General features: G+C 45.5%; 2 protein-coding genes across 2 annotated transcripts; one reads left to right on the top strand and one right to left on the bottom strand.

The window, feature by feature from the left end:
* Positions 1-50,443: 50,443 nt before the first annotated feature.
* Positions 50,444-51,154, bottom strand: LOC133904536 (uncharacterized). Its single transcript, XM_062346031.1, has 2 exons — positions 51,011-51,154; positions 50,444-50,938 (listed from the first exon to the last, which is right to left on the bottom strand). Exons 1-2 carry the CDS (start codon positions 51,152-51,154, stop codon positions 50,444-50,446), a joined length of 639 nt encoding a protein of 212 aa, XP_062202015.1.
* A 4,758-nt stretch (positions 51,155-55,912) lies between these two features.
* On the top strand, positions 55,913-58,933 carry LOC133905516 (iron-sulfur assembly protein IscA-like 1, mitochondrial). The gene is made up of 4 exons (XM_062347325.1): positions 55,913-56,078; positions 56,715-56,943; positions 58,353-58,470; positions 58,542-58,933. Exons 2-4 carry the CDS (start codon positions 56,754-56,756, stop codon positions 58,630-58,632), a joined length of 399 nt encoding a protein of 132 aa, XP_062203309.1. The 5' UTR covers positions 55,913-56,078; positions 56,715-56,753; the 3' UTR covers positions 58,633-58,933.
* The last annotated feature ends 13,156 nt before the right edge of the window (positions 58,934-72,089 follow it).

The raw sequence follows: 72,089 nt of genomic DNA, 5'->3' as shown, positions 1-72,089 counted from the left end.
AAGTTGCACTATCGTACCGATAGTATGATATTTTCTTTGGTTCGTACCAATATCATGATATTTTCTTCGGTACATACGCAAAGTCGTTGCAACCTCCTCACCTTTGCAGATAACATACAAATGCACTCCTTTATTTTCCAAAACTTTATAAACACCAGGTAAGCATAAGATTGCAATTAGATGATGCTTATGTTCAGCTGAGATGCAGACTGTTACCTCATAAGTAATTTAGCTATATGCAGGCTTCTACCAGCTTCCAATGTCATCACTATAGGTCAACTGTCTAACACTTGACCCTTCCCTCCTATTTGCCACTCATTTCACCAAATATAATGTGTCTAAATTAGCAGATGTAAGATAGGGAACTATTTTTTTTTTCATATTACCAACATCTAAATATTTATTAATTCATCTAAAGATTTTGATTTGTCGATTCACAGTAAAAGAGGATAGAGAAATCAACCTTATGGGTAACCTTGATCTCTCATCCATTATGAAACAAGGTACCCTGAAAACTTAAGTTATATTTATTTCTGATCACATTTATGTGAATTTGTGATTCATATTACTTATCTTAGCAACGACGGTTACGGTGAACAGCTCCCTCCTCCGATTTTCCTTTCTCATTTCCCCAAATATAATATTGTGTCTAAAATAGCAGATTTGGAACAGGGAACTAAATTTTCATATTACCAAAGCCCAAACATCTAAACATTTATCACAACTTTGTTTTTTCAACTTTACATCCAAATCTTGGAAGTACAAGTGAAGCTATGTGTGATGCTTCTTTATATCATGAAGATCGCGTTCTCTAGAATTTGAAACTCATAATAGTTAGACATACATATTTGTCAGTTCAGTTCTGACAATTCCTATGCCCTATTATTCATGGTTCTGACAATTCTTATGACCTATTCTTCATGTCATTCATACTCAATGTTTGCTCTGTTTTCTATTTTTGAGGAACATGGCCCTCCATTGCTAAAGAAGTTAAAAGCCTGTCACAAATATTTATTTCTACTTGATTGAACTATTTATTCAGACATGCTTGGACACCAGAAGTGATGAGCAGTCATTTCAAAAATTGATCAATTGCCAGGTTTGATAGATACTTCGTTAACAGAAAATCAGCAGCAATGTTATATCCAGTACACATTATTATTAGAGAAAACTTGGCTGAAATTTTTCTGGAAGCCACCCAGGCATTATATCCTCTCCGAAAAACTTGGCTGAAGTTTAGTAACCAAAAAGAACATGGAAAAACTGAAGAATGAAAAGGACGTATCTGCAAAATGAAGTTGGATCTTAAAGAAACAGAGATGGCTACCAAACCAAAGAGGATCTATTAATGATAGAATTGGAGACATGTAAATGATAGAACTAGATACATGCACCTGTTAACATCTTCTGTATCAACACTTTTAATTTGGTTCTTTTTGTATAATGGTGCATGTTCTATATCCACAACAGAGAATTTGAATCATTCTGCATGCCCCTAGAATAATGCTACGCCAGACACAATGCAGCAAAATTAGTCTTCATAAAGATCGGTTTTCTTTTTGGCTATAAGCAGACATCTTTTCATGATTTCCTTGACTACAGTCTCCACCGTTCGATATATTAACCGTGTGCATCCGATCCGGCAACCGAGTGATGAATTGACAAAGCTCTGGTTCTCGCTGACCCAGCCAGGTTCCATTGTGTCTTTGGCCTTGGAGGCCATTGCAGGGGGCAGCGCCATCTCCATCATCGGCAATGCAAACCCCACTGTGGGTGGCGCTCAAGTAGTCGTGGCAGAATTGGGACAACGTAATGAAGCAGATGGATGGGCGTGTGTACTAGGGCGGCGATGGTCGCATGCCTTTATGATTCAGGTCCGCTGACCATGCCGGAAAGGCTCCTCCTGGACTGAAAGTTGCACCGGCTTGTCCAGCACGCCGTCATCCATATTCGTGCATCTGCCTCTATCAACCATTGTGCGATGGGAGCATGGATGGTAGCGACCATTCGTCTAATCTTGCCGTTCTATATCTTGAAGTGACCGGAAACTTGCTGATGCTTCCCATTCCTAGCTAATTACAAGTGTTCCTTGATGTATATATATGTATGAAGTAATTGTGCTGCTAGGCATGGATGCAATGCAAGCTAGCGACAGCAAATTGACAATATAGTGGGTAAGGTAGAGAAGGGATCAATGAGGCGCATGAAAAGCAACAAATGGAATGGAAGTTGTAGGTGCAGTAGCTAGGATGATGGACTTATTGTTAGCACTAATCTTGACTTACATATCTTTTAGAGTCTTTGCATGTGTTAGTAGTGTGCATGTGGGTCATGTAAGTAGTGTTTGCATGGGTCCATCAGCTAGCTAGCTAGCTAGTTAGCACGTCACAAGTCGCATGTGCTAGTGGAGTTAGTCTTTAGGGTTGTTAGCTAAGTACATGCAAATAGGAAGTAGAGTGTGGCTAGTAGTTAGCTACATGCATGATCAGTTGGGCAGTGGGCACGTTGTGGTGTGGCTCATGGTTAGGTCAACGGACCGTTTCGTACTGCGTACGTGCAACATATGAGTTAGTGGCTCAGAAGCTACGGGTACATGCGAGCGTGCGCATGAGACCCGAACAATAGTTGCTTTCGTATGCATGTAAGCAAGGCTATATTAGCTATGTACCCTATTGTTTATTTTGACGAGTGAATACAGAAAACTAAAGGGCGTGAGTCACCACAAGTATCTGTGCTCCCGTGTGTGTGTACACGTGAGTTTCCGCCAAGACGAGTTCGCGTGAGTGTTGCTGAGCGAGTTCGCTTCTTGGCTAGATCCAACACTTATATTATAAGCAGGCAATGAAGGAAGGTGGGGTGGGTAAGGGAGGAAATAAGGTGGGACATGAAAGAGTGAGGCCTACTTGGAGAACAAGAACAATTCACGATTTCAAAGCATAGTGACTGGGAGAGTACGTATGACATAAATAGCGAGCTAAAGGTTGTACTGGGTAAATAAAACACATTGTGAGATCTGATGGTGGTGGGTGGGAGATGATGTAGATTAATCGATGAAAAATTGCACATCACATGAGAATTGAGATCAGTACTGCAAAAAAGATACAAGAGTGCGAGTTGAAAAACGGCTTCAATATCGGTTTTTTAACCGGCACTTTTTACTCGGCACTTCTATTGGCTAGTATTAGTAACGATTACCCACCTGACATAGCTGCCATTTCCAATGAATAAAAAAATAAAATTGGTGGCAGAAGTAGTATCCAAGCTGGCTTTCCTGTCGCCACTGATTCCCGTCGCTCGTGTCAAAGCTAATTCAACATTAGCTAAATTGATAGAATCCAAAATCACACAAACTGATTAAACATCACACAAACTGGTTCAACATCATCCCAATGAACAGATTCAATCACACAAACTCACTAAAAATGTTTCAACATCACACAAAAGAATCGATTCAATCACATGAACGGATTCCACCCCTGGACCCAATTCAACGTTACACAAAGAACTCGATTCAACATTAGCCCAATGACGGCGCTCATACCACTTGTGTAAGATAAGAAAGCTATGAGCACAAAGAAGAGAGCTTGATAGGGGCAATACGTCGAACATGTGGTGGACGAAGGGGGAAGAAGAGGTGAAGGGTACCTGGGGGCGCCAGGGTGCACACCTGAGCCCGCACCGCCGGTGACCTGGACGCATGCCGCCGCCGTTAGGTCGACAAGGACCTCCTTCCCCGCATCACTGCCTTCGTCTGTGACGTCTCCTCGCAGCGTGACAGGGACAGCCTCGTCGCTGCCATGCGTGACCTCTTCCACAGCTAGCTCCACATCGTCACCAACTATGCCGGCTAGTCCCTCTACAAGCCCACCATGGACACCATGCTCGACGACTACTCCCGTCTCATGGCCACCAATCTACTTGCTCACCTCGTGCACATGTCCTCCGTCGTCTCCTTCATCACGTACCCGGAGTTGTCCCTCTTCTCGCTCACCAAGGGCAGCCTGATCCCGCTCACCAAGAGCCTTGCCACCGAGTGGGCGCCGCACCTCGCCCCCACCTCCATTGCCCAGCCCCGGAGCGGATGATGGCGACGCAGCAAAGAGGAGGAGCAGCAGCGGTGAGGCAGGAGTGAGGGAGGGAGAGAGGGGAAGAGATAAGGACTAAGGAAGAGATAAAACGCGTGAGGGCCGAGGACGTTGTCAGCCGAACAGACGCAAGGACGAGCCAAAATGTGATTTAAGTGAAATTTCGGGTCCGGTTACTTTCAGTGACAGTTGTGATCGAAACCGGCACCGATAGTCTGTTTCAATGCCGGTTTTTAACACCTCGATCACTGTTTGCACGTGGGAGCTTAAAAACCGACATTGATATATCTTCAGTTTTGATTCCTATAGAATTGGTACTGATGTACCGCTACTTTTGACTAATTTTGTAGTATGTATGGCCACGGGCTGTTTTCAAAACCATAGTTCACTTGTTGGTCACCAAAGCTTCAGCCCGAAGATAAAATTCAGCATTTTGGAACTTGGTTGTTTGGATTCATATTTTTTCTTTAGTCATTTAGAGGCTTTTTTGATAAAAAAAATTCAATTCTAGGCGCGCTGCAGTTTAAGCTTGCCATTTTCCTTGTTTGATACACTGCTAGTTCTTCTTCTATGTGATTATATTTTGAGAGGATTCATTTTCATAATTTATGAAATTAAAGTATTAAGGATTTGCACTGCCCCACCGTGCCGCAGGGATTAATTTACCGCACAACACCTAACAAAAATTGAGCCCAATCAAATTATCCCCATCCAATTGTACTCTATTTCATGTTCCGATCCGTCAAAACAATCTATGCTCTAGTTAACTAGTTCTAGATCAACTAAGCCTTCTGTGGTTGGGAAATTCTGTGAATGAGGAGCACACGCTTGGTCTTCTTAGGTATGTTCTCCAACTTGATTTGGAGCCTCTCTCTTCAATATCCTCAAGAAATGAGCAGTGCTGGAGCATTCCGCCATTGGATGGATGGCCAAAGGCCAGCTGCATATTGTCTGCTAGCTCCAGATTGTGTAATGCAAGTTTTTGAAAAAGCCCCTGATACCTCCTATACCCAGCTAATGCTTTTCATGACACGCGACTCAGACATTCAGTTATATGTAGTTGTGAAACACACGAGGAGAAGATTGTCCTGGTATGATTGGACTTTTTTTGTTTGAGACATGGGGAGATGCATTTGAGTACATATATGGTGGTGCAGGCGAAACAAAGGAAGTATGTATAGGGAGGGTTTTACTCTTGAGAGCCAAACCAAACACCCTAGAGTAAAAAGGAAAAATGTTCATCTCGCCCGTATGCAGGATGAGACGGCGTTGATGTCGGTCAAACAGTCGGTCCCGAGGGCAACGAGGTGAGTCAAGGCAGGACTGCAACCATGAAAATGCGGGCACAAATGTCCACAAGAATGCTGGTCATGGCCGCAAGCGGAATATGGAGAAGAGCGAGGATTCCGGAGTCCAAAAAGATCAGAACAATAAATGTAAGAAAAAGATCATCCTATGCTGTCAGATATACGAGGAGGAACATTTCACTCCTCACTACCCTCATTTACGTGCTCCCAAGCCGACATCGACCTTTGGCGGATTTGCCAATGATGATCTTGATTTCTTCCAAATCCCCCATGAAGGTATAGCCAAAACTCACAAGAATAAAGTTGCGACAGCCCTGATCCGTATCAAGGAAGGCAATATTCCGATTGATCTGATTAAAACCAATTGGCATGGCTGATCCCTGTCAAATGGCCGTGGATGGTACAAGAACACGGTAGCGAGGCATATATTGTTCCTTTTCCTTGCCATGCCAAGTTGCAACGTATGGTGGCTATCAAGTAGATCAGGACTATCAATGAGGAGGGGGTCATTATAATTGAGGAATGGAACCAGAAAATTGAACCATGCCAATATTTATAGCATGTTTGGGTCAATGTGTATGGAGTCCCATATGAAATACGGTCTTATTTGCCGCTCTGGGCTGTGGGCTCAATTCTAGGAGCGACCCAAAAGATAGATATGGTTTATCTTAAAAGGATAGGGGTGGTTCGCATTTGTGTGGCAGTGATCGACATTAACAAGATCCTGGATACCATAGATATTACAATGGATGATGCGATTTATGAAATTTTATTTAAGGTTGACAAGGTATTGCCAACTGATAAGTTAGGTGTTGATACTGATGAAGGAGAGGACCATGATGTAGATGCCCAACAAGATGAGGAAGAGAAAGTTCATGATGACCGTGAAAACAAGAGGCCCAAGAGTAACCACAATCAGGGAAGTACATCAAGTGCATCATCCAATAGACAACCTATTGCAGACAATGATATGTAGGAAGAGTTGCCTAAACAAGAGACTCTGAATGCGAAATTCCTATCCATGGCTAACAGTATATTGGTCAAGGTCATGCATGAGCTTCTTGTGAGCATGGCTGATAAGGTGATTGCTGAAGATGCAGAGATCACAAATAATGATACGCGCAACTTAGAGATTGTTGAAGAGATAAATGATGAGTCATCGGAGGATGCTGCTGTGAGTACAGATTATATCATGAGTTTTTTTGGTATAAGGTGGTATGTTCCAGGAGCAGGGGGTCTCCTTGGTGCTGACCGATGGTGTGAGCGGTGTTTTGCCGGGTTCACAGTTGGTAGCGCAATCACCCATGTTGGTGCCGGAGGGGCCACATATTGGTGTGCTTCCTGGTGAGGGGTTTGGATGGCCTGGTGTGGGACTGCTGGCTATTCACTCACACCACGTGGACGCTCACTGGTCGTCTAAGGTGCTGCGAGAGATTCATGATCGCAATGTTGCAGATGATTGTGCAGCAGCTGATGAGGAGGGCAAGCGGCTGGGGGTGGGGATGCTGGCCGTTGAATCATCCTTGTTGAAGATGGTGTCAAGTGCTGCTCGTTGGTCCTCCACGCTGTTGCTGGAAATTTGTGGCTGCAGGGAAGAGCAGTTCTCAGTGCACTGTATGGTGGCTACTGAGGGTTCAATGTAGCTGGGCTTGACTGTAGGAAGTGTGGTTGTCACGAGCCTAGACTAGCCGGTCTGTGTCATGGATGACACGGTTACAGAGGCGACAAACATGCTGCTGCCTCTCAATCTCACAGAGGATGCTGGGTTGGAGGCGGCTAAGAAGCCGTTAGTTGCAGCATCATCTTTCATGGTTGTGGATGAGGCTTCAATAGCCATGGCTTTAGAGTTCCTATTCAAGGCAACAGCTTTAGGAACAACCATGAAGTTGAAGGTGCAGAGAAACTCTTAGTGTTCTGAGCTTCTCACTACTCCAAGGCAGCATGGGATCATTGATGTTGCCAAGTTGAATGAGGTTGATGATTAGCCGAACAAAGCACATATCTCAAGTGATTTTCATGGCCTTCCCCGACATGTGTTACAGGCTCTTTCCAAACAAAATGGTATACAAGCCAATATGACTAATATGGCAATGGTGGAGGCACTGCAGGCACTTGACACTGTGGTAGGGATTGATAGGATATCTGTGATGAAGAACAAGACAAATGTGTAGAGTGTGATTACCTCGGAGGTGGAGAATATTGCAACTGTTCCTGGGGGTGATAAATCGGGCAGAAGGACTAGCAAGAGGACAACAACATTGGGTGATGAGGATATGTTGGAAAAGGCAAAGATCTTGACAGCAAAAAGGAATTTAGATGATGGTATGTTTAACAACTCATTTGTTTCTATGCCTTTTGACAATATTAGATCCAATATAACAAACCTAGATATATCTATGGGTGGAAATAATAATGATATCATGAGCTATATTATTTCTATTAAAAATATAGAAGTAGATTGCCTTACAATTGCTACTAAAAAATCTAATACTATACGTAATAACCATATTGCTAAGATTCATGCTTGTTCTGGTAATTTTGAGGATGAGAATGATATGGATGGACTTGATGCACACCTTAGTCACATATATCTTGATTTAACTGAGGTCCTCAATGGTGATAGGAAGCTAAATATCCGAAGGTCTCCGTCAAGGCTATGGATAGGGCAAGATCGAACCATACTTCATTATTGCTCAACACAAGAGCTCCTTTTCACTATGGAAAACAACCTCTTTTCAAATTTGAATTGGGATGGTTAATTTGAGATGGTTTCTATGATATGGTTGCTAATATTTGGTAAAAAGAACATCAGGGAAACAATAACATTGAAGTATGGCAAAATAAAATTAGATCCCTTAGACAATACTTGACAGGTTGGGCCAAACATACTTCTGAGATCTTAAAGAAAGAAAAGAAACATCTGGCCAATAAAATATATGAGCTCGATAAGTAGGCGGGAACAATTTCCTTATCACCAAATGAGGTGGCTTTCAAACATTATCTCAATGAGAGGCTCAAATGGTACCAGTGTGCCAAAGTGAAAGAGCTACTTGAGGGTGATAATAATACCAAGTATTTCTCACTAGTAGCTAGTGGTAAGCACTGGAAACAACGAATATACAAATTAGAAGATGAGAATGACTCCTATATTAGGGAAGCTGAACTCAAAAAGTATATCACCAAATATTACAAAGGGTTATTTGGCAAGCCTGAGCATAGTAATTTTGCAATAGATGAATCAATTACAAATGGCATACCCCAAGTGAGTGAGCAAGAAAATGCAATCCTCATTGCATCTTTTATTGAAGATGAGGTGTGACAAGCAATTTTCTAGATGGAGCATAATAAGGCTCCTACCCCAGATAGCTTCCTGACTGAATTTTATCAAGTCTTCTGGGAAGTGATCAAGGGTGAACTCATGGATTTGTTCTCTGATTTCCATCAAGGGAGATTGGCTATATACAACCTTAATTTTAGTGTCATAACACTTATCCCCCCCCCCCCCCCCAAAAAAAAGGAAGCACTAAAAATTCAAGAGTATCGTCCCATTTGTCTGCTAAATGTCAGCTTTAAGATATTCACTAAAGTTGGCATTAACAGAATAGGTACAGTGGCGGAAAAAGTAATAAAGCCCACACAGACCGCTTTTATGCCAGGTCAAAACATAATGGAGGGAGTAATAATTTTATGTGAAACCACCCATGAATTGCATAAGAAGAAGCAAAATGTCATAATCTTGAAAATTGACTTCGAGAAAACCTATGATAAAGTTAAATGATCCTTCATACAACAACCTTTACGTATAAAGGGTTTTTCCGACACAATGGTGTGGGTGAATCCAAAGCTTTATTTCTGGAGGTCATGTTGGAATCAAGATAAATGATGAGGTTGGCCCCTACTTCCAAACAAACAAAGGACTGAGACAAGGAGACCCCCTTTCTCCTATTCTTTTTAATATTGTAGCAGATATGCTGGCAATATTACTATCAAGAGCCAAAAGTGATGGTCAAATAACAGGAGTAGTTCCAGATTTGGTAGATGATGGACTGTCAATACTGCAATACGTAGATGACACTATCATATTTATGGACCATAATATAGAACATGCTAAGAATATGAAACTCCTTCTATGTGTAGTTGAACAACTCTCGGGGTTGAAAATGAACTTCCATAAAAATGAGTTGTTTTGTTACGAAGAAGCAATTGAATGCAAAGAATAATATGCATAGTTATTTATGTGTGATATTGGTACATATCCATTAAATATCTTGGTATTCCAATTTATTGTAGAAAGCTACGAAATAGCGATTGGAAGGGGGTGGAGGAAAGATTTGAACGCAAGTTGAGAAGTTACAAAAAAAGATGATGTCAGCTGGGGGCAGATTAGTCCTCCTAAATTCTGTATTAAGCAGCCTTCCTATGTTTATGATGTCTTTTTTGAAATCCCTTGTGGTGTCCTAAAGAGACTGGATTATGTACTGTCTAGATTCTTTTGGCAAGGTGATAATCACAAGAAACAAATATAAATTAATACGTTGGGATATTCTTTGCCAACCAAAGAACCAGGGTGGTTTGGGTATCACTAACCTCTCGGTCAAGAATATATGCCTTCTCAGCAAATGGCTTTTAAAACTCATTAATGAGGATAAGGTTTGGCAGGAACTGCTCATAAACAAGTATCTAGGTTCCAAAGCGTTCACACAAGCACGGAGCAAACCAGATGATTCATATTTTTGGTCTAGCCTTCTGAAGATCAAGAAAGAATTCCTCAAAAAGGGGTTGTTTCCAAGTACAGGATGAGAGCCAGACTCAATTTTGGAATGATACTTGGTTGGACAATAGTCCATTAAGCATGCAATTCCCATCTCTGTATAATGTTGTGAGGCACAAGCAGACCATAGTCACGGAAGTGATGAGAAGCATACCTCTTAACTTATCTTTTCGCGACTAATTGTGGGTGATAAACTAATTGAATGGTAAAATCTAACTTTGCAGTTAGTTCACACAAATCTTTCTAATGAGAGAGATACATTCAAGTAGGCTCTAAATCGAAGTGGATTATTTTCAATCCAATCCATATATAAGCATATGATGAATCAACCCATTACGAATTTCCACAAGTGGTTATGTCAACTGAAACTCCTTTTAAAGATAAAGATATTCCTACGGTATATAGGTAGTGGGGTTATTTTGACTAAAGATAATCTAGCCAAAAGAAATTAGGATGTTAGTCTAAAGTGCTACTTTTGCAATCGCAATGAAAGCATACATAATCTCTTTTTTGAATGTCATCTAGCCAAGACCATCTGGCATATTGTCATAATAGCTTTGGGTATTAATAGACCTAGGAGTATAGCTCATAATCAGAGATAGCCAAATGGGCCATTCGGGCCGGCCCGGCTACGGCACGGCCCGTCGGTCACCGGGCTGTGCTGGGCCAGCCCAGGCACGATTTCGGCCCGGTGGGCACGGTCGGCCCGGTGGACACGGTGCCCGGCCTGTTGGCACAGCCAACCCGAAAACATAAAAAAATAGCCATAAAATTAAAAAATATATAGAAAATAGATAAAAATATAAAAAATAGATAAAAAAAATAGCTACAAAATTAAATATATATATATATATATAATAGAAAATAACCGGGTATATGCATGCCGGGCTGGATCGTGCCGGGCTGTGCCGGCCTGGGCTGGGCCGTGCCCGTGCCGGCCCTACTCGACCGAGCCGTACCGTGCCAGCCCGCCGTGCTGCGCGCTCGGTCCAGGCACGGCTTGTGGCCTCGTGCCATGCTGGCCTGGCCCGGCCCGTCTTGACTCGGGTCGTGTCGTGCTTGGGCCGTGCCTACAGTGCCATGCCTCGGGCCGGCCCAGTAGGCACTGCCCATTTGGGCATGTTTAGCTCATATGGTGGGCATTGGTTACGGGAGGTGAGTAGAGAAAGAAAAAAACCTTGGTTGGGCTAGCCGTCATTTTTTAGTCTATATGGCTTTTTAATGATATTGTGTTTAATAACAAACCAAATATGTCATTTATGTTAGCAATTTTCAGCAGAACCTAATGGCTAAGTTTCTGAAGATTACTAAAAAGAGAATCAAAGGGAAGATATTTTGAAGGTGTGCCATACTCTGGAGATGGTGGTAATGGACATCTTCGTAAAGCATGGGTGACGATGTAGTTACAGAATAGATGCTTTATGATGCTCTTTACCATGCTTTATCTCATTATTGTTGCTAGCTTTTAGCCAAATCCATGTAATTATGACAGTGATGGTATGCATCTCAGATGAAAAAGCCATAATACTATCCATTTCTAAAAAAATAAATGATTTAGATGCGGCCCATCTCAAGGCTAGAGCAGTTAAAACTGCATAGAGCAGCAGAAAACGAAACAATGGTCCATGAAAGGCAAGAACCCCTGTTAGCAGCAGGGGAAGGGGATCGGAGAAATTGTGCTGAGAGAGATCGATTAGAGTATACCAATATATATAATGCCATATGGTACGCCACACACAATGCAGCAAAATTAGTCTTCGGTGGACGGCGTGTACTAGGGCAGTACACGCCGGCGATGGTCACATGCCTATATGATTCGGGTCTGGTAACCAAGTTCTGGCCATGAACAAAGGCTCCTCCTGGAATGGGCTCCTCCTGGAAGCTTGTAACAGTCCATTTTTCAGAATCTACCTAGTATAAAAATCGTGGAAGAAAATGAATAATTAAATCGAATAAAAAATGTGCTAGGTTTAGTTTCTGTCTTAAGTGCTTGTTGTTTTCCTTTAGATAGGCTCCAGTCTTCTTCTTGGTGTTCTCAGTTTTCTCTTAACCAAGTAATTAAAATATTAATGAAGAAGGTAATTAGGGAAAGGATAAAAGAAATAAGAAACCATTAAAGAAAGGGAAAAGAATAAAGGAGGAAAACCGTGAAAAGTCCCTCGGGGCTGAAACCTCCCCATCTCAGCCCTCTATTCTTTTTCCACCCCACCCCAGACCCCCTTCCAACTCCTGGTTGTAGCCCACCGGTCCTCTGAATTTTTTTATTTTTTTATTAAAAATTTAAATAAATAGATTTCTCATGGCAAGCATTGCAAAAGTAAACGTCTACCGCCTCCTGAGAGGGCTGCGAAAGCCCTCTTAAAGGGTGGCAAGGAATCCTAACCGTCCCCCTGAGAGGGAGGGTGGCCTAACCGCTCCCTAAGAGGACATCAAGGGTCCTAACCGCCCTCTCAGAGAACGGGTAGGGGTGCCCCCTGAGAGGGCGGTTAGGCCCCTTGCCGCCCTCTCAGGAGGCGGTAAGGAGGCAGCCTCGCGCCCCCCTCTTCCCTTCTCTATAAAAGGGTGAAAATGAGGGTAAATCCTCATTTTAATCCGAAAAAAGAGAAAACTCTTAAGAAGAAAGGAGAGGAGAGAAGAGGAAAGGAGCGCGGCAAAGCCCTGCTATTTTTGATCGGCGGATTTGAAGAGAACTTTCCGGTAATTTTTTTTTATTTATATTGTTGCCAATAAGTAAAGTAGCACTGTATGATATTAAGGTTTAAACATGTATGACCTAGGGTTTAGGATTTAGAAAATACTGTATTTAGTAGAATATTATCAATATTAATTACGATATGATAGGATAGCAATTAAATACATAGTAGTATTTGTAGTATGATAGTTTCGAATATGTAGATCGTACAGAGTAATAATTGTAGGTTAGTTTGGTTAGGGTAGCATTGTGTCACATAGGGTTTAGTATTGTATGACCTAGGGTTTAGGGTTTAGAAAATACTGTATTTAGTAGAATATTGTCAATATTAATTACGACATGGTTGCATAGTCATTAAATACATAGTAGTATTTTTTCTAAGGTAGTTTCGAATATGTAGACTATACAGAGTAATAATTGTAGGTTAGTTTAGTTATGGTAGCACTATATGATATAGGGTTTAGCATTGTATGACCTAGGGTTTAGCGGTATGACCTAGGGTTTAAGGTTTAGAAAATGCTAGTATATTATCAATATTAATTCCGATATGGTAGGATAGTTATTAAATATATATTAGTATTTTTAGTATAGTAGTTTCGAATATATAGATTGTGCAGTGTAATAATTGTAGGTTCGTTTGGTTAGGGGTATTATTGAAGAACCTATTGTTAGGCATTAATCAACGTCGGTAATTTTTTTAGTTTCGATACTCAGAAATATAGTTTGCCGGTCTTAACATTGGTTATATTTGCGGATGTTTAAAGGGATGGCAGATAAATTATTTTTTCAGATATATTATGGTGAGGGTGAAATTAGTTATGGTCCTAATGGTGTAGATCTGTTGTCATGTCATCAAGGGTCTTAGTAAAGCCAATGAGAGGATCATTGCGGGTGTATGCAAATAGCTGATACAGTTTTTTCAACTGGATCCACAGCAACATGATCTTAAGCTGAAAGCTGTTCTCAGTCGTACTAGTCAGGGATACTTTGGCGAGCTTGTCCCGATCGAAGCCACATCTACTTGGAGGCAGTATGTAGATATATCATGTGAACGTGGGCTGCCTCTGATTTTATTAGTTGAGGTGTACCAGAAGGATCAAATAGAGGTAAACTCTGCGGAAGCAGTAGCGAGACCAAGTGAGGCAGTAGAAGATGAATCGGACCCGGTAAATGTCGGGGCCAGGGCGGATATTGGGGATATTCCTGAGATGCAACCGATGGGTGTAGCCAATGAGGGAGAGCACATCCCTAGCATAATTGAAGAGATGGAGTTGGAGGATTAAGAGCTGGAGGAAGCCGTTGCCGGTGAGGATTCATCTGATGAGGAGGGTAATGCTCTAGTGCCTGCAGAGTGGAGGGATCATGAATTTTCAAAGCTGGTGGTTAGTGAGGCTGATCGGACACCGTGGGAGTATCATGAGAAAGAGGTGTCTCAGGGTGCTATGTACCCTACAAAGGAGGCTGTTATTGATGCAGTTAAATTCTGATCGTTGTCTCTTCGGAGGCAGTTCAAGGTTGTTAAATCTAGTAAAATGGAGTACAATGTGAAGTGTTTGGTGCCTCAATGTCCTTGGCGGGTGCACGCATTCAGGGGGAAATGGGTAGACTACTGGCAGTGCTTAATAGTCAGGGAGCATAATTGTCATATTGAGGAAATAGAGTTCGCCCACCAGAACCTGTCACCTGCTTTTATTGCTAATGTTATGTATGGGGAGATTGTCGATAACCTGAAGTATGAGCTACGATCAATAATCCATGCTATTGAGCAAAGGTTCCAGTATACAATAAACTATGCAAGGAATGGAGGGTGAAACAGAAAGCTATTGAGATGAGGTTCGGAACATATGAGGATTCGTATCACAACCTACCTCGTCAATTAGCCACAATATGTGGAAGAAACTCATGCAGTTACTATGATATCAAGCATTACCCCTCGACTGATGTGGAGTATAGCGGAAAATGAGTATTGCAGCGTGCTTTCATTGCATTCGTTGCAACCATCAAAGCATTTCAGTACTGTCGACCCATCATTTGCCTGGACGGGACATTCCTGTCTGGGAAGTACAAAGGACAAATATTGTCTGCAATTGGGGTCGATGGTAACAACCAAGTCCTGCCACTGGGGTTTGTCTTCGTGGAGAGTGAGAACGGGGAAAGCTGGTATTGGTTCCTTGAGCGGGTGAATCATGCTATTGTTCTGGACCGGCCAGATATGTGTCTGATTCATGATAGATATGCAGGGTTGTTGCAGGCTTTGCTGGATATGCAATATGAGTGTTCGACGGGGTGTTGGAGCAAAGTGGCCTGACTTGAAGAGTAGGTGGTGCATGCACCATATGGGTGTGAACTTCTATAGACAGTTTAAAAACAAATAGTTGATGAAGCTTTTCAAAAAATTATGCAGTCAAAACCAGCAACGGAAGTTCAATGCCCTATAGGCAAGACTGGACGAACTAACTCTGAAACAGACAGTTGAGGTTGCAGCCACAGGTGATGAACCAATCGCTCTTGGACCTCTCCCAACAGATACTTCTCAGATAGTAAGGAGGTCATGATCAGCTATTAGGAGCTTTTCACAGTGGATATGTAATGAGCCAAATAAAAAATGGGCTTTGCTGTACGACAGTGGTAGGGCAACGTATGGAATAATGATAACAAATCTTACTGAGGTTTATAAATGGGTCATGCGAGGAATGAGGCCCCTCCCACTAGTTGGAATTGTAGAAGGTATTTTGCATGGGACTTGTAAATACTTTATTGATCGGTATGCAGCTGCTTCCAAGGTAATGGAAGATAATCGTATACTTTATGGACGAATGCTATGTGAGTATATGGAGAAGGCCACAAAGAAGGCACACATGCATCGCGCTAATCAAGAGGGGACTGCGGAGCATAGGTTCAGTGTCCTGTGCCGGGATAAGGGTCGTAGGGGTGGAAGACATGAGCGGTATGTGCAAGAGTGCGTTCTTAGGAGTGGGACATGCATTTGTACTTGCCAGAAGCCATAATTACTTCACAAACCTTATACACATGTCATAGCTACGTGTGCGGAGCACAATATGCTTCCCAGGCAATATGTTTCAAAGTATTTAATGAAGGATCAGATACTGAACACCTGGAATCATGAGTTGTATGGTTACGACATTGTTGATACTTTTACAAGTAATCCAGGCCCTTCACAAATCTATGTGCCTGATTTGGAAAAGATGAAGAACGCACCGGGTCGTCGACAAACTCGCTGGATTCGCAATGATATGGATGAATCCGAGGCGAGTCCAAGGGTCAAGCGATGCAACCAGTGCAATGAAACAGGTCACACGTACAATTATCGTCCTAAAAATGCACCTGTTGTGTAGGTGAGTATTGCAGCGTGTTCTAGTGTGATTGTATTTAGCGTACCTTGCTGTTATATTTGTACTTCACTCTCTAGCATTTTAACCTTACATTTGTAAGTACATATCGCAATATATTCATGTTACATATAGTTGCAATGTAAATTTCCATTTAATATATATTATTCTTGTCTACATGTTGCAATATATTAATGTACACGGGGTTTTAATGCAGATATGGCGCACCCTCCGACCCCCGAGCTTCTCGACCCTGCAGTGGACAAGAGGCACCGTAGCTTCTTGTCTGCGTGCACCAGACGGAGTTAGGAGTATTCCGACCACGTGGCCCTGGAGAGCTACTTACGGTCGACGATCAATGGAAGCATAGGTAAGTCGATACTTTTATACGCATGTGCCGATTCATTTATGTATTGCATCCCATCCCCCAGATTATTTATATTCGCAATGGTGTAGGTTGGCAGCAGTGGGACTCCTACCACTTTGTCGTTTGGTGGAGGCCCGATCGACGGAGAACCCCGAGGCAGCGGCGCGTCGATTCTATTTTGACAGCTCGCTGATAGCAGCCCTGGTTGACCGATGGAGGCCTGAGACACATACTTTCCACCTCCCCTGCGGCAAGATGACTCCGACCTTGCAGGACGTAGCCTACCTCTTAGGCTTACTTTGCGCGGGAGCTGCGGTTGGAGTCATCGACATGGATGCTTACTGGATGAACGTCATGCATCAGCGTTTTGGCCCTATTCAGCGGACAGACGATGCACCCCCTACGTGCCTAAGTTCTTGTCCAATCCACAAGGGCCCATGAAGAAGTGGATCCTATAGTTCTAGGTACCGTACAATGCAACTTCTCATTTACTTTTCGAGTATCTAGTTCTGTTCTTTATTATCACTTGTCATACTTGCAGCCGGCGTACATGCACCCAGAGGCCAACGTGTACTCAGTATCCAGGCATTTGGAGGCCTATCTGCTTTGGCTATTTGGCTGGGTTATGTTCACCAGCGGCTAAGACCACCTGGTGGCGAGGACCCTTGTTCCGTACGTGATATTGATAGCGGATGCTGTTGACGAGGAGGTACCATAGTTCAGTTGGGCATTTGTTGTCCTTGCTGCGACATATCGGGCGATGTGCGATGCGTGCACGAAGAATGAGCCACTTGCCACTTTTGCTGGGTGCCCACTACTACTGCAGCTGTGGTCCTGCGAGTAGTTCGCCATAGGCCGGCCAGTGGTAGACCGCTCCCCGTACCCTGAGGAATGGTACGGTGAGCCCGAGGAGGACACGCCTACCATGGCCTCGCTTTGGTGTCGACACCGGGTACATACTTTTTTTAATACTTTAATTGTCACTTGTTATTGTTATGGATGTAGATCATGTTTCTCACATGTATTTGTTATGAATTCTGACTATGTTTGTCACACAGCCACACTAGGCGAATGAGCAGGCTCACAGCGCTTATGAGCTTTTTTGGTCGCAGTTCAACTGGCTACATCCGGACGACGTGGTATGGACGCCATGCAACTTCTTGGCCATCCAAGGCTGTGCGGGTTTGGGCCTGTCTCCGTTGTGTACCCGCGACGAGGAGTACTGGCTTACGAAGACACCGCTTGTCTTCGACATTTACGTCGAGGAGTACTCACCGCACCGCGTCATGCGACAGTTCGGCCGCCACCAGGCTTTCCCTCTCGTCCACATTCGCACTATTCCAGTGCACGTCCACAGGTAAATATAATGAAGTGAATAATTAGTAACATTCTTCTTACTGTCATTCTATTTAACGTGGTTCGCTTGCAGGTGTACACACCAGGGACAGCCGGCTGGCAACCTCTGGCCAAATCGCTTGGCCCCGTATGTCTCAGCATGGGCCCAAGCCCTTCAGGATGTCGTGGAGGAGGCGTGTCCGTTCGACGAGTGGAGCTTCGAGGAGTACCTACGGTGGTACGTGCCACGTACACGTACACAGGTCACCTACACCCCAGAGGGTGTCCGGCCCCACGTCGCGTCGACTACGGAGGCCTACTCGGGCCATTGGGATGATTGGCGGTATGTGTAATTTACATCTCATTTCAGTACCACATACTCGCGTAACAATGACTATAAATTGAAACTGTTATTTCTTGTTTGTTTCCACAGGCCGATAGCATTTATGATATTCATAGGGACGCAACTGGTACCATGGACCGCCTCAGGCAAAGGGTGCACCTTAGTACGGCAAATGTAGCAGGGTTTGTCAAGCGGGTTTTCGATAAGACCGCGCGGGCCTTGAAGCTTACCTCTTGCCGGTCCATCACAGACGTCGCAGGACCGCCTCCCAGGTCGAGTGGGGTCCATGCCGAGTCGTCCAGGAGGTCTGATGTGCACCGCCGTTCATCGGTGTTGACACCCACACGGCCCCCTGTACCACGACCTACAGGCCCGGACCCAATAGGTACGGATTTTTCATATGCATGGCATTTAAATATATTCGTTCCTTACTGGTGCATTGATTTTAAACAAATATTAGATGCACTTACACACGTCTCGACGCTACCACCTTGACTGAGCCCAGTGCCGACACCCTCACCACTCGCAGGCCACTCAAGTACCGGGTGACACTACATTCCCGTATTCAATATATTCAATAGTACATCTAATATTGTCCACAGGTTATTTCAATGATGAGGCCGAGCCATCTTCAGCTATGCCGCGACTGATCCCACCACCACCGTTCGACCCCTACTACGGCACGCACGCCTGGCCATCTGCTGCTGCACCGGCATACCACACTGGTACAATAGTGCATTTTGTACAACTACTTTTATTTCCACATTTTCCATATCTAATACATTTATCTGTTCGTAGGCCCCTCCAGCCAGTACACATGGACGCCCGTGGATCCTTCTCAGTCTTCATACCCGAGTCAGGAGGATGAGCTTGGGCTAGACCCCCCGTACAACCTCGTGCGGGACTTCTTCGGGGGCACACCAAACTACGACGTCCTCCAGCAGTCCTAGGTATCCAGTGCTCCACTTCGAACATAGCACACCCAGGAGGAGGCCTCGACACCGGTGTTCCTTACTAGGCCTACCAGGCAGGTCGGTCCACCCGACCCCCTGACTTACTCTAGGGGTCACGTGAGGGCCAACCAGCGGCAGCAGCAGCGGGACCATGATGGGGGGAACGGTCGACGGTAGCGGGGGAGACAGCAGTAGGATTGTACATTTGTTTTTGTAATTTACATATGCATATTCGATTCGTGATCTATTCTTACGTATTCGGACGCGTGTAATCTTTATGGTCCACATACCATGTCGTAACTGCATTTCTTATTCCAATGTGATCGCACGCTAGTTGCATTTCTTAATCCAACGTGACCACAAAAGTATTTCTTACAAAGCTACTTATACACGAAGTGACCGCTCAAAAACTCTGTCGGGAGTCTAACTTTAGTCACGAAGTGACCACACAACTAAACTTTAACCATTAAACAACATCACCTCTTTCATGGTGTAATCTGCAGACACGAATTGGCCGCACCACTCAACTTTAACCATGAAATGATAACACATTTGTCCTTGCGCATGCTATAGACAATAAGTGACAACACGGGATAGCTTTTACCAAAAATTAAATGACAACACATGTACCTTGACACATGAAATCTCTATCCAGCATTAATGCCACAACTTTTCCATTCTTCAAGAGGGAATCCAATGCTCCTGCCGCCCTCTAAGCCCTTCCACCCACTCCTTTCTTCAAGAGGGAATCCAATGCTCCTGCCTTCCCCCACCATAAATAACCCAACCTTCATACATAGATATACTACTCATTTCTCAGTTCTCTCAACTGCAATGTCTTACTCAGCTCCATCAAGCCCACCCAAGAAATATTGGGGGATTTTCATCTCTCAGGGGATCAAATCACCGATGTGCTTCTGTGGTGACCGTTGTAGGCTTCGCGAGTCCCAGGACATCTCATATACCTATGGGCTGCGCTTCTTCATGTGTGCCAACTACCAATACGACAAACCTCAACATGAACCATATGAGTATCCACCGGTATAGCAATAAAGATCAGCCACATCTTTCCAGATTTCACACCCTATTTTACTAATCTCTCATCTTGTTCTATTTATCCAGTCCCCTCCACCGATTTGTGACTTTATTCAATGGCTCGACATTGAGCAAAATAAAGACCAGAAGCGGTGGGTCGACATGACCATACGGTGGAGGAGGGAAGCTTACGCATGCCGGGAGTACGAGCAACCTTAAGAGGAACTACGCCTAAAGCGGCAGGAAGAAGAGCGCATGAGGAAGGCAACGCAGGACCATACCGTGGCTCAGGCTCGGGAAGCTGAGAGGGCAAGGAAGTGGGAGAGGGCCCATCGCGCTAAGGCGGCAGGTCCCGATGCCCTACGAAAGGGCAAATATCCTAGGTGCACTCAATAGAGAGTATCTAATATAACTCGATATGTTTCTACTCCCTAAGGCATGTTATGATTAGCAGCGGCGCACTGTTAAGTAGGTCTTTGTGCGAACCGTACATGCCACCTTTTTTTTCTCGTCGTGTTGTTGTGGTTACACTCCCATGTAATATTTTCCACCATACGTATAATCTTATGTTTGTCGCCGTTTGCAACCTCATTGCCGCGTAATATGCTGTGAGTGCTTTACATATATAATTTGTTTGCAAATATTAATTTTTTATCCTCCGAATAATACGTAAATAACTCCAAAATCTCGCTTCCCCAATATGCCGTTTTGACCACTTTTTAACCATTTTAATTTCAAATTATGCAAAAAAACCAATTTCAAATATTGAGCAACGTTTTCCAGTAAATTTTGCAAATTTTTTTAAAAATGTCCTACCTGCCCATTGAGAGGATGGTTGGCAATGTACCCGCCCTCTGATTGAGCGGAAGACCCTATCGGTCTCCTGAGAGGGCGGTTAGCTCCATTGCTGTCCTCTCAGAGAGCGGTTAGGCCACCCGCGCTCTCAAGGGGTCATAAGGCTTCCTAACCGCCCCCTGAGAGAGCAAGAGGCTACAACCGCCTACTTTTGCAATTATTACGACAAAAATCTATTTATTTAAATTCTTAATGAAAAAATATAAAAATAAAAAAAAACTCCCGGTCCTCCGCCCCTCCCCCGGACTGTCACCCTTTTCTGCACCTGGAACACCAACCGCGCGCGTCGCACCTCTCCACTGCTGGGCTGAGACACTAGCAGCCCATTCCCCTTGTGCCGGTGCCCACACTTTCCTTCCCTCTCCCTCTCTCACTGCCTGTGATCCCACCTGTCGGCATCATCTTCTTCCCCGATTCCCTTTCTTATTCCATCCCGGCGCGATTCAAAATCCCTGCCATTGTTGCCCCACGTACAAGGAAGTAAATCATAGATTAATGCAGCATGTAGAAACCAACAACTGCGAATTAAAACCCCGATCAATGGCGCGAGGAATCCGAGCCAAAGTATGGAAACCGCCACGCAATCGTTGCGCATCACCGCGAGCCCTAACCGTATACGACCGCAACTCCACTTGCCTCCTCACCTATAAATAGCCCCCTATACCCTCCTCGAGCACCCCACCACCCTCCGTGTAAGTTCCCACACCATCTTCCTGTGAGAGCACCGCCCGAGAGCCCTCACATCGAGCCTGCGCCGCCGCCGAAGCTCCTCGTCATTGTCCGCGACCTGTGAAGCAACCAGACGTCGAGAAACCTATCAAACGGAGTCACCGCTACCTCCACTCCATCTTCCGTCGCTCATCGGAGAAGGACGCACACTGTATTGCACATTTGGATCAATGCCGATGAGCCTTCGCCGTGCCATGGTACCGCCACCGTCGGGATCTGCCAGAGTTGTACGCAGTAAGTCATCAGTCGCCCGATCCTTCCTATACAACCACGATTAGAAGCCCTCCGTACCGGTTCACTAGTGTGAGCCATCCTATCAATGATCAATGCGCCATATTTTAATGAAAACCCCTGTCCAGACAGTCTAACCACATCAGTGCCTCGTCATCGCTACATCAGCCCTAAATCCGACATGCAAATACACCTGACCCAATCAGTACTTCACTGTTTTAATTGATTAATATATATGCTAGCTAATGTCACTCATAGTTCAGGATGATGTAGTAAAACCCTTTTTCAGTAGTAAAATTTGAAAATAGTTAAAAAGTTTTCTAATAACATAAATCGAGTTTTCCCTTAGTAAATAATTCTCTTAAACTCTAAATAAATCATATAAATTCAGGTTAGCCCATTTTAATTTGTCATAAATTTTTTTAATTCATAATTAATTCCTAGTGGGCCATAATAATTCCTAATAAATTGTAGTAACCCCTAATAAATCCTAGTAACTCTAGCAAAATTCCAGAAAATCCCCCATCACTCCGAAAAAATTATAGGAAAAATCTATAGTTCCCTATCATTTCAACATCCTCTTTTTTATCATGTAGTCAAAAGCTCATTTTTCACCCATTCTAACTATGTTCAATCTTTTTCCTTTGCTATACATGCACCAAAAATCCTAATTTAACTAATTAATCAATTCTGAGTCTTAATTATTTGGTTCTTTTTGGCTCTTGGTGATTCTTTGCCTTATTTTATTTCATGTTTAGAAACTGACGTCCCAGAGGAGGAGTGTGGAGGATTCCAGGAGAAGGAGTTTGTGGAACCCGTTGAGCAGCAAAAAGGCAAGATGTCCTTGAAACATGTTGTACCTATGTTGCAAATAATTTGTTTAGAAAATTGCATGCTAATAAATTGATGGGAGTCCCATGTTAGGCTATACCTTAATTTTGCATGATTATCCTTGTCGCCACGGTTTTAGTGGGTAGATCATGCTTAACCTCGTCTTGTGATTGTTGGGATGATAATTGTTAAACTGTAATTGATAATGGTCTTATGCAACTATGATAAAAATTGATGGAATAATTTTTTTTGTTAGCAACATGGAATTATGATTTGAGCAAGTGGAAGGTTAAGACTGGTGCGGGTTGCACGGAGTGGGTTGGTGGTGATCTTGCTCAAATCATGGATCAGTTCATAGAGCGATCATTCTGAGTTTAGAGTACAACCACAAACCAAGTTATGGGCGTGGCTTGGCCAATTAATTAGCTTTTCTCTCAACATAGTACATGTCACATGGTGGTATAGGGACGAATGGGTGTACTTCCTGGAACTCACTACCTTAGAATATGTAATCACATACAGATTTTAAACCCCGTCACAAACATTATGAATTCTATCTCTGTAAAAGTGTTTGTGACATTGAGCTTGTTACAGATGGTTACAACTCTGTCTGTAGCAAAGCTATACACAGACATGTCTAAATAACACATGTGTCTATAATATAGGTACATACATGTTAGTTTCACAATATACATAGATGATTTTTTCTAAAAATTATTTGTGCGTATTAAATGTCACAGATAGTTTTTATTGAAATCTGTCTGTATAAAATATCACAGACATGTTTTTATTGAAAAATCGTTTGTGTGACCCTTCCCCAAAGAAACCATTTTGCTTCCTCGATGCCTTCATGATATGGCATACATCACACTGAAATATAAATCACACAAATAAGAACATCACATGCATATACATGTGACAGCCCAAAATTCTTAAACATGTCATTAAGCATTAATGAGCATCATTAGTATCATAATTTAAGTTTTGAGCAAGTAATTAATTCAATTGAAATGAAAATAAATTGATAAATTTAATAGAAAATGATGCATTGTGAAGGAACCACAAAATTTCTATGCAACATAGGTTAGAAATAATTTTAGAAATTAGCTCATGTCACATGAAAAATATTACTGAATTTTCCTAAATTTTTGGGATTCAAATTGAGGCCTTAAAAATCGGTGCAATTTGTAAAAGGTAGCAAATTTGAAGAAATTTAATTCAATTTTGGCTTAGGCCTTTTAGGTCAAACAAGTTAAAATGAGTTGCACATGAATTATAGTTTCATACAAAATTTGTCCCACAATTTTTGGGGCTAGGGAAGACATACTTTTGATTAGAGAGATGAAAGGGAATATTTTCCTCTTTGTTGGTTACTGTTCATCACGGCCCACCGGTCATCCCCTCCCTCCCCTGTCTCGACCGAGCAGGTTCGAGAGAGGCCGGCCACTGAGCCACGTAGCTAGCCACTGAGACACGACATCGGTGCCGACTTTCAAGACTCTGAGCACGTCGGCCGCTGCCCTTATCCCCTACCCCTCTCTCTCTCACTCGGTCGAACTCCACAGAGCAGAGCAGAGCATAGCACGGCACTGTATAGCCCAGCCTGAGCGCCCAGGAGCATGGAGGAAGGTCCTAGAGTCCCTCCACCATCGGATTCCCTTCTTTCCCCGACCAGGTTCCCTACGCAGGCGCCTTCTTCCTCGCGTTGGCCAGCCAACTTCGCCCCTCCGCCGTTGAGCTGCCACCATGCTGTCTCTCTGGCCTAGCCAACTGCGTGGTGAGCTTCATCTCATTCACCTCTTCCTTACATGCGCGTACTTTTCTTTTTAGCCTATCGTCGATGCGGTATTCCACGGTGGCCGAGCCGCTGCCGCCCGTTTGCGCTTGCCGCCAGCCAAGCTGTTGCTAGGCCCATCGGCAACTAGCCACTCCTTTGCATCCGCACATCCACATAGGTGCTGTAGGGGTACTCGGCTACGTCAATTGCGCCACCGTTTAGCCGCCGACGTGTTGGATCGAGCCGCCACCGTGCAGCTGCCGTCGCTTGCTGTCATTGGCTGCTCCCCGTACCTCCCCGTCGACCACGTGTGCCACTGACATAATCCCCACATCGCTCTGGTGTCTCTAGTGATGCTTTCCGGCCGAGCCGGCGGCTCACTGTTCGTCGCCGGTGAGCTCGCTTGTGCCGCCCCGCCTCTGTGGTTATCATCCCTCAGGTGAAATAGGAATTTAGGCATTTAAATATTTGGTAAAATCAGAAAATGAAAAATAGAATATTGGTTCAACTATTAAATTTGCTGAAACTTGTAAAATGCATAGAAAATTGAATATAGCTCCAACAATTGTGAAACCGATTTTGTTAGTTTTGTTTATTCATGCTCTACATGTTAAAAATACTAGGAGCCATGAAATATGTGTGGATATTTCTATGATTTATAAAATGTGTTTACACTTCATCAATTCATAATTAATTATTGGTAACTCCAAAATTGATCAATTTTGTTAATCTTATTATAGTATGCCTTGTTCAATAAAAATACTCACACTCATGTTAAACATAGTTAAATTTCTAATTGGAATTGAGCTTGGTTTAAGCTTAATTAAATTCATAAATGGTTAAATTAAGGAAATCCTTAATGCTTGAAGCTCATGTCATGATACACTGCATCTCCACTTTGGTCATACACTGGGTAGCATCTTTCATTGCATTTCATCATACTTATTGCGATGCACTGTTATCTTTATTTAGAAACCGACGCTTTGGAGTGCTACGTGGTTGAAACCACAAGCGAACAAGCGGAGTTTAGTGAGCGTTGCGCAGTAAGCGTCAGACAGGCACTAGGCAAGTATCTATCATATCTCTCCTATATTTTTGTGAATTTTTGGTCAATTTACTAGGTCTTGCTATATGTCATATATGCATGTTTTAGCGAGTCGATGTCAGGAATCGGGTAGATCCTATTTATTGTATAGTACCTACCTTGACCAAGTTGTTAATCCTGATTCTTGTAGCCTGGGTATAACATATCATGGTCCAACTTAAAAGTGATATGAGAATTGCTTAGCCTTTGCATAGGTCATCGGTAGAAGTCAAGTGATAGATTTCATCGTCGTTCACTTACAGGACTTTCAACTACTGTTACAAAGGAATGATAAGTTGGAAAGAAAATTGAGATGAGATGTGAGCGGGTGTCAGGGGCAATTTGGGAGAGGAGACCCAGGTGCTATAGATCGCTTGCATTATTTAATCACCGTCTGTGGTGTCATTTGGCTTAAGCACTTTCTATACTTACCACATGTCGATCTAATGGTAAGATAAGCTGATTATCATACCTGTGCTAACGCTTGCCTTTTGGCCTATGACGCGTAAGAAAAAGGATGAGGAGATGCAAGGTGGCGGAGAGCCGGAGGTGTCCAGGACACGTCGCGGTAACCCCGGTGCCATAGGGGCATGTGCAAGTGGGTTGTTCTGGGTATGAGAAAGGTTATCTCGGGGACCAAGAGGATGGACTCGAGTTGTGTAGGTAAAGATGTACCTTTACAGGGTGTAAAAACAATTTGAATTGAAGCACTCTTTGTTATGAGCATGCTTATGTCCATTGGGCAACATCATAGAGTTTCGATCAGTTTGGGAAAATGAATGGAAAGTATGTGCGTGTGATGTCAAATAATTTCATCAATTTGAACATACTCCCTTGCAACTATTATACTTTACATATTCTACATTTCCTCTACTGAAGTCTATATCTCTATTCCAATGTTTGTATCTAAATTTCTATAATCCTAAATTTTGTATACACATTTTCTATTCTAACCAAACCTACAAATTAATGATATATCAATGAACATTGACGTCGCATTCTAGAATCAATGCTACATAAAATTACAAAATCTAACCAAAACTATAAATTAATAATAACCTGCACCTTATCAATAATATGCCTCAAAAATGTTTTATCCAACTCTTTAAATAAATATACCTAATTTAGGTTGCACCGAATCTTACCTATCTTAAACATATCGAATATTTCACTCTGAATATACCGAAATTTCCTAAATTATAGGCCTGCACTATTTCCTATTCTACATGTACCACAAAATTCTAAATATTCTACTAAAAAATTTATACATATTCTACCTACAAATTCTAGTCTAAAGGTTCTTAACATTCAACTCTATACATTCTATCTGTATTAGGGAAATTCTACTATAAATTTTCTATTCATATAAAAAAAAACCTACACTAAAATTTCTAACCACTCTAAATTTTCTATCTATTATTCTACACAACTATGTCTCTAACCTAATTTTAAACTACCCAAATTTGTCTCTATTCTACCTACATTTTTTCTATTCTACATACTACTATTCCTATTCTAATCTAAATACAAAAGAAAAAAAGACAAAATATACCGGCAAATGTAGACATACGGCGTCGCAGGTTCCTCCCTCGCGCACAGCTGCTCCCTCTCCCGCCACCGCATTGTAGCTTGTCGCTGCCTCGTGGTCCCGCGTGTGTGGGGAAGACGGAACACGGAGAGGGAAATAGGTGACCGCCTAATTATTATAGGTTTGTCGGCATTCCGCGTGCTGACAGGCCTGAAGTGTCACCTGTCGGCACGTGGAATGCCGACAGGTCATGAAGTGTCACTTGTCGGTATTTCGCGCGCCGACAGATCATGAGGTGTCACATGTCGACACGCGGAATACCGACAAGCCACTACACTACAAAAAAGCCTATATGGCACCCCTTTTAGCCGGGCTCACCATCTGTCGGCTTACCACGTGCCGACATGTCTTTGAGCCAAGTGCCACGTAGGATGTCAGCATTCGGAGTACCGACATGTGACTTGTCGATACTCCACGTATTGACATGTACTTATTCTTGTAATTTTATAAATTCAGCTATTATTTTCACAATTTTTCAATAAAATAATGTTATTAAAAAAATTCATTTCTCGCATCCGTTTGACTGGGCCGAATTTCGATCCTATGGTCTCTATGGACATATCGTGAACGTAGTACTCTCGACACATGCATACATGTGCGTTTGGTTCACAAATATACATCCTGGCACTATTACCACAGAAGACACAATCCACAGTGGCTTGATGAACTGACATAGATAATATTACCTGTGTTGGTTCATTGGCTTGATCCAAAAATCAACACTGATAATTTATTATGTCAGATCTAATTAATTTGGAAACGACATCTAGATGCATTTTTGTTAGTTCCAGTTTTGAACCGACACAGATAACCACTTGTTCCAAACTACAAATGACGCATAATTCAAATTAGAACCGACACTGATCATAATTTATTTGTTTCGGTTCTAAACTATAACTTTTTATAGACTTTCTATTAGTGGAACCAAACAAAGCCAAAATTATCACTCTATCATGCACCATGTAACTATGTTTATTTCTTACCGTGTTGTTGTTTAAAATTTGAAACTCTCTAGCTATATACAATCAATTTCATTCTTTGTTTGATCCTATGTCAGTGGTGATAAGCAGTAGAGACTGGACTGACTAATTTGTTATGTTCCATGGAACTAAAGCTGATTTCGAATGACTGTTGCATGATATAATATAATTAGCCGATATTGGATTGATTATTTTGCAATGCTCCGGCAGAAAAACATGAATTTGCTTGCTAATATTGTTTCATGGATATAGGACAGAAAGTACACCAATGAATCCTGGTTTTAGTAGGACTCCTTACGAGTGTTCTTTTTAAAATGAAATTAGCAATATATTTTTTATAAGCTTTTGAAATGATTAAAGATAAAAGAAAAGGGTTCTTAATAACAAATAATTTATTTTGGTCTTATTAAATCTTTTGAATGTTTTTTTGGCATTCATGCGTGTAAGATGATATTTTATCATGCCCCTAATGTAAAGTTAGGGTCATTTATCTATTAAATACAACACATGCTCTGAGTTTTTAGTGTGGTATGATTAAGTTTATAGCAAGAGAATTTATCTCAAAATGGAGCTTTATATGTTATTACAGTGAAACTCAAGCTAGCACAAATTGGGCACAAAGGCTATAGGCACACTACCACAAAAAATATTTTCACTGTCGACTACAAAACCATATTCACTGCCAGTTTTGAAGCTGGCAGTGGGTAATGAATAGTAATAGTCCCCGACTATTAGTATCGGTCTGGGGACCAACAGTGAAATGGTTGTCACTGCCGATTAAAGGATTCAGCCGACAGTGATAGTCTGTCTTTGATCCCATGTTTGGGGCCAGAAAACTTAAAAAAATAACTTCAATTCACAAGTCACAAGTTTTTTCATGTGAAATACGCGCGCGTGCGGTCCATGGCACTTGAATCTGGGATCTCTTAACTTGCACGATACGTCCTTACCATCTCGCCACAGAAGTACTAGTGATAACAATAGCTTATGCAACCCTTGTGATCTCTTATGTCTGAAACTTGAAATGATTATTTAGACATCTAAATGACTTTAAATGAAAAGGTTTTCAACTACAAAGTTGTAGATCTCATCAAGAGTTATAATTTTCAAATAAAGTTTGTCCCTATACGACTTTGTATGAAAAAATTATGAATGTTTAAGATAAACTATCATCCACTATTACTGGGCAATGATGCTTGACAAACTATCACTGCTGGTTTATAGCTAGAGCAAACAATGATAGTCAAGTTTTACTACTAGTTCAAATGAAGGACCGGTAGTGATAGTATCACTGCCGATTCGTGACTAGAACCGACAATGATAGTCTACTATCACTTTCAATTTTTTTCAAATAGATTTTTAGTATCGGTTCTTGATACGAACCGACAGTGATATTTTATTATTGTCCCCTCATAAAAAATTGTAAGTGATAGACCAACATATAATGCCTATTTTGTAGTAGTGGCATTTCAGTATCTTGAGAACTCAAGATTTCTAAGTGCCATGAAACATTCAAACTTGGAACAGGCAAGTGTTTTAATCGAGGGGAACATGATTACTTTAAGTGATATACATTGATCAATGGAGAGTGCACAATGCATGGAAGGTTTTTCTTCTTTGACTTCTTGGCTTTGTTTGGGAGACGATGGTGGAATGGAGGCCATGGTCTCAGGATCTACGAGCTCTACTAAGCAATGCACAGGAACAAATGGAAGGAGACAGGGTGAGAATAGACGCCATGGATGTACCTATTTATAGCTATGGAAATGGGTCATACCGCGGAAACAACATTGTCAAGATCCGATAGCGCCGGGCATGATTACGAGGTCACCTCGGTCGCACAGCGTGGAAGGTTAGGCATCACTGAGGCGTTATGATTTGTCTAATCTCCACAAAGAGGGGTGTGGCGTCAATATGACACATTAAAATCAAAGGTTGCGGTGAAAAAAAGCACGAGCAGGAGTGGATTTTTAATGCTCAGCTACCCGACTATTCGATTTTTACTCGATAACCATAACCATGTGGTCGAGAATAATGATTCGATGCTTATGCTCTACTCTCTGCTCGATCCGGTCATCAAGTAGAGAGTCTGGGCTACATCATATATTTTTGATACTTATACTTCACTCTCTATTTAACTATCACGTTAACCAAAGAGTCGAAAGATACATTGTTTGATGACAGTGCTTATGCTCTACTTTCTACTTGAACTTAGGTATTAGGCGAAGAGTCAGAGGACACATCGGGTATCTTATGATGCTACAACTCCACTCTCTGTCTTGATTATCACATCAAACAGAGAGTCAGGGGCTACATCACATACTTTTGATGCTACAGCTTTACTCTCCACTCAATCCAATCATCGAGTAGAGAGTCGAGGCTACATGATATACTTTCGATGGTACATGTATGTTCTTTCTTACTCTCCGATCGAGTATGTTTTCCTCCTCGACTAGAGAGTCGGAGGCTACATATCAATACCATATTTATTCAGTAAGTACATACTTTTTGCAAAAGTTTATCTAGCTTTGCGTTGACTGATTTGGATAGAACCATCAGAGGAATGTGTTGGGTTGATGACGTACAACTACACCTAATAAGGCATAACAGTATAAGAGATTGTCAGACATCTCGCGCCTAACGGCTAACAAGGTTCTGAAGTTCTAGTTGATTCTATGTGTCTTCTCTGTCAAGTTCATGTTTAAGCACTATCAAAGTGCAAGCTGGTGAAAATTTGCAAAATATTATCATGTTATTCTTGTTTTTAGTTTTATACTAGTCTTTTCCTTGTTATTATGGTTGCTTTGAGTGGTTACTCGAAGGCCAACACATCTAATCATCTATTAAGTTGAGTTTTTAGGCATCAATGTATATTCAATTAGCAAGTCTCATTACATGTACTAGTTAGTTTTGCATCTACTTATGCTAATGTTATTTCATCAATAAAGGAATAAGCAGTAAAGCATATTGGACAGGCAAAATAATAGTAATATTTACAGTCATCCCCTAACTATTAATCAAAGATTCAAATGTTTTGAGTCAAGCTTGATTAGAAGGAGATCTGATGAAGCTAAGGTCATCATTGCCTGCATGGAACCAGCCCACAATGATTTATCATCATTCTGGACTCACCAAGCCAATGCTCAGAAGAATGACCAATGTGAGGGGGGCGACTCGATAAGGGTTACCTTTCATACCGAGTTAAGGAGGCAATCAAGGAGTGGATCCAGCTATCTCTTATAAAAAGGCCTCCCATACAAACCAAGCGTCAATGTGCAAGTGCTCGATAACTAATGAAGCAACTTAACAATCACCTGACAACTCGATGATAGTACCAGTTGATGTCTTCTCCATGTGCACCTGAGGGGCACCAAATCATATAGCAAAGATGATCTCTTTGATCGAAGAGACCCTTCAGCCCCTTGATCAACTGGTGTTTTCCCTTTGTCGCCGGTACCAGTGGAGGGAATGCCATCAAGATCAAGGACCTCGATGGTGAGGATGAGTGGAATCTGGAATCAAAAAGTCGAATTAGGTTGAATAAGTAGTAATCAGAACTGATTTCTTACTATAATTCCCACCTTTGCTTGAGGGTTTATAAGGGAGTAGGGCTAAACAGGACATTCTTGAGCTTCTTCAGAGAAGAGTTTTCCCAGTCGAGCATTGGTTTCCTGAAGAGATAGGGCTCAAAAGAGGAAGAAGTCACTCGAAAGAGTTTGACTGCAGCAACAGGGGAAATAAAATGCTAACTAAAGCCTTACATCCGGTCGTGTCCCGGGAGCTATCTTTGTCTCCTGCATATTCCCAGGCAAAGCGGTTCCGTGCTTTCAAGGGGCTTGATCTTCTGCTAATGAAGTCTTTGGCCACATGCTACCCGATTAGGCCACTCTTCCTAAGCTCGTTGATCTTTTAGACGTAGTAGGTAATATGGTCGGACTTGTGGTGCTTCTTTGACCAGGATGGACTTGACTGGTGGAGGAGGCCCTTATAAACTAAAGGGAAATGGACTGGATCGGGGTTGCTGACATAAAACCAGTGGTTTTTCCGATCATTCTGCCCAGAGGAGGTCAATGCAACCAGGATATAGGAATTCCTCATTCCAATCCATAGTTGAAAACCACAACCTCCAACACACTTGTTCTCTTTATTCTTTTTTAGATGACAAAAAATACTAGAACAGATTTAGACTCAGCTCGATACCGAAGAAAGCTTCGCACAGGTGGACAAAAACACTCAACATTGTGATTGAGTTTGGATTTAGATGGTGGAGCTCAATTTGGTAGAAATCGAGTACAACAAGAAAGAACTTAGAAGGGGGAGCATTGAATCTGCAACGGAAGAATGATTCAAAAACCACAATCTCATAATCAAATTTGATGGAAGGGAACTCCTCACCAGACGCTGGCCTCTAATTCACCAGTTTGTGAGGAGGAATGATGCCTTTGTCTTCAAGTTCTTTGAGCTTCGTTTCTTGCATTGACGAAATCACCCAGGCTTCAGTTAGGAGCCTCATCTCGTCTGTTTGCTCGAGTGAGGTGTCGGCGGTCTTCACGTTAGACTTCTTCTCCGGTGAGGAAGGAGCGGAGGTCTTCGCAGGGGAGCCGCAATCCATGGGTCCATGTAACAGCCCAAGTTCTTAAAACCATAGAAATAAAAAAATCAATGAAAAATAAAATTTATATATATGCATATTTTTTTTTATTGCTTGTTTGATTGCTTGATTATGTAAGCTAATGTATTTGTATAGGTAGTATATAAGTTGTATGTATAATTATACAAGTGTGTATATATGAGAGAAATTAGAGAAGAAATAGAAAAGCTTTTTGAGATAAGCCCATCTCCCTTCTCTCCCTCTCTTGGTTTTCAGCCCGGTCCAACCTGCCACCATCTCCCTCTCTTCTCTTCTCTTTCTGGGCCGAAGCCTAGCTCTTCAGCCAGCCCACCCGACACGTCTCCTACCCCCAGCCTTCGCTCCCTCTCTCCGCTCTCTCACGCGCCGCTGTGCTGCACCATCAAAGAAATCCGAGCCAGCCACAGGCCAAGACAAAAATCCGGTGCACATACGATGGAGAAGGTCGCCAGCTGTGGATAAGCAATAATCGTGGCCGAGGACACCATATCTCTAATTAGAACCGAGCTCAAATTAGAGTCCGAGTTGGTGCCACCGTCGTTTACATCAAAGCCATGAAATTAGAACTGAGAATCACCGAGAGAAGTTTGTTCGCCGCCGCTTCAGTGAGGAGAGCCGCCACCGCCGATCTCGCACACCAAAGCTCAATCGCTACCTCCGAAGAGTTCTCTAGTACCGTAGGAGCGCAAGGAAACTTCCCGAAGCAATCTCGACCACCGTTCGCCACCGTTGCACCGTCTACAACGCCGACTAAGGAGAATAGCTACTATGCACTTTCGCCCGCCTCTCTGGAGCCTCTCCAATGTCGACGTGTCCCCTAGGTATGATCCCCGTGCCACCTTGATCCTTTTCAGCCGCTCGTCGTCGTGTTTAGATCGCCAGAGTGCCATTCCGATGAGGTTCCGGTGTTGTGCCACCGTGGAAGCTATCGTCGTCGCCTCTGTTTAGCAGGAGATGAGAGCCAACGCATGTGAGCCGTCCGATCCGAGACCAAGAGCCGAGATTAGAAGCCCTCATACCCCTTCGCCGGCCGATCCGAGCGTGACATGTGTCAACTCATAAACCTAGTCAGCCGGTCTACCACCTCACCTTGCCACATCGGATGCCAGGTCGGCGGATTCCTTGGTGTGTCATGCCTCTCAGCAAAGGATGCTTAGTCAGCATTCTTGTTTTTCTTTTTAACTGTTTATTGCTGTGATGACATCATAAAGCCTAAATATTGTGCAATAAGTAGTTTTTCAGTGTAAAAATATATCTAAAAATAATAATAAATACGAAATTAATTTCTAATAATGTTATATATGTTTATCTAATTATATTTAATAGTTTTAAATGGTTTTATAATTCAAATAAATGCTAGAAAATTCTAATAAAATCCTAGAAAATTATATATGGCTTTTGAGAATCATAGAAAATTCCTAGCAACATAATTTCAACTATAGATAATCTTTTTAGTCTTGTTTTAATCTTTAGAAAATCATAACTTATCAACTGTAGCTCCATTCTGACTCGTTCTTTCGCAGAATTGTCCGAAGTAGTGTAATCTTGTGATGATGATGTTTGTTGTGTGATGTTTGGTTCTTTTTGATCTTGGTGTCTCTGTGTTGTTATTTTTCCGCGTATGTTGTGAGTAGACACTAACGTTCAAGAGGAGCTAGAAGGTCTGCAGGATCAAGATTTTGAAAACCCAATTGAGTTCAGTGAAGGTAAGTTGTGTTCTTGATCATTTTTATCCTAATTTTACAAATATTTTGTTTTATAAACATGCATGCTAATAAATTATTGGGAATCCTAAGTGTTAGGATTTACCCTTATTTTTTCCTTATCATCCTTGTTGCCATAGTATAGTTTTGGGTTATGAAAGGGTAGATGATGCTTAGCTCTGCTTTGGATGCTAATCATGATAATTGTTCCACGAACTGGATAATGGTCCTACGCAACAATGATAAAATATGATGGAATAATTTTTGTAGCAACATGGTATAAGGATTTGAGCAGGTGGTATAATGAGATGTATGGTTGAGAAAGTGGTAGTCTTGCTCAAATTTAAGGACCGGTTCATGTGGTGACCTTTTGTGTTTATAGTACAACTACAAGCCTGGAATGGGACGGGCCTAGCCAAGTAAATTGCTTACTCTCAGCATAGTGTAGACCAGGCAGAAGAGCGGTGAATGGATGATGTCTTGGAATCTAAAAGGCTCAAGAGGAGGCTTTCATTGTTGAGGTGGAATCACGCGACAGTAAAACCTTAGCGGGTAGACATATGCTAAGAGGGGCATTGTGAAGGCTTTGCAGTGCATTCCTAGCGCACACCTCGGTAGTGTGTAAGAGTTATCTGTTGGCCAACGGATGCTCAGCAAAATAGGATGATACATCTTATGGGTAAAGTACAACCTCTGCAGAGTTAAAACTTAATATTTAGTCGTGCACATAGTCATCAGCGGCACTAAAAACCTACCATGATTATAACTGGATGTTTTGGTTAGTTGGGTCAACTGTGATGGTGGAAATCATAGTTGAGGGTAATCAATCATAATGGTGGGAACTATGATTGAGGGTTCAACCTTAGTGGATGGAACTTTGGTTGAGGTGTTGGTTAGTTAGTTAAGTCAATATATATGGAATATTGAGGTGGTTTGTTATTTACTTAATTATTATTGTTTTTCAAATATTTTTACTTAAACGCTGATTTATGCAAGAAAGCCATTTAGCCTTATTCTTGCCAAGCCTTCATATGCACACTATTTCCTTCACAACTTACTGAGTACAACAAGTGCTCACTCTTGCTATCACCAAACACTCAGTTGGAGAAAGTGTCGAGGAGTACGTTGAAAGTGGATCGTTCTAAGATGCTTTCTACGTCGATGATGCTGTTGGAAGAGTCGTAAAGGATTAGAGTCTTCGTGGTTCATTTAGTTCCGCTGCAGTTTATTTGGTTCTTCGATCCTTGAAGGTCACTTTTTATAAGACGATTAATACGATTAAGTATGGATATTGTAATGATTATTATCAATGAAGTCACTATGTGTTGGGATTGATTTCTAGGCTCAGCACATAGATGAGATTGGTTTATTTCTTGAACTAGTCTCAATAGTCCAAGTCTTCCTATGGTGGTGCGTGTTTGGGCAGAGAAAGATAGAAGTTTGTGTGAGAAAACTGAACGAGAGAGGGAGGAAAAATTGCTACAGTCCAAGTTTGTACAGATAAATAGCCCAAAATTGATCACCTTTTTGGTAACCACTCCCGTCTTTATGGTGCCTCGATCGGTGTGAAAGGCGGGATGATGGTGTTGTGCGAATCTCTGGACACCCATCTGAATGCATTAAATGTGCTTATACCCAAGGGTTCAAGTTTTGAAGGTTGTTTTAGCTCTACTCGGAGTCGGGTGTGGATTAGTCGAGTTTTAGTCCTTTTTCGAGTCTCGAGTGCGGTTAGGGTGCTCGACCCAATTGTGTTTCCACTCGATACTTAGAATAATATCTATTTTTGCTCAATTCTTTCAACTGCAAGCCTGATCCATCTTACTCGACCAGGCTTAGACTTGGCAGCGCTAGAGTGGGAACTTATGGAAACCTTTCCTCCTAAGCAGAGTTAGGGGGCTACTGTCAAATATAACTATAGGTATATATGCATAATGAGTACACCATATATGGACAGGGTATACCATGCGTATGTTTAACAACTCCGGATACTATAGAACCAAATCTGCGGTACCTGATACACCCAGAAATCTAGAAGACGTATACTAGGAAGGTCTCGATTGGTTGCGTAACTCGAGAACGACTACTATCCAAGTCAGATTCATCTGCTTTGTCTTGGTAGACAAGATAAATGACTCCCTATCAACTATGGTTGTATAGAAGGTGTCATATAAGCCCTATATAAAGCGATGACCTAAACCCCTAGAGAGGACAACTAAGGAAATTCACACATCTTTAACTCGACGCAAGCATCAATACCATATGAGATACTCAACGATATCATCCTTAGTTTAGCTTAGATCCGAGCTACTCCCTGTAATAAGTCTAGACACATTGCTTGTACTAGAGAGAATACATATATAACACTGTTCATATTGGATGTAGGGTATTACTCCAACTGGGGGTCCGAACCTGTCTACCTCGTGTGTCTCGCTTCGTGTTCAATCCTTGATCTCAGAGGTACCCTAGTCAATTGCAAACATATTGGCAGGAACTAAACTTCGGCAAAAGTCACTCTTGGCTAGCATCACAGTATTGAAAACATTTGTATAAGAAAAGAAAACGCTTTATTAAGATTTATGATGTTTCTAGCATTACTACTACAGAAATAATTTCCAGTGGCGGGTGGTAACCTATTTTACAAGCGTTTAGCCACCCGTCTCTGATCGAAGGCCTGTGGAAATAGACGATTTCTACAGGCGCAAAAGAGACCGTATGTGAAAACCGATTACTAGATGTTTTTCACTTAAGAAACTGCATGTGGTAATTCCTATTTCTACAGGTGGTTCCTTAAGCGGATCGTCTATGGTAATCGGTTCCACGAATTGAGATTTTTTGGCCCTATTCGTGGCACTTGAACTTGGTATCTCTCAGCTTGCATGATACGTCTTTACTATCCCATCACAGAAATACTAGTGATACTAATAGCATATGCAGTCCTTTTGATCTTTTTCTGTCTGAAGCTTCAAACAATTATTTTGACATTTAATTACTTCAAATGAAAAAAAATCAACTATAAATTTGTAGATCTTATCGAGATCTACAATTTTCATATAAAGTTTGTCCTCATCCGACATCATATGAAAAATATATGAATTTTTTTAAGATAAACTGTCATCCATTACCTGAGATGATTTCTTATATGAACTGCCTGCGATAATCATTATATTTTCAGAGGCAGGTCAGCCTATCTAGGTGCGTGCGGACCCATTTGTACTTTGTATACTTGTGAGTTCTCAATAATTCTCAAAAAAAAATCTTAGATGTAGAATATATTGGAACATGCTCACTGCAAAAATGTGGAAAAATACCATCATTTGTAAGCTGTACAAAAAAGACATTTCTCTTTTTTTACAATTCACAAATGATCATATTTATTTTTCTATTTTTTGGCAGCTGATCACTTTACATCATATTCAAAATTCTTAGATGTAGAATATATTGGAACATGCTCACTGCAAAAATGTGGGGAAAATACCATCATTTGTGAGCTGTACAAAAAAGAGATTTTTCTCTTTTTACAATTCACAAATGATCATATTTCTTTTTCTAATTTTTTTGCAGGTGATCACTTTACATCATATTCTACATCTAAGAATATCTTTTTTCTAAATGGATGCCCAAGCACCTAGGCTGAGAAAATCACCTCCGTTTAGGAACTGTTTTGTTCACGCCTTAAGTTGTAGTTGTATAACGTGCTCAGGGTGATAAACACGTCAACATCTTAATTTCTCGCAGATTTTTTAATAATATTATTTTATTAGAAAATTATACAAATAATAATTAAATTCACAAATTTGTAAGAATAGTTACCTGTCGGCACGGGGAGTATCGGTACTCCGAATACCGATAGCCAACATAGCATTGGGCCCGGGGACCTATCGGCAAGCGGAATGCGGACAAAAGACATGTTGGCATTCTGTATACTGACAAGCCCACTGGTAGACATCGATAACGGTGTCATGGTAGCTGGCAACTCACAAGCTTATTGGCACACCGTTTGCCGACAGGCCTATTGGCACGCCGTATGCCAATATGTCCCGTATTGAGACACCGCCAGAGCTTAGTGTACATCATATAAAAGAAGTTAAACTCTATCGAAAATATCAACTACGACTACATGGAGAATGAGGCAATAAGATGCGCAGATATTGAACGGGTGAAAATATTTTTTGTGCAAATAGTTATCCAAACGGCATCACGAACAATAGTAGTAGTGAAGCAAAATTATCATAGAACCCGACCCAGATGTTACATACTGCTCAGATGAGGACAACAACAGTTGGCATATACGGTACGCCTAAAGACTAACCTAATAGTGTGTTGCTGCTAAATGTAACTTGCCTTAGGGAATAAAAATAGGTTAGGTCACAATAGATGCTCTCTACTGAGTACACCTATACCATTTGCCCTTTCGTAGAGCATCAGAGCCCTCCGGCTTAGAGCAACGGGCCCTCTCCCGCTTCCTTTCCCTCTCTATTTCGCGTGCTTCAGCCGTGGTGCACTCTTTCGATGTCTTCCTTATGCGCTCCTCCTCCTGACGCTTAAGCCATAGTTTCTCCTACTGTTGCTCGAACTCTCGACATTCTTAAGCTTGCCTCCTCCACCGCATGCTCATGTTGACCCACCACTTCTGGTCCTTAGTTTTCTCCATGTCCGGCCATCCCATGAAGTCACAGATAGGTGGAGGAGACTGGAGAAATGAAACAAGAGGGGAGATTATTAAAACAGTGCATGAAATCGTATGAAAAGTGCCACAGGAGTGATCTATGTTGCTATACCGGTGGGTACTCATACGGTCCATGTCAAGGCGGGTTCTACTGGTAATTGGCACACATAAAGAAGCATCTACCATAGGTGTAGCAGATGTCTTGGGACTCACGAAGCCTATGAGGGTCGCCGTAGAAACACATCAGTGGTTTGACCCCCTAGTGGATGAAAATCCCCCAGTGTTTCTTGGGTGGGCTTGGTGGAGCTAAGGAAGACATTGTAGTTGAGAGAGCTGAGGAAGGTGTGGTCTATCCATGGTTGAGGATGGGGTTATTTATGGTGGCTAGGGGCTGGTGCGTGGACTGAGTGCATGGGCATGGCCGGGGGCTGGAGCATGGGAGTATTGTGCACAAGGACAAATGACCTAGAATTTCCTGTGAAAGTTGGAAAAGTTATGGTATTGATGCTTGTAAGAGATTCTTATGAAAGTAGTTGCTTGATGTAGTCATTTCATTATGGAAAAGTTTAACAAAGAGTTATTGTTGCCTCAGCATGGAAGGTAGGGAATCCTATGTAAGCATTGGGCTTAGAAAAAATGTATTGGTAGAATCATAAATCCCTATCATTTCATTGATGAAAGTAAAGTACATCACATGTAGTACATAATCTACAAGTTACAATGCATGTAGTACTCCATCGTTAAATGAAGCATGCTTATGGAAAGACATATTGTCAAGTGCAAGAAAATATCTACTGGGTTGTTGGAAAAGATGGAGGCTTCTCATCTAGATATTTCCAACAGATCTTTTGGAAGTTGCATCCATGGGGGTAGGGCTTGCTGCACACTTACCCTTATGCCAGTCCACGCACCACAGGCCCCGGCATAGCCGATAGGCCGCATACGCATTGTGAAGGAACTTGCATGTTACCGCATGTAGTGAGGTACTTATCCCACCATTCTTCGTTGAGCTCCCATAGCCTCATCTTCGGCTGTTCAACATCCGTGCACCTCATTGCCTCAGCCTCATCATAGCCGTAGTTGATGCTCGCGTACTTTTCTGGTTCGCGTACCATTCGTACTTGCACCTAGGTTTGTCGTACTATTGAAGGGAAGCAGGTGAATTGGATGAAATTTGTAGCACAGTAGGATGTCATGCCCACTTACCCCACATCGGTACCAAGCAATCGTGGTGAGCTGAATGGTTTCTGGCATGCTATTTTACCACAGTCGCACCATGGCATTCGTGCCTCATGCCCTTCTATTTGAAGCTCGATCTCCCTCTTCTTCTATTGTGGGTCTTCATTTCTCTTTTGCTCTTCGTCCTCATGCTTGAGTCTATCAAGGATGTCACACCATCACTCATAATGGCCCATCTCGCCCTTACCCTTGTTGGATCTGGACCCTGAACCGGTAGCCATGGAAGGGATTGTGTTGGACTGTGTTGGAGATTAAGTAGCTATGGATTGGTTACGCTTATGTGCACAAGGGGGGAATACTACAAGAAACTGTTCACTATGTTCGAGGGAGAGTTATTGCGCGTCTGTCGAAAGCGTCTGCTGATAGAGAGAGCAGAAGGGATAAAGTCACAGGTGTCGGTGTATCAGGAACCGGGGGTCCCCGAATCCCGAGGCTAGGCCAGCCATCCATCACATGGCGCCATCCCACGGAGTCTCTCCCGCAAGGTGAGAAAAGATCAAGTCCCGGGAGAGGGCGCTCGGGGCCGCAGTCGGTGGCCCCCGAGTACCCCAGTTCCCCGATGATCCACGAAATCTAAGTACCGGGAAGAAAGTGCTCGGGAAGGTGTACGGTGGCCCCTGGGCACCCAAGTATCCCGAGGACTCACTGAAGGAAGTTCCGGGAGAGAGTGCTCGGGGCTATGTGCAGTAGCCCCCGAGCACTCGGTTCCCCGAGGATCCGTACAAGTGTGCCCGGGAGAGAGTGCTCGGGGAGATGAACAGTACCCCCGAGCACTCGGTTCCTCGAGGACAAGAAAGGGCATTCTCGGGAAAGAGTGCTCGGGGAGGTGAACAGTACCCCCGAGCACTCGGTACCCCGACGACCCAGAAAGCCCCCTGGTGGAGGCCCCCGAGGGGCCCACCATGAGGTGTCAGCCAGTCAAAGGCCCGAGGCCGCATTTAAAGAGCGTGCGTGGCCTGTCACCTCCAACTGCTCCCACCGCGCTCGGCGTCAGTTTCTGCCACGTTCTGGCAGAGAGGCGTGGGGTTATTAATTGCACGGGTCCCGTCCCGTGCCATCCGGCCCGTCTCAGGATAACGTCGTGAGGGCCGAGGCGTTCCGTCTGCCGCGCTGCTGTGGCAGGGGAACAAGATAGGGCGGGCCATTGCCAGGCCATTTATGGTGACGGATGACCGGGCGTGTGCCGCATTTTCCACCCTCGGTCACTTCGCCCAGAGGAAATGATGATGCCCTTTCCATTTATGGTGTCTCGGAACTCGTGCCCCCCTCCCTCCCGTTCGGGGCATGTTGCTGCCAGCGGGTACTTAAAGCAGCCGGCGGCACAGAAGCAGATATAGCTGAATGCATCTGGAATAGATCCTTAAGCATATACAAGAACACAGCACAAGAGAAACAACGGCTGAGAGGCGAGCAGCACGAGACAGGCCGAAGAACAAAGAGCCCAGGCTCTTAGATGGACCAACATTCTTGTAACCAGCAACATCCTTGAGGGACTTCCTCAGGGCATTTATAGTATCCATATAGGAGTAGGGTGTTATGCCCCCGTGCGGCCCGAACCTGTCTAAATTCTGGTGCATTTACTTCTTTTTGCACTAGGTCATTCCACCACCACCGGCAGTTGCATTCATTTCTATTTATTTCTCCGACGAACATACTCAGGATCATCCCCCCGGCCGAATCTCTAAAAAGGGGTCTCTCAGGATCCCTGTGACGGGAGTTAATCCTCCGACAGCTGGCGCGCCAGGTAGGGGGGAAGCATCCCTGAATTTGTTCCTTTGTTTCCTTCTGCAGAAAAAATGGCCGGTGGTCATCGCCTCCAGCGTTTCGGCTCCAGTTCCAGCGGGGAAATGCAACCCCTCGCACAGGAGGCCCCAGTCGTTGCCGCGTCCCAGCAGGATCCGCGATATGCGCGCGCGGCATTCCCCTCCCAAGGGGACCAGGGCGCTGGGCCCAGCAGGGCCGGCACCGCCGCCGCCGCTGCATCATCCGACCCCCAGCTGGTGGCCGAAACTCCAGCCGCCAGGTCCACGTCTGGGCGGCTTCGGGCGCCGCTCCGGCGTAGGCTCGCCTTCGGCGAGGCCAGCCCAGGGAGTGCGCTGCTTGTGGCGCACGCTCTCCTCAGGCATCCGCCAGTCCAGGCGGCGGGGGAAACCCCGGAGGGCCGTTGGCTCCAGGAAGTCGCCGCCCTGGTCAACACTGCTCGCCGCCAGGTGCTGGCCGAGAGCTCTCGCGCCACCACCCAGCGTGGCGCCGCTGGGACCGGCCCATCGTCAGGTGGCGCTCGCGCTGGCGAAGGAGCCTCCAGGCGGAGCGCCGCCCCCCTGGCTGCTTCCGGAACCCAAGACCTCCGCTTACACCTCAATGAGCGGAGGGGCATCGAAGACGCGCGCGTCACTCTCGAGCGCCAGCGGGAGACCAGGCAGGAGGCTGAAGCTGAGGACCAGGCTTCCTCTTTGCCGGCCTATGATCGCTGGCCCTCCCCGGCTCGTCGGCATTCACTGCCTAAGGGCACCGCCTGCGCCACAGGGTACGGCACCGGCTGCCGTGCCTTCACTAGTGAGCTCCGCCGGGTCAAATGGCCCACCAAGTTCCGCCCCGAGCTGCTAGAGAAGTACGACGGGTCCATCGACCCCGTCGAGTTCCTCCAGATATACACCACCGCTGTCCAGGCAGCTGGTGGCAGCGAAAAGGTGATGGCTAACTACTTTCATGTTGCCTTGAAGGGCTCTGCCCGCTCTTGGCTTATGAACTTACCCCCAGGGTCTATCAGCTCCTGGGATGATCTTTGCCACCAGTTCGTGGCTAATTTTCAAGGCACATTCACGCGCCCCAGTTTGGAGTGCGACCTCCATGCCGTCAAGCAGCAGGAGGGGGAGACGCTGCGGCGCTTTATTCAGCGCTTCAGCCAGGTCCGCAACACTATCCCGCGGATAACCCCCTACGCTGTCATCGTCGCTTTCCGGCAGGGCGTCCGTGATGAGCGGATGCTCGAGAAGCTAGGCACGTATGAGGTAGAGACCACCGCAGAACTTTTCACGCTGGCCGACAAGTGCGCTAAGGCGGCGGAAGCTCTGGCTTGGCACGTTCCGCGCCCTGAGCACCCCGCCGCCGATCAACCAGGTTCTTCCCGCTCTGATAGGCGGGAAAAGAAAAAGAGAAGGAGGCGCGAGGCTGTCCCTGTCGAGCCGGCCCAGGGCCCTGCCCATAGGCCGGCCCAAGAGCCCGATCGCCGGCAAGCACGTCGGGCGGCCACTGACAGACGGCATGCGCCCGTGAGAGCCCCGGCCAGGGCCCCTCCTAGGGCTCCGGCTCCCGCAAGGGCTCCGGCCCCCGCCCGGGCTCCCGCTCTAGCAAGGGCCCCCGCTCCTGCAGGGCCCGAGCCAGGCAAGTGGTGAACGATGCACCAGACCAGGTGCCATGACCTCATGGAGTGCCGCACGGTCAAGGGCCTCGTCGAGCAGCGCCAAATAGACCGTGACGAGCTCCGCGGGGGTGGCGACGATGAAGCCGCCCCCAGCAACACAGAACTTGGCTTCCAGGAGCCTGAGCACACTGTTGCCTTCATCGACGGAGGCGCGTACACTCCCTCCTCCCGCCGCAGCGTCAAAACCATGCGGCGCGAGGTGTGCTCGACGACCTCGAGCGAAGAGGCCATAAGGCCCCTGAAGTGGTCGGACGCTTCGATCACGTTCAGCTTGGCCGATCACCACACCAGTATTGTAGGCGTGGTGCGACTACCCCTGGTAGTGTCCCCCACCATCTGCAATGTGAAGGTCAGCAGGGTGCTGATCGACGGGGGAGCAGGCCTTAACCTCCTCTCCAAGGAGGCCTTCGAGAAGCTGCAGGTGCCTTCTAGGCGCCTAAAGCCGTCGCTCCCGTTTTACGGGGTGACGCCCAGGCATTCCCTGCCCCTCGGGCAGGTTGAGTTGCCCGTGACATTCAGGAGCCGGGATAACTTCCGGACGGAGAACGTCATCTTCGACGTCGTGGAGCTCCCCCTCCCCTACAATGCCATCCTCGGGCGCCCGGCGCTCGCTCGGTTCAAGGTGGTTACGCACTACGTGTACCTCACGGTTAAGATGCTAGGCCCAGCGGGCCCCATCTCCGTGTCCACCGAGACCAGCAGCGCCGTCTCCTGCGCCGAGCAGTCATACTCGGCCTTGGTCTCAGCACGAGCTGAGGCCGAAGGTTGTCCAGGGGGCCCGGGACCCTCTACATCCAAACCCTGACTCGCTGCCGACGCCTCTGTTCCTACTAAGGAGGTCGTGGTGGGCGAATGCGCCTCCCAGGTCGTTCGAATCGGTGGTGACCTGGGTGGCAAATAGGAAGGCGCGCTCGTCACCTTCCTCCGGGCTAACACCGACGTGTTTGCATGGCAGCCGTCTGACATGCCCGGGATCCCTAGGGAGGTGATCGAGCACCACTTGGCTGTGTGTCTGGACGCACGCCCGGTGAAGCAGAAGGTCCGGCGGTAGGCGCCCGAGCGCCAGGAGTTCATCCGGGAGCAGGTCAGCAAGCTCCTTGACGCTGGATTTATCCGAGAGGTCCTCCACCCTGAGTGGTTGGCAAACCCAGTTATCGTCCCGAAGGCCAACGACAAGCTCCGCATGTGCGTGGACTACACCGATCTAAAAAAGGCTTGCCCCAAAGATCCTTTTCTTTTGCCCCGCATAGATCAAATTGTAGATGCAACCGTGAGATGTGATCTTTTGTGTTTTTTAGATGCAAACTCTGGTTATCACCAGATTCACATGGCCATAGGGGATGAAGAAAAAACTGCTTTTACCACTCCGGTGGGGAGTTATTGCTATGTGTCGATGCCTTTTGGTTTGCACAACGCTGGGTCTTCTTTCCAGCGCGCTATCCGCATCACCCTTGATTCGCAGGTTGGCTGCAACGTTGAGGCCTACATTGACGATCTCGTGGTCAAGTCCCGAGACCACGCCACCCTGCTCGAAGACCTTGCCGAGACTTTCAACAGTCTCCGCACCACCCGCCTGAAGCTCAACCCCGAGAAGTATGTCTTTGGGGTACCTACGGGCAAGCTCCTCGGTTTCTTGGTTTCCAGCCGAGGGATCGAGGCCAATCCAGAGAAGATCTGGGCCATCGAGCAGATGCGACCCCCGGCTCGACTCAAGGAGGTCCAGCATCTCGCCGGCTGCATGGCGGCCCTCGGGCGCTTCATCTCCAAACTTGGGGAGCGGGGGCTCCCCCTCTTCAAGCTTCTGAAGAAGACCGGTTGCTTCGACTGGACACCGGAGGCCGAGCAGGCCTTCTGCGATCTGAAGAAGTATCTCACCTCACCACCCATGCTGGTGGCCCCGTCTGAAGGCGAGCCACTGCTACTCTACGTATCGGCCACTCCTCAGGTCGTAAGCATGGTGCTGGTGGTGGAGCGCGATGAGTGCACGGGGTCAGGTGCTGGGTCCCAGCTCCCAGTCACCCCCGGGCACTCCCCCGTCCTCGTGGCTCCTCCCGAGCAGGGGGTCAAGCCCAAGAACTTGGCTTCTCCCAAGCAGGGAGTCGAGCCCGAGCACTTGGCTCCTCCCAAGCAGGGAGTCGAGTCCGAGCACTTGGCTCTTCCTGACCAGGGAGTAGAGCCCGAGCACCCGGTCAGCCCTGATCACGTCGCCGAGCCTGGGAGCTGTAGCAGGCCCTCAGACGAGGCCGCAATCCAGGCCCGCCGGGTACAGTGACCGGTGTACTTCGTCAGTGAAGTCCTCCGGGAGGCCAAAACAATGTACCCCCAGGCGCAGAAGCTGCTCTACGCCATGCTCATCGCTTCCCAGAAGCTGCGGCACTACTTCCAAGCGCACAAGGTCTCGGTGGTTACCACGTACCCACTGGGGCCCATCCTCCGGAACCGAGAAGGCACCGGGCGCGTAGTCAAATGGGCGGTGGAGCTGGCGGAGTTCGACCTACATTTTGTCAGCCGCTAGGCGATCAAAAGTCAGGCGCTCTCTGACTTCGTGGCAGAGTGGACGCCCGTCCCTGAGGTCGTCCCAGAAGAGTTCTCTACACGTCCCGGGCATAATGCGCCCGGGTACTGGATCATGCATTTCGATGGTTCCCTCTCGCTGAAAGGCGCGGGGGCCGGAGTGGTTCTCACCTCCCCAATGGGTGAAGAACTCCGATACGTCGTGCAGCTGCAGTTCCGCGCATCCAACAACACGGCGGAATATGAGGGCCTCATCGCCGGCCTCCGAGCCGTGGTGGGCCTTGGGATTCGTCACCTCCTGGTCAAGGGAGACTCCCAGCTGGTGGTCAACCAGGTATCTAAAGAGTACCAGTGCACGGATCCTCAAATGGCGGCGTACGTGGCAGCAGTCAGGAAGCTGGAAAAGCATTTTGACGGCCTGGAGCTGCGGTACATCCCTCGCCACGACAACGCTCGGGCCGACGACCTCTCCCGCCTGGCCTCCTCCCGTGCGCGTGTCCCTGCCGGAGTCTTTGAAGAAAGACTCACACGGCCTTCCGTCCTGCCTGCCGAACAGGACGAAAGGGAAACCTCGAGCTTAATTCAGGGGACCCCGGCGGCGCCCTCAGTGGGAAGCCCCGACAGGGTGCCGCCATCCGGCGAGTGCACTGCGCTTGCTGATTGTTCTCAAGATGCCTCGTGGATGGACGAGATTCGAGGGTACTTGAAGGAAAAGTTCCTCCCCGGGGATGAGGCTTCTGCCGAAAGAGTTGCTCGGCAGTCCAAACGCTATGCCATAGTAGATGGGGATCTCTACCGGCATAGCGCAGGCGGCATTCTCCTGAAATGCATCACCCGGGTAGAAGGCGGTGAGCTTCTCGCTGAGATCCACGAGGGCGAGTGCGGTGGCCATGCATCATTCCGCACGTTGGTCGGGAAGGCCTTCCAGCAAGGTTTCTACTGGCCTACAGCCCTCCAGGATGCTTCCGAGCTGGTCCGGCGCTGCAGAGTGTGCCAGTTCCATGCAAAGCAGATTCACCAGCCAGCTCAGGCTCTTCAAACCATCCCCCTGTCATGGCCTTTCGCGGTCTGGGGGTTGGACATTCTGGGTCCATTCCCCCGAGCAATCGGGGGCTATGAGTACCTTTACGTCGCCATCGACAAATTCACCAAGTGGCCGGAGGTGGTCCCAGTCGTCAAGGTGACAAAGAACATGGCACTCTAGTTTATCCGTGGCATCACCAGTCGATTCGGTGTCCCGAACCGGATCATCACCGACAACGGCACTCAGTTCACAAGTGCCCTGTTCGGGGACTACTGCGAAGACCTCGGCATCAAGCTCTGCTTCGCCTCTGTCGCTCATCCTCGGAGCAACAGACAGGTCGAGCGCGCCAACGTGAAGATATTGAAGGGGCTCAAAACCCGGACCTACAACATGCTCGCAAAGCACGGGAAAGGGTGGATCGACGAGCTGCCTACCGTGCTATGGGCCAACCGGACCACGCCAAGTCGCGCTACCGGGGAGACTCCTTTCTTCCTCGTGTACGGCGTTGAGGCGGTCCTCCCCTCCGAGCTCACTCTAGGCTCCCCTCGGGTGCATGCCTACTCTGAAGGCGAACAGGAGCAGCAGAGGCGCGACGACGTCGACTATTTGGAAGAGCGTCGGTGGCGTGCCGTCGTCCTAGCAGCCCACTACCAGCAAAGCCTGCGGCGCTACCATCAACGCCACGTCCAGGCCCGGTCTCTCGAGGTGGGGGATCTAGTTCTCCGACGCGTCCAGTCGCACGAAGGAAGGAATAAGCTGTCCCCTATGTGGGAAGGCCCCTTTACCGTGATCGGTGTCCCGCGAGAAGGCTCTTATCGGTTGGCTACAGAGGATGGGCAGCCGCTCCCCAACCCGTGGAACATCGAGCACCTGCGCAAGTTCTACCCGTAGATGGCCATGTTTGCAGGCTCAGGTCACCCAGGCCGGGGGCTTCCCCCCACCCAAGTTGACCGGGGGCTACCACTAACTGGGTAAGTCACCCAACCTTGTAAAAAAAATTTCAATACAGTATGTATATCAATGTGCAATCATATGTCAATTTCATTTTTTTGGATTCCATATGTTTAATCTGTCTGGTGAGGTGCTCGATTGTGCGAGAAAAATTCGCTCTCTTATTTTCCCCACTGATAAAAGAATCCCGATCGGTATGCGCGCGGGCAGTTGCGCTGACTTACGTCTGTTGTGGTAGGCTGTGGTGTTCGGTGTCGTGACAGTCTCCCGGGCACTACCGAGTCCCTGGGGTTCTCGGGTAATCCTATAGCTCGAGCCGCTCGAGTAGTCCGGAGCCTAGGCCCCAGGGGTGGGCTGTCGGTGCTCAGTCTGGTCTGTCATACCCGGGCGCCACCGAACCATAGGACCTCTGGGTTATTCCTCTGCCTGCTCTTGTCCGCCGGTCTGGGTATTCGAGAGGTCTCGGGTCGAAAACGAGAGCAGTCTATAATGAGTACCGCACTAACAGAGCGCACCAAGCAAAGAATTTCTCTATTTTTTCTCAAGTCACAGATCGACAATCAAAAGCAAAAGCAGCTCGACCGCGAGGGCCTCCGTGCCCAGGTCGCTGCTTGGCCCCAAGGGTCCTCGGGTGGTCCTACCGCTCAGGCGTGAGTGGTCGGGATCGCCTGATCCCAGGCTCCTCATGCGCCCCCTGGTGCTCGGGCGCCCCGGCCGTGGGAACCGAGTTCCCGGGCACCCCGAGCTCGGAGCGCGTGCCCCTCCTGGATCGGTTGGCCGAAAGGCTGACAGCTGTCCGGTGAGTGGTTAAATTCAGATGAATTTACATTCAATAATATTTTGTTCCCAAGTCGTCCTCGGGGGCCCTCGTACTGTAATCTGCTCGGTGAGATGGTCTCGTCGCGCACAAAACCCTACCGCGTGTCCACTTTTTCTAGAACGACAGAACGGTCCGTAGAAAGGTGTACCGTACGTGCGGTAATGTCCGATCGAAGTCTTTCATGGTGGTTGTGGTGTTCGGTCCGCTTGTAGGGCCCCGAGCAATACCGAGTCCCTGGGGTTCCCAGGTAATCCTATCGCTCGAGCCGCTCGAGTAGTCCAGAGCCTAGGCCCCAGGGACAGGCCGTCGGTGCTCGGTCCGGTCCGTCCTAAGCCCGGGCACCACCGAACCGTGGGGACTCTTGGTCGCATTCCCGCCCGCACGTGTCTCCAGTCTACTGGCTGAGTGGTCGCAAGGTGGAAAAGTGTTCACCGGTCATGGCGTGCTCCGTGCTGGATCGATCTATCTCCCGAGCAAGGAAGTTCGTGCCTTTGTCTTTTGACTTAGCCGTTGCGGACTCGCGAGGGCTTGGGGGCTGAACGCGCCGAGAAGGACGGTCAGGGCGATTTTGTTCTCGGGGAAGGAAAGGTCGGGGTCGGACCGACTGGGTACTCCTCAGGGCATCAAGTGAAAACGGCAGAAACTTCATCAAGCACTCAGAAGAATACTGGAGTTGCGACCCCAAAGAAAGGCTTCCGCTATATTCACAAAAAGGGACAGCTGTTCTGAGGGATCACTCCCATATTTACATCAAGACAAAGAAAAAGAAAAACTACAAAAGCCTACTCTAAGTCGGAGCCCTCGCCGCTGCTCCCGGGTCAGAGGTCGGCGGTGCCTCTCGCATAAAGCAGGCCGCCACTTCGGCGGCGGCGCCCCGAACTGCCTCTCGGGCGGCCTCCTCCTCGGCTTCAACCACCCCTTCCCGAGCTGGTTCCAGCGGGAAGTTTGGGTCCCGGCTTCAGTAGCAGGCCAGGACATGTTCGGCCACTACCTGGGCCAAACCACGCCCTTCCCGGGCGGCGAGTTCCTGGACGGCCTGGGGCAGCGCCTCGAGGCGCTGGCTGATCCTCTGGAAACCGAGGGCAACCTGGCCGGGGCCAGCCACCTTCATCTCCACGTCGACTCGCCCAAGCCCAGCCGCCCTCACGGACCTCCGCATCTATCGAAACATGTCTTCCATCATCCGCTTCACATTGGCCCATTCGGTCTCGGCGGCCTCGAGCTCCTCCGTCGCGCGCCGCAGCCGCTCCTCGAAGCCCTGTCCCCCGGCCGCGCAGGTCGCCTGGGCTTCATCCCGCTTCACCCGCTCCGCAAGGGCGGAGAGGGCCTGCTCGCAGGCGGTCAGCTCGGACTCCCACTTGGAGGCCCGCTCCTCCCAAGCGGCCGCGGCCAACACCTCCTCAGCGGCCTCCGTCTCCCAGAGAATCAGCAGTTCCTCCCGGGCTTCTAGGTCCGCTGTCGTAATGCCGACGTCGGTCTCCCTGATGGTGACCTCCTCCTCCCGGTGTTGGAGTTCGGCGTGGACCTGGTCAGCCTCGCCTTTCAGGCGGGCCAATTCATCCTGGGAGGCATCCGCCGCCCTCTCGCTGGCTAGAACCGTCTCCTCCTGCGCCTGCGCCTGCCTCTCCCTGGCAAGCGCCTCGGTGGCCTGCTGCTGCGACGCCTCAGCCAGGCGGGCGGCTTCTTCCCGTTCCCGCGCGGCCTCCGCACGGGTGCCCTCTAGGGCCTTCTGCTGCTCCTCCAGGGCGCGCCGCTCGCCCTCGTTGGTGGCGCGCGCCGCGGCGACGCGGGCCTCAAGAACGCGCCAAGACGCGGTAAGCTGCGCCCTCTTCGTGGCCAGAGCAGCGTGCTCCGCCTCCTGCTGTGTCATCTCCCCCGCCACGGCCGCCTTTAGCAGCCCGATCACCTCCCGGGCGCTTCCCAGCACGACTGGGAGGGGGTCGGCGGGCTGGCTGGGCGACGGTTGGGCGCTGGGTCCCCTGCGAGCCTCCTCCGAGGGGCTCGGGGTCCTCGAAAATTGCCATGCAGGCACCACCCACGACGAGGTTGACCGTCCTACTCTCGACGCGCTCGGGGCAGACTCAGCCGGCGCCGGCTGCTCGGGCAAGGTCGCCGCCACCCGCTCAGGGTTGGGCGGTGCCTGTGTTTCCGTCTCAGCCAGCGCGCTCGGCGGCTCTGGCTCCGCCGACCCGCTTGGCTCAGGCACGCTCGGCTCGGGGGCTGGAACCGGCCTCGGCGCCTCCGCCGGCAGCCTGCAGAAGAAAAACGAAGGTTAGTCTCCAAAGCCGCTCTGGGCGAAGCATACTCACAAAGGAAAGGGGGAAAACTTATGCAGATTTGGGTCCTCTATATTGCCATCTCGATGCCGGGATCCTGTACCCTGGGCCCGATGACATGGGCCCGGAGTCCTCCCTCCTCCTCTTCAGCGGGGGGCTCTGCGGGGCTGCCGTGCGGTCTCCGGGCTCCAGACCAGACCCAAGCAGATCAAAGTCTGGTTCCAGAACCGCAGATGCCGCCCCCCGCCGACGGCCCCGCGCTGGACGACTGACCGCCCCGGCCTCCCTCCTCGCCAGGCGACAGCGACGGCGGGGACACCGACGCAGGAACAAAAGTCCGGGGGCGCTTCCCTCTGTCCCCCGGCGCTATCGCCGCCCCACTGTCGGCGGCGCCTCCTCCTCCGGTTTGGTGGCTGCTGCCCGCAGCAGCCCCACCGCTGGCCTGCGGCTCGCCGCTTGCGGCGCCCGGGCCACCAGTCTGCGCCGGATCGCTTGCGGCCTCCTCGCCAGCTGCCTCGTCCGCTCCGGGGATCTGAATGGTCCCGGGGTTTCGGCGCCTTGAGCGTTGAACTCCGGCAGCTTCGCCTGCAGCGCCACCCAGTCCGGATTGGCGCAGAGCGCCATCTCCTTCCACGGGAGCTCTGCCCGGCTCAGGTCGTCCACCCCGATCACCACCCAGAGCAGGCCCTTCAGCGTTGGCCTTCCCAAGTCCCACTCCTCACCGATTTGGGTCCGGGTGATGTCCTGGGGGCTGGTGTAAAACTAGCAGGGCCGGGCCCGCTCCCGCAGGGGCGCCAGGCGACAGCGCAGGTAGTCCGCCACCACCATTACCGAAGTAAGCCCGGCCTGGCACAGGAATTCGATGCGCTCCAGCACCGGCGCCATCCGCGCGTCCATCTGCGGCGGCGCTTCCTAGGTCACCTTCTGGGGTTCCACCGCCATCTCTGGCAGAGTCAGACGGTCGTGGGGGCTGGCGTCGATGTAGAACCAGTCGCGCCGCCAGTCCTCCCACTTGCTTCCTAGCACCTGGGGAATGTATTGCTCCCCCAGGCCGTCCCGTAGCTGAAAGTTGTAGCAGCCGGCGACGTCCGTGGTGGTGAAGCCCCTCTTCTTCTCGGCCGACCGTAGCACGAAGAAGTGCCAGAAGAGCGTCACCGTCGGCGGCACCCCCACGAACATCTCTCAGAGGTGGGCAAAGACCGCCAGGATGACGACAGAGTTGGGGCTGAGATGCACCAAATGGATCCTGAACGTCTCCAGGACCTGAAGGAAGAATGCTGAGAATGGCAGCACCAGCCCGACCGCCACGAAGGAAGTGAAGAGGATGATGCGCCCCGGGTAGTTTGTCGCCGGCAGGAAGCTCACCGGCGTCACCACCGAGGCCCCCCACTGGCCCTCGGGGACCATCAGCTTCCGAACCCTGTCCGCCGCCTCCTCGTTCACCAGGCGGGACTCCGGCAGTACGCCGTCGGGAGTCCTGTTGCTGCGGCTCCCTCCTGCTCTTGACATCTCATCGGGGTGGGGGATGATCGGATCGAGTTGGGAGGCAAGTTCAACAACCAGGATCGTGCTGGTCCATCCAACGCGGTCAATAGATAGTTGGTCATTACCTTGTTATCACCGCCCGCCTCTTGAATAACATTGATATAGATCTGTAGCCACTCATTAGGATTGAGCTTTCCGTTGTATTTTTGGATCAGACCCACTTTGAACTTCTCAGGTCACCGTATCGACCGAAGGTCAGGTGTGAAGGCTTTGCAACCCCCATCAAACTCTTCAAGAGACAGGGGAGGAGGACTGTCATGCATGTTCCTTTGAACAAGGGAGTCACGTCGATCATCCCGTCCTGGAAATCCGCGTCAGTCGTCCGCACGGCGTTCCTCACGACGGTTGTCTATCACTCTCTGTAGATCGTGCTAATCGTGAGGGATGCGGTTTCCCAAGTTTTCATGGTTCCTGCACCTACGAATAGGGTAGTTACAGCCTAGCCCGCAAGACTGCACTTGACCCTGACCGCCCGAGCTTCTTGTCTGTGATTCCTCAACTCGGGGATGTCCGCATCCGTGGCTCCTCAAACAGGCACCTTGCCGACTCGGGTGCCTTGAGCTGTCAAGGTTATTTACTCGAGCAGCCTAGATCTAAACCACGTTGAGTAAAGTCTTCACTTGATTGAGCATTGGTGTTAAAGGATTCGGCGTATCCAACTCGGGGGAAGAATCTTAGAATCTGATGAGCACCCTACACGTTAGCCTCTGGAGTACTAAAGACACCACTGCCGAGGCTTGGCTGCGGCTGAGTCGATGAAGCCTCATGACGGTTGTCCTGAGAGTATTCGTTCCTTGTTCTCAGAATCGGTGCTGGCGGAGGGGTACCCACCAAAAGTCGACGTTGAAGACCAGATGGCACCTGACCTCTTGCAGTCCATTGATGATTAGTAGTATTAAGGGCAAACTAGGCTCCAGCCATAGACGTTCCTGGTGGTATATCTCCATCGAGGCCTGCGCCGTGGGCGGCGGCTGCCGCTATTGGGTCCGTGGGAATCTCGGAGCATTGTTCTCTACTGCATTTTGATCTACCGCCATTGGGTCATCGGGTGGAGCTTCGACTCCTCGAGCCATGAAACAAATCGATTTGTTCGGTTGTGCTGGTTGTCGACCGAGTTGTCGTTGCCATCTCTTGATCCTCACCCTCGCTGTCGGTATCTATGCACTGGAGAACTTTAGGCTCCTTGGGATCCCAGTCGAGATGTCCCACCTCATGGTATGTGTCCAGTGGGCTGGACTTGAGAATACCAGTGTGGATTAGTCTACCTTGATTGTCCCAGTAGAAAACCATAGCTCTGAAGAGGATCTCAGATCTGGCAGGAGGCAATGAGTAGATGGCTTCCGCTGACTCGAAGTGGTCATAGAAACCGTTGTCAGAGAAGCCTGCGCGGATGTGAACTCGAGACATGATCAATCCCGAAAAGTAGAAGAAGGCTCCTACCTGACACGCCAATTGTCGAATATTAGTTCCTAACAATATGTTCATAATTGACTAGGTTACCTTCGAGATCAGGTATTGAACACGAAGCGAGACACACGATGTAAACAGGTTTGGGCTCCTCAGTTGGAGTAATACCTTATGTCATGTATGGATGGTGTTGTATATGTATTCTCTCGAGTACAAGTAATATGTCTAGACTTATTACAGGGAGTAGATCAGATCTAAGCTAAACTAAGGATGATGTCATCGAGTATCTCCTATGGTTTTGGTGCTTGTATCGAGTTGTAGATGCGTGAGTTTCCTTAGTTCTCCTCTCCGGGGGTCTAGGTCTTCGCTTTATATATGGCTGATATGCCACCTCCTATCCAGTCGTAGGTCTTCGCTTTATATATGGCTGATATGCCACCTCCTATCCAATCGTAGTCGATAGTGAGTCCTTCATTTTGTCTACCAAGATAAAGTAGATAAATCCGACTTGGATACCAGTCATTCTTGAGTTGAGCAACCAATCGAGACCTTCCTAGTATACGCATTCTAGATTTTCGGGTGTATCAGGTACCGCAAATTCGATTTCATAATATCTGGAGTTGTTAAACATACGTACAATATACCCTGTCTATATACGATGTACTCCTTATGCGTATATACCTCATAGTTAGATATTCAACAAGTTTATAGTCTTTTGAACTTTTCCCTTAAATTTATATGCCATCTATACATATATCAAATTATAAATTATATCAATTAACGTGTTTGCCTCCATAGGTGGATCCCTCTATATTTTTTGGATATGGAAGAGAAAGAAGAAGAGAAGAAGATGATGAGAATGAGGAAGAAGAAAAAAATAGGAAAATGAGGAAGATGAAAAGATAACTATTACCTCCTCTGATTGCAAATATAGGTCGTTTTAGCCTCCTCAACTATTCTCTAAATATAAGTCATTCTCGAACTTTTATGCACTTTTTTCTCTTTTGTTCCCTTGTTACCCTTGTTTAATAAATGCTACTACTCTCACAAATGAATGAATTATCTTTTCTATTGCAGAATAAATAAAAAGAAACAAGATCATTTGATCTACTTTCTTAATCCTTATGTATAAGTTTAAAATGACCTACATTTATAATAGGAGGAAGTACTTCTCAACTGTAGATCCGTCACTGTTTGCTCCATCTAGGTATCTACAATGAGCATTAGGGAGAAAGCAGCTCGGCCAGCATTTCGGTGTAAGCTCGGGCCAGGCCGAAGTTCGGCCAACCTGACCGGAACTAGGTTGGGCCTTTGTTTTGCAGTTCTTGGGCCTGGCCCAGCCCAGCAACAACGAAATAAAAAACAAAAACTAATTTTCCTCTAGAAAATTCTACAGAAAAATCGTTGGTCCATCGTCGTCTCCAGGCACGGAGCACGCCAGCCACCCCGAAGGAACTCCTCCGTGCTCGTCGTCATCCTCCTCCCCCACGGCCCCACCCCTCCCTTTAGGTGTTGGATTTGGCGCGGTGCTCATCCATCCGGACCTGGCGTTGATTTCTTTCGTCGGTAAGGAATCCCAACTTACCCCGGATGGATTTTCTTTTAAGAGAATTTTGTTTCCTAGTATATTTCAGCTGATGTGAGAAATCAAATCCAAATCTTTTGTTCTCTCCATCGGTTACTATCGGATTCCTTTGCCGCATGGTGGAATGCTGATCTACTCCATACCTCTAGGCTTCTGGTTATCTTATTCAGCACGCTCATATGAGGGCACAGGATTTAGGACCCAAGGCACTGATGCTGTTTATTTCTAAAAAAATGGGAGATCAACTTGTCCATGGCCTTCCGGATTGGCGAAATCGGCGCTTGAGTTGCTAACGTACAGTTCGGTGCAGATTGTATTTCTGCGTTTGTACAAAGGCGATTGTTTGTAGTAAACAGCCTTCTTGGTTTTGTTTGCGTCTTTCAATGGAGCTGATGGTGTACAGCGTGCTAAGAAAATAGGCATAGATGTCAAAAGAAACAAATGCATATCTGAAATGTGACATTCTTAGTATGCCCCCAAATATTTTTAGCTATAGGTGAATGATGCTTCTAGATTTTCTTTTTTTGCCTTATGGTTATTGACATAATGGTATTAATCCCTCATTTATCCCTTTGCTTTTAGTTTAAGAAAGTTAATAACATTTGGATTTTCACCAGGTCAGAGGAGCGGTCTAGCCTCCAGCTACATAAAAAGGCATGGCTTCTTCTGTGTTGAAGGCAATGGCTGATAAGGCAGGGCCTACCGTTCGTAAGCAGGCCCTAATGCTAACCGATGCGGCAGCATCTAGAGTGCAGCATCTACTTGGCCTCCGGCAACGTACTTATCTTCATCTTGGTGTGAAGGCGCGTGGTTGCAATGGGTTGTGCTACACATTGAATTATGCTGGTATGCTGTTATGTATGCTGTATAAGATCTTGGTACGAAGAACAGCTCTTGCCATGTTGGTTAAAATTCATGGCAAGACAGATGTGAATGCTATTCTTAGCTTGCCACTCTTTGCTGGTCCAATCTATAGGGTAGGACCGTAGGATTTCCTGTTTGCTTGTATCATAAAAATTGGCCTCGACACAAATTTGTTAACTTGGTGATGTTTGTTGCAAACTTATTATACCATGTAGAAGGACACATAAAAAATCGTGATACTCACAGAATATCAAACTGAGTGCATAAAGTCAATCTAAATGTGGTATTGCCATATATTTGCATTCTGAAGTTCACTTTTCCTGCCATGCATTTATAGGTACAAAATGACTAATTGGATAGAACCTTTAAAGAAGTTAGTTGGCCATCCAGTAGATTGAAAATTTTGGGTTTAACTTCACATGTTTCTCACCTTTTACAAGATTTAGATTTCTAGCATATGGACATGTTCCAGGAAATGCAACAGATTTTGTTGTTCGTTTGGTACGAAACTAGAAATACATGGCATTTACATGTATATTTAAAAGTATTTTACATCATACATTTTTTTCCTCCTGTATATGATTGTTTACATATCAAACAACTTTACCACTCTAATATAGCCCCAAATGCCAGTCTGTTTCGAATACCTTACCTATTATTGTATTGATAGTAATAGTAAGTTTTGAGCAGCTCTCCAAAATAGTCTGAAATGTTAGTTTGTTTCGAATACCTTACATATTATTGTATTAATAGTAATAGTAAGTTTTGAGCAGCACTCCAAAATAGTCTGAAATGTTAGTTTTTTTTTAATACCTATTCTTGTATAGACAATAGAGTGAGTAACATGTTACTATCTAGATTGAAGTAAACCTTTACTTTCTTTGCAACTTTACTGTTTTACATTTTCACCAAAGAGGATATTCTCTTTTTGGAATAGTGAATATTTGATTGACAGTAGCACAGTATCACCTAATGGTTGTATATATCTGGGCATCGTGGTTCAACAAATCACAAGGAACCAACCAGTTCCAGGTAGAGAAACTGGCTTCACTTCTCTTTTTTGGAACCCTAGCTGTCTCACTCTAAAGCCTCCTTTTTTACAATAACTTATATATTAGAACATGTGTGTTTGTGTCTGATTAGCAACTTCAATTCATGAGCCTTTTAAAGAGAAAAAAACAAATTTGAGAATACAAAAGCAAACCTGACTGGTATTTTTTGCCAAAAAATCAGAAACAGCCCAAAAACAGTTTCCAAACCGTACGGTGGCTTGAACACCAAAACACTGACCTGCAAGTTTGTGCATTGTTATATAGTCTGATATTGATTCAATTCTTTGTCACTTGTTTGTATGATTGTTGATTTCTAATAGCTAGCTGTTCGCTTTTCAGATGAAAAGGGAAAGTTCGATGAGCTTGTGGAGGATAAAGGAGTTAAGATACTAATCGACCCGAAAGCTCTTATGCATGTTATTGGAACCAAAATGGATTTTATTGACGATCCTCTTAGGTATGCTTATGTCTATATTTTGCTGACCTTCAGCATGCATAACATCTTAGTGATGATGCTATGTCTTGCAGGTCAGAATTTGTGTTTATGAACCCTAATTCAAAGGGAGAGTGTGGTTGCGGCGAATCCTTTATGACGTCAACCAAAAAAAGCTCTGGATAATCCAGAAATACGTGATAACACTAACAATTAGCTGATGTGGGCTTTGGTGCCCAAAGGTGGAGGCTACTGCATTTCAGCTCCATTTAGTTGATTTGTGCTCGGTGCAATTGTTGTTGGCATTTCAGCTCCATTTCTACACTGGACCATATTTCGCTCTTGTGTGAGCCATTTGATTGGAAGGCCTGATTGCACTCATTCTGAGGATGCTGAATATTGACAATCTACATTCTTGCTTAGATGAGATCATGGCACATTGTTTTCAGTTGTATACATCTGGGAATGAAAAATGTGCAGTTTCTTATGTGTTTGAAATGGTCTTCTTTCTCTTGTATGCTCATCATAGCCTTTTAATTTCTCAAACTATACATTATATCTAGCTGCTCATGTAAAAAAGAAAATAAGTTTTTGTTGTCGTTTAATGTAATGGAGGCACAAAACTCAAAAACGGAGTGTTAAAATGGTATCTGTCTTGCAGCTTCTCTGCCGGGATCTGCGCTACAAGCCTACAATTACGATACCTTATCTGACCCTGAAAAGATAGGACGGCCTAAACCTGGCTACCTAAGTGTATTGTCCTCATTATTAACAAGCAGCCTTCTACCAGATAAGTTAACGTTAATCTTCGCAAAACAAAAAGCAGGCTAGCTGAAAGGATCAAATAGCTCAAAGGAGGTGAATTGAGTTTTAATTTAAAAGCTACTTCTATCGAATTCTAAAATAAATAGCAACTTTAGTCTAGATTAAATAATATGACTACAAGAAAGCTAGATTGACGTAAAAGATAAGCAAGTAAGAATATAAAGTAAATACGGAATTGAATGCTTGCAAGAAAATAAATGCTCAAAGTAAATAGTAGGAAAGTAAAGAGATGATAAGACGATACCGATTTTTTCCGATGTATCGAGGAGTTGTCATTCTCCTCTGGTTCTCGTTGGAGTATCCACTAAAGGATATAGCTCCTCTTGAGCCACCAAGAATCAAGTCCTCCATCATGATTATCACTTCTCCATCTCCGGATTGACGGGCATCAAATCAAATCCGTAGCTCTTCCCGGAGCTCCTACAAAAACTTCAAAAGCTCAACGAGACACCTCTAATCACCAAAGACCGGCTAGGTATTGCCAACCACCAAGAGTAATAAGTTAATAACTTTATTTGACTAAGATTAAGCCTAGACTATAGCTAGATGCACACTTGCTACTCTCTAAGTATTAATTATGTCCTTAATCTTTAATTAAGAACTATGATATTCACTCAAGTGCTCTCTTTTGCTTCTTGATAACACACACAGTGAATGGGCTCCTCTGGATTGCAAGAGATTCAAGTGAGACCGAGTGAGGGGGTATATATAGGCTAGAGATCCAAATCTAGTCGTGATCCAACCACCCACACTTTCTCTGAACGCCGAATGATCCGGCGTGCACAATCTCACATACATCGAACCATCCAGCGTGTACCTTTTCTGTAAGCTAGCTGATGCCAGCTATCAATAGTCGTTACTATTTTGAAACACTCTGGCAAAGCCTCCTGTACTCACGCCGGACCATCCGGACCGGATGAGAAACCATCTCTGGAAAATTACTCCGACCCTATACTACCCAAGCTCCCCCTAAGTCTATGAACTAAAAAGCTCACTAGTCACTCATCTACCTCTCTCCAAAAGACTCCCCCTATCACCTAGACTCTCTCCCCCTTTGGCATCTAAGCACCAAAAAGAGTACACTCCTAAACATCTAGAGGAGAGGAGGAAGTCGACGCTACTGGAGATGGTCGCACCTCGAACTATGAGCCTGAGTCTGTATCTGAATCCGATAGCTCAATAGTTGCGGGGCCAGCAACTGGGTGAGGAGGTTGAGCTGACTCTGATGGTGCCTCTGAGGCAGTAGCCGGGGTCGAGCTGGTAGTAATAATTGTACCCTGAGTAGCCATCTCTTGAAGTGTTGCATTGAGCTCCTCCAAGGCAGACTGAACGACTGGAGGAGTCTGAACGAATGGCTGCTGAGAAGGCACTATTGACTATGGAGAGTCCTCAAAGCGAAGAGTCATAGGAGTAGACAACGAAGGTAGAACTGGCCTCGTTGTAGTCCCGGCAGGCTGAGAAAATACACCAGTATTGAAAAGAGGTGACAAAGGGAATGCTGATACTGGTGTTCCCAAGAGACCACTGACACTACCCAGGAGAGGACTAGGTGCTGGGGCTGGAGCTCGAGGAGCAACTGGCAGATGTAGGCCTGATGCCTAAAAGAGAGACCCAAGACAACTAGAGATAAATGTGAACATGCGGTCATTGTTCTCTCAATCGGCCTGAAGAGCTACTAAGGTAGCCTGCTGCTGCTGTTGGAGTGACTGCATCATCATGAGTTGATGCTCCTGCTGCCAAAGCATGTCTGCCTGTAGCTTGGCCTACTGCTCTACCTGCTGCTGCTGCATCTACTGAAGAATAAGAATGAAATCAGACGATGGTGTAGCAGGGGGCACGGAGGTCGCTGTCTCAGGTACTGAAGGAACTGTAGAAGTGGAAACAGCCCGAGAAGACCCCCCCCCCAGCCTCAGCATCATGTGATCTAGCGACTCGTGAGAAGAACTCAAGATTTGTAGAATCCGAGTCGCTGTCACTCAAGTGGAAAGCGTGCGGGAGCGCTACCTCGACTGTTGCAAGGGTCTGATCCTCTACTACTGCTCTCTCTCTCTCTCTAACATCAGCTGGCATCCGCTCCTAAGCATGAAAAATCGCACACTAGCCTCTTCGCTTGTCTCAAGGTGTTGTGGGAGCATACACATTATAGTATGTAGGTGACTGCTCGTAGGCCTAGACGAACTAAGGAAATCTGTCCAAATGTGCAATCAAGTGGGATATGAAATGTGCATAAGGCTGCTGTCTAGCCATGGGCATCCCCTCAGCAATCACATCCTCAATCTCACAAAGAATCAAATCAACCACATCAAATATCTGGTGAGTGAGGATGGAGAGTATCAGCCACTGCTACAAATTGGTGATCGCCTCTCCATATCCAATCCTCGGGAGAAGGCTGCATCTCAATGCCATATGTAAAGCCTTTGCCTCAGCAATCAGCATATCTGGCACTCTCGGTGATCCTGGAGCAAAAGGTGGCCTGAAGATTGGTCGGATCTCATCATCTGTCTGGAAGACTCCACCAACGAGAGGACGACGGGGTGGCTGAGCGTGAGGATGAACAATCTCGTGTAACCATTGGGAGCTCGCCTGAAGACCTAACGCCTCTAAAATGTTGTTCCGGTATAGTCTGAAGCTCTCATCTTGGAACATAAACTGAATGAAGTTCCTCTTGGTTGCTATCCAGACTGTGGCATAGAACACTCTCACCCAATCCTCAACATATTGGCTCACTCCAAGCACCAACTCAGCTAGTCCAGGAATAGACTCAAAATGAGCTCCCATATCAACTCCACTAGCTATCAACTCAAGATAATACCAGTTAATCTTCTTGTGCATGCTCAATTGACTTTCCTCTTGAGATAAGAATCATGAAAGCTCTCTTGGAGAATAGTCCAGAACCTGGGGTTGACCCCCTCATCCCTCTACGGGGTAAACCACTCGTCAATTGGCACAAATCTGAGCTTCTTTATCCTAGGGGACTTATAAGAGGTCAAGTCCAATAATTTGATCTCCCCCTCAGGCTGTGGCACCTTTGTCTGCTCTGACTCGGACTCTCCCTGAGGCTCCTGATGAGCTCTCTTCTGGCTCTCCTGGCCAGACAGAATCGATCCCAACCCAGCTGCTTGATGAGTGCGGGTAGACCGACACGGCGGAGTCGTATCTGTGCCTCTGATCTGTAACCCTCGCTGAGAAACTGGAGCATCGGTGGCTGCAATTGCCCGATCCCACTCCTTCTGCTCTTTTGTTTTCTTACTCTTAGGCTACTCGACGGCCTTGCCCTTGTCGCGGCTCCCACAACCCATCTAAAGATCAAAAGATGCAATATGAATGAGCGAGAGCTTCAGGTGTTTGAAATTTGATTGAAATTTGCCCAAAATTGAATCCTAAGCCCTAATTTGAGGAGAATTTAGATGAACATGCTAGGGATTCAAGATTGCAACACTAGTTGAAGTCCAATTGAATAAGATATGACCTTAATTGAAGCAATTTGACTCAATTTTGCTTGAGTTTTGCACGAATTTGAGTGAATTTGAGGAAATTTGAGCTAGGGTTTAGGGAATTTAGAAAACTCACCCTACATGACCTCACCACGAGATAGAGATGATCTGGAGACTTGAGGGGAGCTCCTTTTGCCGGCGGCGAGCTTAGAGGCGGTGGTAGTGAAAACTCGAGCGGCGGCGGCGCTGGTTTTTGCGGGTCGGCGGCGGCTACGCGGCGGCGGTTCTGAGGGAGGGCGAGCAGCGTCTACAGTGGTGGAGTCCCAATAGTGAGCTCTGGTGGAGGAATAGGAGGTGCGGAGTGGGGCGGCGCTGAGGCGGCGAAACAGCAGCGGAGACGAAAACTCGAGCGTCGGGTTTGAAAGAGAAGAGGCCGAGTGGACGAGAGAGATAAGACAGGTGGGTCCCGCCGATATTATGAACACCGGATTGTCCGGTGATGATAGGAATGAGCACCGGACAAAGCACCGTTTCATTTAACATAACCTTTGAAATTTTGCATCTCCGCTGAAATATGAACACCGGATAGTCCGACGTCTGACCATATGCTCACCGGACCATTTTGTCTTAAAAATTCTAATAAGCACATCGGATGGTCCGGTGAAGTGAATTTTGAACCTGCCGAACTATTTCTTTCCACTGAGATTTTTCTGCCTCTGAAATGAACACCGTAAGGTCCGATGAAGCCTACTTGAGGAGCACCGGACATATTTCCAGAGATTTTAGCAAATATCAACAACCAAGCATCGGATGATCTATTGAGATTAACCAAGAGAGCACCAGATCATCTGGTGAGAAGGAAAGATTTCTGCTGAACTAAAATCTCGCGCTGAGTCCAAACTTCATACAATCACACAACGAAAACACATGTTTGGACCAGTTTGAGTGAAATCTCACCCTCTCAAACACTCATTTTCAAATATTTTCCAAAATGCTATCTTATAATAGTTTCAAAATAGGCAATAAAACCAAAGAAAGAGGAGGAAAACTCCAAGGAAATGTTTGAGTCATGTTGCCTAAGAATTCAAAGATTAAGGCTTTAAATTCGTTAAGACATGACTCAATAGGCATTAAGCATTTATATCTTTCTAATCACACTTATAGAGGTATATGTTCACATAGAAAGCGAACAACATTCTCAAAAAGTTATATTCTCCTTTGTGATCTCTACCGTCAATGCACATGCAATGCATAACAAGTGCATGAATTTAAACATGAGTGCAAATGATATGGCATGCGAATGCATAGCATGAATTAAACTAACTTGTCATATTACTTTCCTTCTCAAGCTTCTTCATGGTGAACCTAACAACATGCCTTGAGAGAAACTAGGGAACCACCGTCTCAAGCAAAATATATGTTCACCACTATCTTGAGAAGGTTAGACAAACGCCTATTATGAATGCATCTATATGACAAAGGCATCACATGACATTAGAAGCATCTATAACGTTTAGCTTACTTCGTAACCTACTAAAAGTGGCTTCATCTAGAGGTTTTGTGAACATATCTGTCAATTGATCTTCTGACCTTATACCACTAAGAGATATATCATTTTTAGCCACATGGTCTCTAAGGAAGTGATGGCGAATATCAATGTGCTTTGTGCGAGAGTGTTGAACCGGATTAGTTGCAATTTTTACGGCACTCTCATTGTCACAAAGGAGTGGAACCTTCTCTAGATTAACACCGAAGTCTAACAAGATTTGCTTCATATAAAGGATTTGAGTACAACATACTCCGACGGCTATATATTCGGCTTCCGCGATAGACAAAGCTACGGAATTTTGCTTCTTAGAAGACCAAGAAATAAGGGACCACCCTAGCTAGTGGCACCCACCCAAAGTACTCTTACGATCCACACGGCATCCGGCAAAGTCCGAATCTGAGTAACCCAAGAGTAGAAAAGTAGCACATTTGGAATACCACAAGACTATGCTAGGTGTATGCTTAAAATATTTCAAGATTCTTTAGGATTAGCTTGAAAGCGAGCGCACATGCATACACTAAACATAATACCGGGCTTAGATGCGGTAAGGTAAAGAAGAGACCCAATTATAGAACGGTAAAGCTTTTGGTCAATCGATTTACCTGATTCATCCAAGTCAAGATGTCCATTGGTAGGCATTGGAGTCTTTATTGGCTTCCAATCATCCATCTTGAATTTCTTGAGAATATTCTTCGTGTACTTCTCTTGATGGATGAAAATCTCTTCCTTCAATTGCTTGATTTGAAATCCAAGGAAGTAGTTGAGCTCGCCAATCATTGACATCTCAAACTCTTTTGACATCAAATCCCCGAGTTTCTTGCAAAATTCCTTGTTATTTGAACCAAAGATTATATCATCAACATAAATTTTGACAAAGGAAAAGCTCATTATCGATGATCTTTGTGAACAATGTGGTGTCCACCCTCCCGATCTTGAATCCTTGATTGATTAGGAAGTCGCGAAGGCACTCGTACCAAGCTTTTGGGGCTTGTTTGAGTCCGTAGAGTACCTTGTACAACCTATAGACATAGTTAGGATATCTATGGTTCTCAAAATTGGGTGGTTGTTCAACATGTACAAGTTCATTAATGAAGCCATTTAAGAATACACTCTTCACATCCATTTGATAAATCTTAATGTTATCATGTAAAGCAAATGCAAGAAGGATACGTATAGCTTTTAGTCTTACCACGGGAGCGAACGTTTCACCGAAATCCAAGTCTTCCACTTGTACGAAACCTTGAGCGACTAATCTTGCCTTGTTTCGAACCACCACACTGTTTTATCTTGTTTGTTGCGGAAGACCCATTTTATACCAATGACGTTCTTGTCTTGAGGCCTCTCTTCAAGTATCCAAACTTCATTGCGGGTGAAGTTATTAAATTTATCTTGCATTGCCATCACCTAATCCGGATCCTTGAGGGCTTCTTCTACATGAATGGATTCCACATAAGAAATAAACGAGTAATGCTCACAAAATAAAGCATATTGAGAGTAAGTTCTTACTCCCTTTGATAGACTCCCAATGATCAAATCAATTGGGTGATCCTTTGAGATATGAGTTTGCTTCACTTGTGGCTCTTGTGGTGTGTCTTGCGGTGGTCCAACGTCTTGAGCTTGAGCTTGAGCTTTCTCTTGAGGGATGTGTGTATCATGTATTAGAAGATGTTATTCATCCTTTTCTTCATCTTGATCCACTTGAGGTGCCAAAGAGGTATGTGGAGTGGAAGTAGTAGGCATGTCTTCGTCATCCTCCTCAGGCTTGATATCCCCAATGGCCATCTTCTTTATCACTTCTCTTAAAGGTTCATCACCTATATCATCACAAGCAATACCTTCTCCTTAGGAGCCATTAGATTCATCAAACTCTACATCACATATTTTTTCAACAAAACCGGTGGCATTGTTGAATACTCTATATGCTTTGGAGTTAGAAGCATAACCAACAAGAAATCCAATATCACAATGACGCTCAAACTTCCCTAGGCATTCTCTCTTTTTGAAGATAAAGCACTTACAACCAAACACCCGGAAGTAGGAGATATTGGGTTTCCTCCCAATGAGAAGCTCGTATGGCGTCTTCTTCAATAGTCGGTGGAGATACACTCTATTTGACGCATGGCATGCCGTGTTGATTGCTTCCGTCCAAAACTTCTCCAGCGTACCATACTCATCCAACATAGCTCTTGCAAGTGTAATCGATGTCTTATTCTTCCTCTCCACCACACCATTTTGTTGAGGAGTGTAGGTAGATGAAAACTCATACTTGATGCCTCTTTCTTCACAATACTCTTCAACTTGAGTATTCTTGAACTCCGTCCCGCTGTCGCTTCAGATCTTCACGAATATTGCTTCAAACTCATTTTGAGCCCTCTTTGCGAATTTTTCGAAGATCCCAACGGTCTTGCTCTTGTCATCTAGAAAGAAAGTCCAAGTGTATCTTGTATAATCATCAACAATGACAAAGCAATAGAGATTACCATCAAGACTTCTGTAGGTGGTTGGTCCGAAGAGGTCCATGTGTAGTAGCTCCAAGGATCTTGATGTAGACATCATAGCCTTGTAAGAATGTGAGCTTGCAACTTGCTTTCCCACTTGGCAAGCACTACACAATTTGTCCTTCTCAAAGATTACGTCCTTCAAACTGACCACCATTCTGTTCTTGAATGCCTTCTTGATTTGGCTCATTCCAATATGAGCAAATCATCGATGCCAAAGCCAACCCAAAGATGTTTTGGTTAAGAGGCACGTTGTCAAGCTAGCTTCATTAGATGAAAAATCCACAAGATATATATGTCCATATCTAAAGCCTTTAAAGATTAGATTATTATGCTTCTTTCTAGTAATGACAACATCAACATTACTAAATAAGCATGTGAAGCCTAAATCACATAATTGAGCTACGAAAAGTAAATTGAAACTAAGAGAATCAACTAGAAGTACATTGGAGATAGAGAGATCATTGGAGATTGTCACCTTACCCAAACCTACCACATTTTCTTTTGAGTTATCACCAAAGGTAACTTTATCATGTCTGCCTAGTTCATCTTCTAGAGAGGTGAACAACTTTACATTGCTGGTCATATGTTGTGTACAACTACTATCAAGCACCCAATGCTTTTCACCAGCTTCGTAGTTCACCTACACACATGGGATCGATCTTTTTGTTTAGATACCCAACCAAGTTTGGTACATTTTATGTGAGACACAAGATTTTTGGGCACCCAAATTTGCTTTGGAAACTTACCCTTTGCTTGAGTTCCAATGAACTTAGTCATGATTTTGCCACTCTTAAGCTTATGCAATAGAAAATGATGACCATTAAATGTAGACTTGTATTTCGATGGCAAAGTGGGAAGGAGTTTGGATGGAATAGGACACTCCCTTGTGTGGTGACCGATGACTTCACAATGTTGACAATAGGAGACAACTTCTTTGATGAAGCACTTGTTTATCTCCGGTGACTTGATGACCTTTTCCACCGGGTTGGGGAAGCAACCAATGCCTCTCTTGTTGTAGTACATAGCATTCTTTATGAGGATTTCTATATGATTGTACTCCCCTTTAGTCAACCGAGCTTGCAATCTCATCCCTAAGCTCTTTTTCCCTTGCATGGTTATTCTTTAGAAATGATACATCATCACATGAAGATGATCGAGGTATTTCAAGGAGATCATCACAATATGTAGATGTATTGATCTTAACTACTTTAATGGGAGACAATTCATTTAGAGAAGAATCAATGGCATCATATGCAAGTTCAAGTTCTTGATATTTGTATTTCAAGTCAACATGCTCAAGTTTTAGCTTTTTGTTACTAGCCTCAAGAAACTTGCTAGATGCAACTACTTCATCATTTTTCTTAAGCACATCATTGTATTTAGCAAGCAACTCGTTATGATTAGAATTAAGCATAGCATTGGCATTTTCAATAGACTTGATTTTAGCCTTTTGTTTCTTGATGATAGTAGCATAGTCATTCATGAGCTTAAATAGATCACTCAGAGAAAGACCATCATCATCACCGCTATCATCTTCATCACTACTCACCTTGTTGTTACCTTTTGCCATGAGGCACATAGGTGGTGGAGGTAGGGGTGCATCATCATCATTGGTGGTAGCAAGGCCCGCGAGGTTGTCGCCTTCATCATCGCTTGAGTCATCACTTGAGTTTTTGCCGGAGACCCATTCACCAACAATATAGACCTTGCTTCTTCCTTGAATACTTATCTTGGCTCTTCTTCTTGTGCTTGTCCTCATCTTCATTTGCTTCAATCTTCTTGCCCTTGTTCGTGTTCTTCTTGTTGGGTTGAGGACAATCATATGACATGTGGCCAAGTTCACTACAATTGTAGCATCTCTTCTTGTCTTCTCCACCAAACTTATCAAATTTCTTTGGGCGAAATTTGTTCTTCTTGGGATCATAGTTGTAGCCCTTCTTTTGTAATTTTGATATCATCATTATAGTTCTTCTCATGAGAAGAGCAAGCTCGGTGTCGGATTCATCATCATCATCACTATCTTCTTCATTGCTTTCGCTTGATGATGGGAGCTTCTTCTTCTTCTTCTTCTTGTCAACTATCTTTGCCTTGAGAGTAAGATTTTTTTTGGATGAAGACTCATGATCTCCAAATAAGAACATCTCATGAGCACATATTTTCCCAACGGTGTTGGTGATGGTCATGTCATTGATGTCCCTTTCATAAAGAAGAGAGATGACAATGTTGTATTGCAGCTTTGTAAGCACCATCAAGATTCTACGAATAAAGTCTCCTTGAGACATTTGAGTTAGTTCAAGAGAGTTAATTTCTTCTACAAGCATATTCATGCGAGAATACATATCATTGCATAATTCATTTGGAAGCATCTTGAATTGATTGAGAGCAATCATAAGCACATGATATCTTTCCTCACGAATTTTCCTAGAACCCTCATGAATTTCACAAAGAGCGGTCCAAATCTCATTAGCATATTCCATGCTACGAATTCTAGAGAAAACCTTTTCACTAATTCCCTCAAATATAGCATTCTTAGCCTTAGCATTCCATCTAACTTGTTGGTCAGTAAAAGGGTGATCAAACCCAACGGAAGCGACTAGCCAAACTTCGGGAGAAATAGCCTCAAGATAGCTCGCCATGCGAACTTTCCAATAGGCAAAGTTCTTTCCATCGAACTTTAGCACGCTACTTCCATTCCCCGGGGATATTGCTCTAGGATTTTAAGCCTATAAAGAATATGAGGTTCGAATACCAATTGAAATGATCCAATGGCCCTACAGGGGGTGAATAGGGCACTAATCAAAAACTAAACCATCTACCGATTCTAGAACAAAGAGCAACCTTAACCTAGAAAGGATAAAAGCAACTAGATTACCTAGCAAGCTAGAATGATAAGCACAAATATGCAAGCATATAGAACATAAGTAAAGTGCAGAATTGAAACTTGCATGAAAGAAATGCTAGAAGTAAATTGCGGAATGTAACAAGAGTAAGGAAATAGGACACCAAGTTTTTCCCGAGGTATCGAAGAGTTGGTACTCTCCACTAATCCTCGTTGAAGCATCCACACAAGAATGTCGCTCCCCCTTGAGTCACCAAGACTCAAGTGCTCACTAGTGATTGCCACTTTTACATCTCTGGATTAGCAGGCATCAAACCAAGTACACGAGCTTCCCGGGGCTCCTACAAGACCTCCAAGAGCTCACCGAGAACACCTCCAATCTCCACGACCGGCTAGGTGTTGCCAACCACAAAGACTAACAAGCTAACTGGTTCACTTGATCCCTATCAAGCCTAAACAACAGCTAGATGCACACTCACTACTCTTGAAGCACTAATGGAGTCCTTAATTTTCAATTAAGAACTTGCAAATCACCTCAAGTGCTCTCCCTTTCCTCTAGATGATACACATTGTGTATGAATATTTCTGGGTTGCAAGGGAGACGGATGAAACCAAGTGATGGGGTATATATAGGCTAGAGGTCCAAATCTAACCGTTGCCCAACCACTCACTTTTTCTGTGAACACTGGATGGTCCGGTGCACACGCCTCGATTAACACCGAACAATCCGGTGCTTTTACTTTTTCCACACACTGATTTGACTGTTGTTAGTATCTATTGCAAAATGCTCTGTGTTCTTCAAAATAGCATCACCTGATAGTCCGGTGAGTTATAATCCAAATCCTCTGAAAATACCAAGCTTCTGTTAAATAGTCCGGTGATAACTCTTTTAAGTTACCGGATAGTCTGGTCAGTTCAACTTTAATTTTCTCTGAAAAATAGTCCTTCTGTTAAATAGTCCAGTGTATGCGTCCTCCAGATCACTGGACAATCCGGTGCATTTAACTTCAAATTTCTCTGAAAAATAACTTTTCTGTTAAATGCTCCGGTGGAAAATTCCTTCCATCACCGGACAATCCGATGAGTTCATTTGAAATCTTCACATAGAAGACAAATAGTCCGGTGAGTATAATCCTTCTTACACCGGACAATTCGGTGAGAACAAAATTTCTAGAACTTGTCGAATTCAATCGACTTTGAGTTCTAACTTCTCACACATGGGCTTCTTTGAGGTACCTAGTGCTAGAATTTTGCAAGTGTACATCCAACTATATCTAGACTCAACTATGTCAAGCTACAACACTTAGCCCCTCTTTATAGTACGGTCAAAAGACGAAAAGAGACTTATGTCTATTCTAGGTGTCATTCATCATCTTGTGACACTTAGAACTAGAAGATCCTTACTCTTGACACAAATGTCCTTTGATCGACCAATAGAATTTCATGAGGGACAAAGAAAACCCATTCAATTATTGTGAACTAAAGAATTTTGATTCCCTTCAAAACATACGCATTAGTCACAAGATACGGTTGTCATTAATCATCAAAACACTTACCACTTATTTAGGGGCCTAGATACCACACCTAGAAAGTGGCACCCACCTGAGTACTTTTACGATACACACGATATCCGGTAAAGTCCTAATCCGAGTAACCAAGAGTAAGAAACTAGTGCCTTTAGGATACCACAAGCCTATGCTAGGTGTATGCTTAAGGTATATAAGGATTCTCTTAACCGCACTAAGATGAGACTCCTTAGGATTAGCTTGAAAACAAGCGCACATACATACACTAAACATAATATCAGACCTAGATGCGGTAAGCTAGAGAAATGACCCAATCATAGAACGATAAAACTTTTAGTCAATCAGTTTACCCATTTCATCTAAGTTGAGATGTCCATTTGTAGGCATGGGAGTCTTGATTGGCTTCCTATCATCTATCTTGAATTTCTCGAGAATGTCCTTCGTATACTTTTCTTGCTGGATAAAAGTCCCTTTCTTTAATTGTTTGATTTGAAATTCAAGGAAGTAGTTGAGCTCGTTAATCATCAACATCTCGAACTCTCTACACATCATGTCACCAAATTCCTTGCAAAACTCTTTGTTAGTTGAACCAAATATTACATCATCAACATAAATTTGATATAAGAAAAATTATTGTTGATGATCTTTGTGAACAATGTAATGTCCACCCTCCCCGATCTTGAAACCTTGATTGATGAGGAAGTCACATAGGTGTTCATACCAAGCTCTTGGTTCTTGCTTGAGTCCATAGAGCGCCTTGTTGAACCTATAAACATGATTAGGATATATAAGATCTTCGAAACCGGAGGGTTGTTCAACATAAATGAGTTCATTAATGGTGCCATTCAAAAATACACTCTCCACATCCATTTGGTAAAGCTTAATATTATGATGTGAAGCAAATACAAGAAAAAAACGGATGACTTCGAGCCTTGCCACGGGAGCAAATATTTCACCAAAATTCAATCC

The sequence above is a fragment of the Phragmites australis genome, chromosome 22 (assembly GCF_958298935.1).
Source record: "Phragmites australis chromosome 22, lpPhrAust1.1, whole genome shotgun sequence".
In the NCBI taxonomy this organism is placed as follows: domain Eukaryota; kingdom Viridiplantae; phylum Streptophyta; class Magnoliopsida; order Poales; family Poaceae; genus Phragmites; species Phragmites australis.
The sequence above is the reverse complement of the archived record's forward strand: the minus strand, read 5'-3'. Positions and strand labels throughout refer to the sequence as shown.

What these genes read in the sequence shown, in the direction of transcription:
- LOC133905516 (XM_062347325.1), top strand. Translation starts at nt 56,754, where the DNA reads ATGGCTTCTTCTGTGTTGAAGGCAATGGCTGATAAGGCAGGGCCTACC. An exon ending in CTACACATTGAATTATGCTG is followed by an intron (nt 56,944 to 58,352) that starts GTATGCTGTTAT and finishes TTCGCTTTTCAG; the next exon opens with ATGAAAAGGGAAAGTTCGAT. An exon ending in TTTATTGACGATCCTCTTAG is followed by an intron (nt 58,471 to 58,541) that starts GTATGCTTATGT and finishes TATGTCTTGCAG; the next exon opens with GTCAGAATTTGTGTTTATGA.
- LOC133904536 (XM_062346031.1), bottom strand. Translation starts at nt 51,154, where the DNA reads ATGACACAGCAGGAGGCGGAGCACGCTGCTCTGGCCACGAAGAGGGCG. An exon ending in CCCTGGAGGAGCAGCAGAAG is followed by an intron (nt 50,939 to 51,010) that starts GCCCTAGAGGGC and finishes GAGGCGTCGCAG; the next exon opens with CAGCAGGCCACCGAGGCGCT.